This window comes from Stomoxys calcitrans, chromosome 4, assembly GCF_963082655.1.
Source record: "Stomoxys calcitrans chromosome 4, idStoCalc2.1, whole genome shotgun sequence".
Lineage (NCBI taxonomy): Eukaryota > Metazoa > Arthropoda > Insecta > Diptera > Muscidae > Stomoxys > Stomoxys calcitrans.
Window position 1 is genome coordinate 92,051,727 of NC_081555.1, and position 72,089 is coordinate 92,123,815.

The 72,089-nt window shown below is 40.4% G+C and overlaps 1 protein-coding gene and 1 non-coding gene across 2 annotated transcripts; both read right to left on the bottom strand.

Moving 5' to 3' along the window:
• Window positions 1-16,120: 16,120 nt before the first annotated feature.
• Window positions 16,121-16,218, bottom strand: Trnay-gua (transfer RNA tyrosine (anticodon GUA)). Its single transcript has 2 exons — window positions 16,182-16,218; window positions 16,121-16,156 (listed from the first exon to the last, which is right to left on the bottom strand). It is a non-coding gene; the product is annotated as a tRNA-Tyr (tRNA).
• Window positions 16,219-22,299: 6,081 nt separating this feature from the next.
• Window positions 22,300-25,382, bottom strand: LOC106084991 (uncharacterized). Its single transcript, XM_013248982.2, has 2 exons — window positions 25,114-25,382; window positions 22,300-25,051 (listed from the first exon to the last, which is right to left on the bottom strand). Exons 1-2 carry the CDS (start codon window positions 25,178-25,180, stop codon window positions 22,332-22,334), a joined length of 2,787 nt encoding a protein of 928 aa, XP_013104436.2. The 5' UTR covers window positions 25,181-25,382; the 3' UTR covers window positions 22,300-22,331.
• Between the last annotated feature and the right edge of the window lie 46,707 nt (window positions 25,383-72,089).

A 72,089-nucleotide genomic window follows, 5' to 3' on the forward strand; every position in this document is an offset into this window, starting at 1 on the left:
AGTGCATAAGAAGTCAAATCGGGAGATCGGTTTATATGGGAGCTATATCAGGTTATAGACCGTTTTATATCGTACTTGGCACAGTAGTTGGAAGTCATAACAAAACAAACAAAACACTACATGCAAAATTTCAGCCAAATCGGACAAAAATTTCAGATTCCAGGGGCTCAAGAAGTTAAATCGGGAGATCGATATATAGGGGAGCTATATCAGGTAATATACCGATTTATACCGTACTTGGCACAGTAGTTGGAAGTCGTAACAGAACACCGCATGCAAAATTTCAGCCAAATCGGACAAAAATTGCGGCTTCCAGGGGCTCAAGAACTCAAATCGGGAGATCGGTTTATATGGGAGCTATATCAGGTTATATATCGATTTGGACTGTACTTGGCGCAGTGGTTGGAAGTCATAACAGAACACCACGTGCAAAATTTCGGCCAAATCGGACAAAAATTGCGTCTTGTAAGGGCTCAAGAAGGCAAATCGGGAGATCGGTTTATATGGGGGCTATACCAGGTTATTGACCGATTTAGACCGTACTAGACACAGTTGTTGGAAGTCATAACAGAACACCGCATGAAAAATTTCAGGCAAATCGGACAAAAATTGCGTCTTGTAAGGGCTCAAGAAGGCAAATCGGGAGATCGGTTTATATGGGGGCTATATCAGGTTATTGACCGATTTAGACCGCACTAGACACAGTTGTTGGAAGTCATAACAGAACACCACATGCAAAATTTCAGTCAAATCGGACAAAAATTGCGGCTTGTAATTGCTCAAGAAGTCAAATCGGGAGATCGATTTATATGGGAGCTATATCAGGTTATATACCGATTTGGACCGTACTTAGCACAGTTGTTGGAAATCATAACAGAACAGCATATGCAAAATTTCAGCCAAATCGGACAAAAACTGCTGCTTGTTAGGGCTCAAGAAGTCAAATCGGGAGATCGGTTTATATGGGAGCTATATCTAAATCTGAACCGATATGGCCCATTTGCAATCCCCAATGATCTACATCAATAAGAAGTATCTGTGCAAAATTTCAAGCGGCTAGCTTTACGCATTCGACCGCTATCGTGATTTCGACAGACGAACGGATGGGCGGACCGACGGACATGGCTAGATCGACTCAGGAAGTCGAGACGATCAAGAATATATATACTTTATGGGGTCTTAGACGAGGTGTTACAAACGGAATGACTAGTTTAGAATATCCCCATCCAAAGGTGGTGGATATAAAAATGATGAATTTTCCGGCACTGGCTCCCGAATGTTTTAGATGCGGTGCTTGTGATCCACTGCAGACTACGTTGACATAGCCCCTTGCAACGTAGTCGATACGACTGTACTCCCGTATTGTTGTAAGGCAGAGCAAGATCGAAAATGCTCCTACTCCATACGCAGGGTTACATTTCGCTAAATTCGATCGACGATGGAGACGGTTGTGCGTAAGGAGCAGACACTGCGGGATATGATGAAAATAGGCCAAAAGACATACATTGAGGCGGCAGCCCCTGATAGATAAAAACTTAATCGGGTCCATCCGATGAACAGAGCCGGCTGCAATGGGGTCTGTTATGTTCAGAAACGATTTGAGTGACATTCCAGTGGTATTAAGAAACAAGTAAAAACGTGTTAAGTTCGGGCGTGCCGAACTTTGAATACCCATCACCATATATCCTCCCTTTTTTATACCCTCCATCATAGGATGGGGGTATACAAATTTCGTCATTCTGTTTGTAATACCTCGAAATATGCGTCTAAGACCGCATAATGTATATATATATTCTTGATCGTCATGTCATTTTAAGTCGATCTAGCCATGTCCGTTCGTCTGTCCGTCCGCCTGTCTGTCGGTCGAAAGCACGCTAACTTTCGAAGTAAAGCTAAGCGCTTGAAATTTTGCACAAATACTTTTTATTAGTGTAGGTAGGTTGGGATTGTAAATGGACCAAATCGGTCCATGTCTTGATATAGCTGCCATATAAACTGATATTGGGTCTTGACTTCCTGAGCCTCTAGAAGGCGCAATTCTCGTTCGATTTGACCAAAAATTTGCACGTGGTGTTTTGGTATCACTTCCAACTAAGTGTGCTAAGTATGGTTGAAATCGGTTCATAACCTGATATAGCTGCCATATAAACCGATCTGGGGTCTTGAGTTCTTCAGCTTTTAGGGGGCGCAATTGTTATCTGATTTGGCTGTAATTATGCACATGGTGTTTTGGTATCATTTCCAATAACAGTGCTAAGTATGGTTCAAATCGGTTCATAACCTGGTATAGCTGTCATATAATCCGATCTTGGATCTTGACTTTTTGAGCCGCTGGAGGGTGCAATTCTCATCCGATTTAGCGGAAATTTTGCACGAGGTGTTTTGTTATGACTTCCAACAACTGTGCTAAGTATGACGCAAATCAGTTCATAAACTGGTATAGCTGCCATATAAACCGATCTGGGGGTCTTGACTTCTTCAGCTTTCAGGAGGAGCAATTCTTATCCGATTTGGCAGAAATTTTGTACAACGGCTTCTCCTATGACCTTCAACATATGTGTCCAATATGGTCTGAATCGATTTATAGCTTGATACAGCTCCCATATAAACCGATCTCCCGATTTTGCTTCTTGAGCCCCTACAAGGCTCAATTCTTATCCGAATGAATTGAACTCTTACACAATGACTTCTACAATGTTCAGCATTCAATTCATTTATGGTCCGAATCGGACTATAGCTTGATATGGCTCCAATAGCATAACAGTTCTTATTCATTATTCTTTGTTTGCCTAAAAAGAGATACCGCGCAAAGAACTCGACAAATTCGATCCATGGTGGAGGGTATATAAGATTCGGCCCGGCCGAACTAAGCACGCTCTTACTTGTTTTATCATATCACTACCATATCCATAGTTATATCTAAATAGGGGCTGGTCTGGATCATATTTGATTCAGGTCCCGTGAACTCTTATAAAAGTCAGAGTTTCAGCGAAATTAGGCAATAAATCCGCTTTTTATGACATTAAGACCCTAAATTAGAATATCGCTCTATATGGTAGCTATATCTAAGTAAAGTCTGATCTGGATCATATTCTGGACGGATGACAGGAGGCTTGAAACAACTCACTATTTCAAATTTCATCGAACTCGGGTAATAAATAAAGCTTTTATGGGCTTCAGACCCTTATTCGGCAGATCGGTCTATATGGCAGCTATATATAAATAAAGTCTGATCTGAACCAAATTTGGATCGGATGTCGGGAGGCTTAAAACAACTCCCTATTTCAAATTACAGAGAAATCGGGTAATAAATAAAGTTTTTAAGGGCTTCAGACCCTTACTCAGAAGATCAGTCTATATGGCAGCAATATCTAAATATAATCTGATCTGAATCATATTTAGATCGGATGTCGGGAGGCTTAAAACAGCTCATTATTTCAAATTTTAGCGAAATAAACCTTTTATGGGCTTCAGACCCCTTATCGGCAGATTGATGCTGATGTATGACAGATTGGTGCTGATATATGACAGCTATATCTAAATACAGTCCGATCTGAACCATATTTAGGTATGATATTGAGTGGCCTAAAACTACTTTTTGTTTCAAATTTCAGCAAAATCGGTTAAAAGATAAAGCTTTTATGGGCTTCAGACCCTTTATCGGGAGATCGGTCTGTATGGAAGCTATATCTAAATATAGTCAGATGTGATCCATATTTGGGTCGAACATTGGGAAGGCCTAAAACAACTTACTGTTTCAAATTTCAGTGAAATTTGGTAATAAATGCAGTTTATGGGCTTAAGACCCTTTATCGGGAGATCGGTCTATATGGCAGCTATATCTAAAAATAGTCCGATCTGAACCATATTTGGACCAGATGTCGGGAGGCTTAAAACTAATCACTGCTTCAAATTTCATTTATGGGCATTAGACCCTTTATCCCCAGATTGGTCTATATAGCAGCTATATCCAAATTTAGTCCGATTTGGCCCGTTCAAGAACTTAACCTGCGTGCAGCAAAAATACATCTCTGTACCAAATTTCAGCTCAATATCTTAATTTTAGAAGGCTGTAGCATGAAAGACGGACGGACAGACACAGGAGCATCATTAAATCATCAAAGAATTTTAAGACTATCCGAAATGTAGACACTTTGTAGGGTCGAAAATAGATATTTCGATGTGTTGCAAACGAAATGACTAAATGAATATATCCCCTATCCTGCGGTGGTGGGTACAACAAGTATCAGGCAACCATAAAAGTAGTATACACTTTTTTTTAACAGACTTGTGTACTCAAAACAGCAGGTTTGGTTAGTTGAAATAGCATCAAGAAATGTTTGCTAATACAGCGGGCTTATGTTTGCTGAAACAGCAGTAATGTCTGCTTTCCCATTTTCAGCAGACAGAAAACTCTGTTTTAGCAAACATTTTTGCTATTTTGAATTTTGGTTAAGTGTATGAATCGCATTTGTCAAGTTTTTTTCCGATATCTCTTTTAAGGCAAATAAAGGATAAAAGAAAAGAATTGCTATGCTATTGGAGCTATATCAAGTTATGGTCCGATCCGAACGATAATTGAATTGAACGTTGGAAACCATAGTAGATATCATTGTGTAAAATTTGGCGCGCTTTAGGGGCTCAAGAAGTACGTCGAAGGTCGTCGGAGATCCCGTTGGGCAAAATTTTAGCCAAATCGGAATTTAATTGCGCCCTCTAGAGGACTGATTTGAAACATACTTAGCACAGCTATTGGAAGTCATAACAATATCTTTCGAGGTATTTAGAGTCTAATGGCCTTTTTAGTGATCAACAGTATGGTTTCCGCAAAAATCGCTTTACGGGCGACCTCATGGCACTTCTGTCGGAACGTTGGAGTCGCTCAATCCACCAGTTTGGTGAGAGTAAGGTTGTCGCTCTGGATATCTCCATGGCATTTGATAGGGTCTGGCACGGTTCGCTACTATCAAAGCTTGTCGCATTTGGTGTCGGTAATGGCTTCGTTCGATTTATTTCGAGCTTCTTCCTAGATCGCACTATTCGAGTCGGTATGGATGGGTTCTCATCCAATGAGCATAAATTGACCGAAGGTGTACACCAGGGCTTTGTTCTTTCTCTTTCTCCTTCTCTTTTTCTTATTTTCATCAACGATCTTTTGGGTCAGACATCGAATCCGATCTACACATTTGCGGATGACAGTAATCTCTGTCATTCGTACCCATTTGACCATAGGCCGAGTCTTCGAGAGATTGAGGATAAGAGTCGGGTTATGGATGATACACTCTGCCAGGATTTGCTGGCCATTTCTGAGTGGAGTCGAACGAATCGAGTAGATTTTAATGCACGGAAAACTCAGTGCAGCTTGTTTTCACACAAACGATTCGCTGACCAATTACGATCATCTCATCATCCGTTGGGCTTAACATATATTTGAAGTGTTGAAAGAATCATTCAAGTGTTTAGGCTTCCTTAAACGGTTTAAGAATTACTTCACTCCGTCTGATCTTCTTAACATCGACACCACTTCCATAAGGCCGAAAATGGAGAACAACAACGAGGAGAGCAATGGCGTTGATTGGGGACAGGAGGGTATCCAACTCCATTGCCCCCCTTGAACATACTAGATATTCCAGGAACTTAAACTCGTTTGTAATTGATAGGCCAGCGGACCGCAAAATGGATTATAGAGAGAATTCTTTTTTCGCCCGAGCCGTTCGTATGTGGAATCGACTTCCGGCTAATATTTTTCCAACCCACTTTGACATCCAAAGATTTAAGACAAATGTCAATAAACACTACATCCGTTATGCTAAATTTCAGCCAAATCGGATTATAATTGCGGCCTCTAGTGGCTCAAGAAGTCAAGATTCAAGATCGGTTTATATGGCAGCTATATCAGGTTATGGACCGATTGGAACAATACTTAGCGAAGTTGTTGGAAGTCATAACGAAACACGTCATGCTAAATTTCAGCCAAATCGGATATGAATTGTACCCCCTAGAGGTTCAAGAAGTCAAGATTCAAGATCGTTTTATATGCCAGCTATATCAGGTTATGGACCGTACTTAGAAAAGTTATTGGGAATCATAACAAAACACTTCATGCAAAATCTCACCCAAATCGGATAAGATTTGTATCCTCCAGAGGCTCACGAAGTCAAGACCCCAGATCGGTTTATATGGCAGCTATATAAAAACATGGACCAATGTGGCCAATCCCAACCGACCTACACCAATAAGAAGTATTTGAGCAAAATTTCAAGACGGTGGGACAGCCGGACGGACATGGCTAGATCGACTTAAATATCATGACGATCAAGAATATATACATTTTTTGGGATCTTAGACAAATATTTCGAGGAGTTACAAACGCAATGACAAAATTAGTATGCCCCCATCCTATGGTGGTGGGTATAAAATCCTAAGATCAATAGATCAAAAGTTGTACAACTATTTCTAAATTTTTTGCCTTTTTGACCACTATGCGACAGTTGTTATTTGCATTATAAACCTAAAAATCTGTTGCTTCTTATCTGTCGGGGAGGTTTTTAAGCCCATTACAAGTTATGACATTCTCTGTTGGGTAACAATCACGGGGACATAGCTCTGGCAGAGCAAATTGACGACTTCATATTTTGTACCAGAATTGTTGCAAAACTTTACAAAGAGGATAATACTGCCGCCTCTCTCCCTCATCTCTAATTATTCGAGCTTAATCCTCAAAAGGAATATATCCTTCAAAATATTTTTAAGCATTTTCTTTGTTTTACACTACTCTCTAATCATGCTAGTCTAATCGTCAAAAGGAATACAATATCATCAAAACTGAATTTATGCATTTCATCTAGAATTTTCCCAATTTATAATTAATGAAATTCTTGCGTTGGAATAACTTTATTGCATTTTCAAATCAAAATTTAACATTTCTTTAGTTTATCTATTCGTTCTTTTGAATTTCGGTTTTGTGTGCATTAATTTTCATTTCCCTCGACCGGAAATGACCGCAAAATGTCTGACTTTGCAACAATTAAATCATGTGATTATGTGCGTGTTCTGTGAATGTGTGACAAAAATCTCTACACAGACGTTAATTGTTGGTTACTGTTGTCGGTGCTTGTATAACATATTCCCATACTCAAGATTTGCCTTCTATTAACTAGGGTGTACTAAATTGTGGTCGTTACGTTTAGACATAATTTGAAACATTATATTTTAAAAGAACTTTTTTCAGGTTTTTTTTTTATTAATAAACTATTGGGTTGCCCAAAAAGTAACTGCGGATTTTTCATATAGTCGGCGTTGACAAATTTTTTCACAGCTTGTGACTCTGTAATTGCATTCTTTCTTCTGTCAGTTATCAGCTGTTACTTTTAGCTTGCTTTAGAAAAAAAGTGTAAAAGAGTATATTTGATTAAAGTTCATTCTAAGCTTTATTAAAAATGCATTTACTTTCTTTTAAAAAATCCGCAATTACTTTTTGAGCAACCATATTTACATAAATGGCTTTTAAATGATATTTACAAAAATCTGATCCAAATTTTTTTGACTAAATCCTTAATCATATAAAAATAATCTTCTCTACTCACGTTTTGCAATTTTACTTCATATCGTCAAATTGAAGACAGTTTTTTGCTAAATCTGCCGAAAGGCAAAAAAGGCTGATACTCTGTCCCGATTTCGGAAATGTTGTGAAAAACTTTAACACAAACATCATATTTGATAAAAGTTATTTACGGAATATTTTGTTTTGTTCCAACTCAGTTCTGCCTTCATATTACACTAGGATTACTTACTTTAATTGGGTAAGACAGAACATTTGTTCCACTATCCGAACGTAGAATAGCGTTCCAAGCGCCTCGATCTTCTGCGCTCATTCTAGAATCTCTGACACCAAGTGTCTCTTACCACTTGATCTCTCCATCGGGCCATTGGTCTTCCCGGTTTGCTTGTCCCACCGTGTTTGCCTTCAAAAGATTTCTTCGTTGGAGCTTCTTCATCCATTCTGACAACATGACCTAGCCAACGCATCCGTTGTATTTTTAATGCGTGTAACTATGCTATCGTCGTCATACTTCGCCTATATTCTCCATTAACGCAAACTGGTCCATATATTTTACGAAGAATCTTTCTCTCAAATACTCTAAGCACTGCCTCTGCTGCTTTCACAAGTACTCATGCCTCAGATCCATATAACAACACGGATAGTATCAGTGTCCTTTCGTCTGTCGAAAGGTGGTCTTGTTTCTAAACTGCTTACTTAGTCCACAGTAGCATCTGTTTGCTAGTATTATTCTTTGCTTAATCTCAAAACTGATGTCGTTCCTTTGGGTTACCGCTGTGCCGAGGTAGATGAAATTGCTGATTATCGCAAAGTTCTGGTTCCCAACTTTCTCCATTATCTTTATCTGCTCGATTGTACAAGGCGTTTTGGGAGTTGAAACCATCCATTTCGTCTTATCCCCATTTACGGCCAGACCAATTTTCACTGACTCTCTTTCGATTTTTTCAAAGGCAGCAGTTACTGCTTCCGGTGGCCGATAGGCGAGTAGCATGTGTTTTCTTATGATTAGTGTGTCACATCTACTCACATCTGCATCTCGTATAATCTTCTCGAGCAGGATATTAAAGACATCTCACGATAGGCTGTCTTCTTGTCTGAAACTTCGTTTGGTATTAAATGGTTCAGAAAGATTCTTTTCTATTCTTACTGAGGAACGCGTATCAGCAAGTGTCAAGTGAAGAAGAGGCCACCGTATCGCAGAGTTTAGCATGTCCGCTTATGACGCTGAAAGCCTGGGTTCGAATCCTGGCGAGACCAGAAAAAATTTTTAGCGGTGGCTTTCCCCTCCTAATGCTGGCGACATTTGTGAGGTAATATGCCATGTAAAACTTCTCTCCAAAGAGGTGTCGCACTGCGGCACGCCGTTCGGACTCGGCTACAAAAAGGAGGCCCCTTATCATTGAGCTTAAACTTGAATCGGACTGCACTCATTGATAGGTAAGAAGTTTTGCCCCTGTTCCTTAGTGGAATGTTCATGGGCAAAAATTTGCAATTGCATCCTGCAGAGTCTTATTAATTTTGCAGGGATACCAAACTCAGACATGGCTTGAAATACCTTTGAACGCAAAGGGGTATCAAAAGAGGCTTTGTAGTCAACAAAGAGATGGTAGGTGTTGATTTGCCCTTCTCGGGTCTTTTCCGTATTTGGCGCAGTGTGAATATCTGGTCCAGGGTGGATTGCTAGGTCTACAGCCATATTGATAGGGACCAATTATCTCATTGAATTTAGGTTTTAATCTTTCACACAGTATGCTCGAGAGAATCTTGCATGCTATGGGGAGGAGACTTATTCCTCTGTAGTTGGCACATTACGTCTTGTCTCCTTTCTTGTGTACAGGACATAATATGCTGAGGTTCTAATCATCGGTTATGCGTTCTTCTAGCCAGGTTGCGCAGATAAGCTGATACATACGCCTTATCAGCGTGCCGCCTCCGGTCTTAAATAGTTCAGCGAATAATCCGTCGGCTCCTGCTGCCTTGTTGTTCTTTAGTTGGGTCACTGCTACCTGGACCTCATTCTGACTAGGAGGTAAACATAATCATTGATGGGTCCTGCGGTATCCTCTTCGCCGCCAATGTCGGACACAGGCAGTTGGGTAAAATGTTACCAGATTTCCTTCTTTGTCTCTGTAGGAGGATGTGCCTCCACCAAAGCCATCGGTTTGATGTTTAATTCTTTGGTAAAATTTCCGGGCTTCATTCTTACTCCTGTACATCTCAATTCGCTCACATTCACGCCTTTGCATTTCCTTTTTCTATCTGCTGAATAGACATTTCTCCTCTCTCCTTTTCTCCCGATACCTCTCAGGGTTGTTCTATAAGCCGCATTCTTAGCTTCAGTAGCATCTCGACACTCTTGGTCGTACCATGGGTTTTTTTTTCGGTACCCAAGTACGGATTTCGCGGCATTTTCCATGGAGTGGTCAAAAGTTTGCCACTGCGCCATTATATCATCAGAAAAAGGAGTGCCTTTATCAAGCACTTGGGCCAGTCGAGTGGAGTATGCCGCTGCCATCTGTTGTGTTTGCAGCTTTTCAATGGCCAGCTTCCGTGCAGTGTCAGATCGTACTTTCCTCGCCATTTTCAAACGGGTGCGAACCTTTGCTGCAACAATGTAGTGATCCGAATCTATATTCGCCCCACGGATTGACCGTACATCTAACACGCTGGATGAATGTCTTCCATCTATCACAAACGGCGGTTCCGTTTTTATTATTCCTTTGTTTCTTAGTTTTCCGGGGGCGGGAAACCCCAGTGCTCCAACCGCATGGGTTTTGTTGGGATTCCACATGTATCCCTCGTTGTGGCGAGCCGCTTGCTCCAAGATCCGAAGCTCGCCTCCAGCCGCCCCTAACCTGGGGACAGACGCTGATGTTGGCCTTGGGTAATTTGGTACTCAGTATTTAATTAAGAGCCAGTGCCACCTGACTCCTCACTGAGACTCTCCTTTCGAAATTCGTTGACTGCCCGCGGCCGCATTTGCAGCTACTCCGCATAATAACGGAGCTTGCAACCATCCGCAACCTGTGGACGCGCCCGGTAACTTTCCGTGGACACCACTCAAGTCGCATAATAATTTCTGTTTGTAACTACTCGAAATATTCGTCTGAGACCCCATAAAGTATATATATATTCTTGATCGTCGTGACATTTTAAGTCGAACTAGCCTTGTCCGTCCGTCTCTCTGTCGAAAGCTAGCTAACTTTCGAAGGAGTAAAGCTAGCCGCTTGAAATTTTGCACAAATACTTCTTTTTAGTGTAGGTCGGTTGGGGTTGCAAATGGACCATATCGGTACATGTTTTGATATAGCTGTCATATAAACCGATCTTGGGTCTTGACTTCTTGAGCCTCTAGAGAGCGCAATTTTCGTCCGATTTGACTGAAATTTTGCACATAGTGTTTTGGTATCACTTCCAACAACTGTGTTTAGTATGGTTTAAATCGGTTCATAATCTGGTAAAGCTGTCATATAAACCGATCTTGGATCTTGACTTCTTGAGCCAATAGAGCGCGCAATTCTCATCCGATTTGGCTGAAACTTCCAATAACTGTGTGGGTCAATTGAGATTGTAAATGGACCATATCGATCCATGTTTTGATATAGCTGCCATATAAACCGATCTGGAATCTTGACTTCTTGAGCCTCTAGAGGGCACAATTCTCATCCGATTTGGCAGAAATTTTGCATAACGGCTTCTCTCATGACTTTCTACATACGTGTTTAATATGGTCTGAATCGATCAATAGTTTGATGCAGCTCCCATATAAACTGATCTCCCTATTTTGCTTTTTGAGCTTCTACAAGGCGCAATTCTTATCCGAATGAACTGAAATATTACACAATGACTTCTATTGGGTTGCCCAAAAAGTAATTGCGGATTTTTCATATAGTCGGCGTTGACAAATTTTTTCACAGCTTGTGACTCTGTAATTGCATTCTTTCTTCTGTCAGTTATCAGCTGTTACTTTTAGCTTGCTTTAGAAAAAAAGTGTAAAAAAAGTATATTTGATTAAAGTTCATTCTAAGTTTTATTAAAAATGCATTTATTTTCTTTTAAAAAATCCGCAATTACTTTTTGGGCAACCCAATACAATGTTCAGCATTCATTTATGTTCCGATTCGGACTTTTACTTGATGTAACTCCAATAGCATAACAGTTCTTATTCAATATTCTCTGTTTGCCTAAAAAGAGTTACCGCCTATAGAATTCGACAAATGCAATCCATGGTGGAAGGTATATAAGATTCGGCTCGGCCGAACTTAGCACGCTCTTACTTGTTTATTATTGCTCTACTAATGTGCACATGACTGGCATGGCCTTTTGTATTTTAATTTTAAGAAAAAAGATTATAGAAAGTTTACTCCAGTGGTGATTATAAACATCCACTGAGACACACGTTTACATATGTGTTTTTTTTTCTTCTAACATCCCCTTCATAATTAAGCAGCAGTAATATTCAACAAATAACAGCGGTAAGCCTGCTACTCTTAAATTGCGTACAACTGCTGTTGTAGCAGAACTACTGCTACAACAACTGCTGCTGCTACAATAGCAGCAAAATTAACCACTTATATTCAGCAGACAGTGTTTTCTATTTTCAGCAAACTTTTTCCTATGAGTGTTATATTTATTATTCGTTATACCCTTATGTACACACATAAGCCTTTAATTCTTTAGTTGCATGCTTTTGCAATGGTCTCTAAGGAATATTGTCTGTATAACAAACGAAAGGAGCAAACAAATGCCTTAACAACATTCAAACCTCCTGCGGCAAAGGCTACATACATTACTCTCACTTTTGCCTTTATGTTGTAACGATCAAAGGATTTTTTGTATACAACAACATTTCAAACGTAAGCCGTTAATTGCTCTCAAGGACGCCCTAGGAATACACCAAATTTATACTTTGAAGATGACCAACTAGTTTGCATATGTAAATCGTACTATTTGATTTACTAACAAAGGAAAAGGACTACAATTTGTTTCTTTGAATAAAATATCTACAGTTCTAAGGATGTTTGCCAATAGGAACTTAATAGAAACAAGTATTTTCGGAATACCCCAAAGTTTGCACTCTAACTTAAAGACTTTAAACATATAGGAATACCATATATTCCTTCGAATGTCTTCATTCCTATCCCAATATGTTACAGGAAGCAATAGAAAGTGAATTCACCTATGCTTCTTGAGGGAATAGTTTAAGTTAAACTTTTACCATGCCTGTGTCAGGAAATTGTTACATAATAATTGACTTTTATTGCATACGACTGCTTTGTGACAAGTTTGAACTTTTCTCCAAGAGTTTTTGTAGAATAGTTGGTGGGTAAGGTAAAAGGTTCAAAAGTTGGCAAAATGCATTTAGACACTTGAACCAGACTCGAAAGAAGATTTTTTACTTTCTATTTCCTTCAGATGAACCAATAAGCAAGAGTTTAAAAAGTCTAATAGGTGGGAAATGTTCATATCTGCCACTTTGAAAGCAATCTTTGATAGAATAAGTAAAAGCGTGCTAAGTTTGGCCGGGCCGAATCTTGGGAATCCACCACCATGGATTCTGCTAAAAATGTATAAAAAAAAATTATTTGAAGGGCATAATTCCATTCTACATACCAAACTTCTGCCAAACCAGCAAAAATTAAAGCTTCTAGGAACTGAACAAGGATGTTCGAGTGACCGGTTTATATAGGAGCCATATCAGGTTATAGACTGATTTGGACCGTATTTGAGACAGTTGTTGGAAGTCGTAATAGAACACCACATGCAAATGTTCAGCTAAATCGGACAAAAATTGCGGCTTGTAAGCGATTACTGGCATAGGTGTATGTCCATAGTGGCGTGGGGCGGATTGGAACAGTTGTTGGAAATCGTAACAGAACTCCACATGCAAATGTTCAGCCAAATCGGACAAAAATTGCGGCTTGTAAGCGATTACTGGCAAAGCTGTATGTCCATAGTGGCATAGGGCGGATTAATATTTGCACGCTCTTTTCAACCTAACCTAACCTAAGGACTCAAGAAGTCAAATCGGGAGATCGGTTTATATGGGAGATATATCAAGTTATAGACCGATTTAGATCGTACTTGGTACAGTTATTGAAAATCATAACAAAACACTACATGCTTAATTTCAGCAAAATCGGACAAAAATTGCCAGTTGTAAGGGCTCAAGACCAGATATTAACCAACCTAGGGGCGTGGCATGGAAAACGTTTAAGGACTTTGTAGGTAGCATAAAATTCCTAACTTAGATTTTCTTTTTCAATGTTAGGTTGGGTTAGGTTGAAAAGAGGGTGCAGATATTAATCCGCCCCATGCCACTATGGACATACACCTAAGCCAGTAATCGGCTGGTTGTGCACTCTAAAAACTATTAAGTAACCTCTCAAAAAGAAGATTTTAAGTTAGGAATTCCGTTCTACCTATAAAATCCTAAATTGTTTTCAATACCACTCCCCTAAGTTGGTTTATGTCTGCTATTGTGTCTCCATCTAAGTGCCGGTATCTGTTAGACGCGAAAGCCTGGCAATGACAAAGGAAATGTTCCAACGTCTCATCATCTTCCCCGCATGCCCTACGCATGCTATTACTTGCATGAGCTCGTAGTCCTACATGTCCTGTTATGATAACAATAGCTATACTGAACTCCTTCTTACTTCCTTTCACTAATAGCCTCGTCTTCTCACGATATAGATCCCCCCATAGGATTTTCGCCGTCCAACCGACCGTTTCGCTGTTCCACAATATTGCATGCGCATTCATCGCCCATTCCCTTAACTCGAACTGAGTCGACCTCAAAGGCTTCGGGTTAACCAAGTTTATTGATGGAAGTCCTCTGGCCTTCACCGCCAAATCATTTGCCCTTTCATTTCCCCTTACTACGTTATGGCCCGGCAACCAAACGATGAGGATTTTGCTATCCTAAGTTAATCTCCTTCTTACACTGCAAGACTGTTCATGACCTTACCGTCCTGGTTGTTATTGCCCGTATGGGAATTTTACTGTCGGTAAAAGTTTTCACACTCGACGTCCTGGCATTAGCACCACACCACTTCACGCATTCCGTGATCGCCCATATCTCCGCCTGCAGTACCGTATTATGGTCAGGTAGTCTAAAACAGATCTCAGTCCCTGGGTTCTCAATGTAGACTCCCATGCCCACTTTGTCCTCTAGCTTTGATCCATCCGTGTAACATGATCTTCCAGATGGCAATACAAGGGTTCCGTCAGTCCAAGACTGTGCCGACGGTCCTCATCACTCCGTCTATGCCAAGACAACATGTTCTCTGACCTTGTTGTATGGTCCTTATGTTGCCCTTTTTCTCCATAGCAGTCTACAAAACTAATGACGCGTAAGTAAGTATTGGTCTTATCACGCTCCTGTAGAGCCAGCGGACTATCCTCGGATTCAGGCCCCATTTCGAGCCTACGGCCCATCTACATAGTGCTATATCAATGCATACCGCTAGGGTGTACGTTTTGGCATCGAATGATTCTTCTATTTAATGCACAACCTCGTGCAGGGCAGTCTCCCCCGACCTTCCCTTGAAATAGACATTCTGTTTGTATTTGAACAGTTCGCTGGTTGTCTTACTCTTTATCATGGTGTCCACAATACGTTCCATGGTTTTGAGTGGAAAGGACGTAAGGTTTATGGGTCTGTAGGCCTTTGGTGTTCCATAATTTGCCTTGCTGGGCTTGGGTATAAATACCACCCTTGCCTCCAGAGTAGTTTTTAGAGCTCACAACAAGCCGATTACTGGCATAGGTGTATGTCTATAGTGGCATGGGACAGATAAATATCTGCAACCTCTTTAAAATAACCTAACTTTAGGGCTCGAGAAGTCAAATCGGGAGATCGGTTTATATGGGAGCTATATCAGGTTATACACCGATTCGGTACGTACTGGGCACATTTGTTGGAAGTTATAACGGAATACCACATGCAAAATTTCAGCCAATTTGGAGAAAAATTGCGGCTTCCAGGGGCTCAAGAAATCAAATCTGGAGATCGCTTTATATGGGATCTATATCAGGTTATGGACCGATTAGGAGCGTATGTGGTCACAGTTGTTGGAAGTTGTAACAGAACACTATGTGCAATATTTCAGCCAAATCGGACAGAATTGCGGCTTGTAAGGGCTCAAGGAGTCTAATAGGAGGATCGGTTTATATGGGAGCTATATCTAAATCTGAACCGATATAGCCCATTTGCAATCCCCAAACGACCTACACCAATATTAAGTATATGCGGAAAATTTCATGCGGCTAGCTCCAAGCGTTCGACCGCTATAGTGATTTCGACAGACGGACTGAGGGACATTGCGAGATCGACTCAGAACGTCGAGACGATCAAGAATATGTATACTTTATGGGGTCTCAGACGAATATTTCGAGGTGTTACAAACGGAATCACTAGATTAGTATACCACCATCCTATGGTGGTGGGTATAAAAAGCGAGCAAGTATATTAAATGCTATCTCAATTTCTATACTTATAACCTTATGTCGCTAAGCATACCAATCTGCATTATCTTTCAACTGCAAAGCAAAAATAATTCCTTCGAGCCGGATTTGAACCAGCGACCTATGGATTTCTAATCCCATTGAAACATTTTTACTACAGTCCACCGCTCTACCAACTGAGCTATCGAAGGTCTGGTGGGCATTTTATACTGCCTCAATAAAATGTCGCGTTTAAAATTAAATGAAATACTGTCCACAATGGGCTTTAAAATTATTTATGGAATTGAATGCAACTTTATCGCTAGCCAGCGGCTTGTTTTCGACAATGACCCACTGACCCTTTAAATACAATACACACAAAAACAAAAGAGAAACCAGCACATCCCCTGCTCTGCTGCTGTGATATCGATGTTAGATTTGTATTTTCCACTCACAAACAGGTCTTTGTGTCTAAATTTAACCATCAAAATTGGTTAACAACTTAAATAGACAGCTAAATAAGGGCTTTTGTTTTAAGGGATAAATCAATAAAAAACAAATTTATTTAATAAAAAAATTCCCTGGACTATGACAGAAAGGCTACTTTGGACAGGAAGTGTTGCTACTTTAGCATAAACATGAGGACCCCCATTAAAAAAAAACTGACACTTCAAAAAGGGACTGCCAAAGGCAAAACGGCGAATGAAGTAACGGAATGAAGCACAGGCATATTTTGGTTGGATCCGAAAACCATTGTAAATTTGAATAAGTTACTTCCATAGAAAAAAATTTATTCAAAACTTGATTTTCTAAAAGAATTTTAGTTAAAATTAGCACACATTTTTAACAAGGAAATGTGTGCTAGGTTCAGCCGGGCCGAATCTTATATACCTTACATGCTTTCTGAATGCATCAACCTCTTCTTCAGGTGACGTCAAACGTTGACCTCTCATTTTATTTTTTACGTATGGGAATAAAAAGACGTCATTCAGTGCCAAGTCATGACTATAAGGCGGATGACTCATCAAATCGATGTTCTGGGTGCTCAAAAATGCAGTTTTTTGAGCCGATGTGTGAGAGCTCGCATTGTCGTGGTGAAGAGTGATCCGTCTTTGGCGGTTGGTTTTCCTGATTTCTTGGAAGTTAACTGAGTAACAAATGGTTGTGTAACACTCAGAATTGACTGTTCTGCGTTGTTGTAGTGGTACGATTGCGATATGTCTACTTTTTCCGAAAAAACAGGCAATCATTTGCTTGGAAGTTCATCGTGCGTGAGCAATTTTTGTTGGATTTGGCTCATCTTGAAACACCTATACAGTCGACTGCTGTTTACTTTCAGGCTCATACGCGAAAATCCACGATTCATAACCTGTCACGATGTCATACCCAAGCCCGGCAAGGCAAGTTATGCGACACTAAAGGCCTACAGACCCATAAGCCTTTTCACTCAAAACAATGGAACGCATTGTGGACACCATTATAAAGAGTAGGACATTCAGCGAACTGCTTAAATACAAACAGCATGCCTATGTCAAGGGAAGGTCGGTGGAAACTGTCCTGCACGAGGTTGTGCATAAAATAGAAGAATCCTTCGATGCCAAAACGTACACCCTGGCGGCATCCATTGACATCGAGGGGGCTTTTAACAATGTGCGGACCGACACACTGATCCAATCCTTAGATCAGTACAGGATGGTCCCGGTCCTTAGAGACTGGATAAACCATATGCTAAGGAACAGGTGGATAAATTGTGTGTCCCATGTCATAAATATAAGGGAGAAAGTGACACAGGGCACGCCACAGGGGGCATTTAATCGCCACTCCTAAGGGTGACCACCATAAAAGACCTATTACGGATGCAGACTGAGGAGGGATTTGAACCCGTCTGCTACGCAGCCGATGTTATTATACTTCTAAGGGGTAAGGATCCGAACGAGCTATGCAGAAGGGCCGAAAGGGTCTTGCATATGGCATATGACTGGGCTAGACCCAGAGGTCTCAATGTTAACCCAGAGAAGACTGATATATGCCTGTTCACGAGGAAGACGAAGGTGGGCGAATTTAACGCACCACGTTTCCTCAATAAGACGATTTCGATATCTGACAAGGTCAAATACTTATGGGATGGGAGCAGCTCATACCATAGCGGTATAATCGAAGCGACGATAGGAAACCTGGAAGGAAGGGAAGAGGTTTCCGATCGGATACCTAAGATGAACCTTGAAGTTGAGTGCGAGGCACTACTGCCATCTGCACAGTCTTGGATTGACGGAACCCTAGTATTGCCATCTAGAAGACCATGTTACACGGATGGGTAAAAGCTAGAGCACAGTGTGGGCCTGGGGGTTTACGTTGAGAACCCAGAGACTGAGATCTGTTTTAGACTGTCTGACCATAATACGGTCCTGCAGTCGGAGATCCGGGCGATCACGGAATGCGTGAGGAGGTGTGGTGCTAACGCGAGGATGTCGAGTGTGAACATCTTTACCGGCAGTAAAATTGCCATAAGGGCAATAACAACCGGTACGGTAAGGTCACTTACAGTCTTGCAGTGTAAGAAGGAGATTAACGCCTTCTCTGAGGATGGCAAAATCCGCATCGTTTGGCTGCCGGGTTATAACGGAGTAAGGGGAAATGAAAGGGTAGATGATTTGGCGGTAAAGGCCAGAGGACTGCCGTCAATAAACTTGGTTAACCCGAAGCCTTTCGGGTCGACGCTGTCCAAGTTAACGGCGAAAATCCTATGGGGTAATCCGGATCGGGAGAGGACGACGCTACTACTGAAAGGAAGTAAGAAGGAGGTAAGTATGAGCTATTGGTATTGTAACGGGATACACATGCTATCACGAGCAAATGATATAGGGCCTGTGGGGAAGATGATGAAACGATGGAGCATTTCTTATGTCATTGCCCGGCTTTCGCGGGTAACAGACACCGGTACTTAGGTGGGGACACGATATCAGACATGAACCAACTTTTTCGAGGTTACTTTTTAGTTTTTAAAGCGCACAACAAGCCGATTACTGGCATAGGTTCATGTCCATAGTGGCATCCGCACCCTCTTTTTAAACTAACCTAACCTAACTTATAACACCCTGTACCACAGTGGCGGTGTAGGGTATAAAGATGCCACGTGGGATAAAAACATCCACAGATCTTTTCCGTGTCCATTTCGCCCTAAATTGAACCATGAAAGACCTTTAATTATACCCTCCACCATTAGATGGGGTTATACTAATCTAGTCATCCCTTCTGTCAAATTTTGATCTGTGATCCTATAAAGTATATATATTTTTGATCTTTACGTTCTGAGTCGATCAAGCCATGTCCGTCCGTCGGTAGAAATTCGATAGCGATCGAACGGGAGAAGCTAGCTACTTGAAATTTTGCACACGACATCACAATTTACCGTGGGCGAAGTTACGAATGTCATCCGTGGTGCCAAATCATCCCCGAAGGAATCTCTACATTGATGTTGAAAAATCTGGATTTACCTGGAGTTGAGTACCTTACTACTGTCCCCAACTTGTCTTTGAACACTCTTATAGTTGCCGATGTCTGGAAAATGGGCAGAGTGATCCCGCTACTGAAGCCTGGAAAGGACTCGCGTTTGGGGGAGTCGTACAGACCGATCTCCCTTCTCTCACCAGTAGCAAAGACGCTTGAGGCATTACTCCTCCCGAGCCTCGCAGGAGAATTTCCATTCGCTGAGTATCAACATGGATTTCGAAGACTGCATAGCACAACAACTGCTTTGCATGCCATCACCGCACACATTTGCCGTGGTTTCAATCAGCACAGGCCATGTGATAGGACGGTCCTCGTGACACTGGACCTATCGAAGGCATTCGACACGGTCACCAATGCCAAACTTTTTTAAGACATCGCCAATTCGTCTCTCCAGCCAGGCCTGAAACCCTGGGTCGCGAATTATCTGTGTGGTCGCCAGTCTTTTGTTCAAAATTTAGGGATAAGAAGTCGAAGCACCGTAGAGTGAAACAGGGAGTTCCCCAAGGCGGGGTGATATCTCCGGCATTATGTAACCTCTACCAATCCTCCATTCCACCCCCTCCAGAGGGCGTAAAGATCGTATCATATGCGGACGATTGTACGATAAGGCCCCCCACCCATTGTTGATCTGCGATAGGTTGAACGTCTACCTCAACGAACTTACCTGGCACCAAACCTTCAGCTACATTATTCCCTACAAATACGCGTGAGGTGAATACCGAGTTGACTGTGATGGGCGATGGTGGAATGTTTCCGACCATCAAGAGTCCCAAAATATTCGGCGTCACATTTGACAACTCATTCTCCCCACATGCCACAGCAGTTTGCAATAAAGTCAAAAGTAGAAACAAGGTCCTCATGTCACTTGCCGGCAGCACTTGGGGTGCCAACAAAGAAACCTTGTTGACCACGTACAAACAATTGGCCGGTCTATGGTAAGTTATGCAGCACCAGTGTGGTCTCGTCAGCTTTGGTGACACGCAGTGGAATAATATTCAGATCTGTCAGAATGCCGCCCTCCGAACTCCGACGGGCTGTTTCCTCATGTGGACCACCTCAATCAGGAGACAAAGATCCTACCAGCGCGAAGCCATAACTACATGCTGTCTAAACAATACCTTTTGGGCTGTTATGGCAGAGACCACTCAAATGATCATCTTGTGGATAGATATCCACCGCCCAGAAGCCTTACGGTAGATCTAAAGGGTGATTTTTTTGAGGTTAGGATTTTCATGCATTAGTATTTGACAGATCACGTGGGATTTCAGACATGGTGTCAAAGAGAAAGATGCTCAGTATGCTTTGACATTTCATCATGAATAGACTTACTAACGAGCAACGCTTGCAAATCATTGAATTTTATTACCAAAATCAGTGTTCGGTTCGAAATGTGTTCATTCACCGTAACGTTGCGTCCAACAGCATCTTTGAAAAAATACGGTCCAATGATTCCACCAGCGTACAAACCACACCAAACAGTGCATTTTTCGGGATGCATGGGCAGTTCTTGATCGGCTTCTGGTTGCTCTTCACTCCAAATGCGGCAATTTTGCTTATTTACGTAGCCATTCAACCAGAAATGAGCCTCATCGCTGAACAAAATTTGTCAAAATTTCGAACCGAACACTGATTTTGGTAATAAAATTCAATGATTTGCAAGCGTTGCTCGTTAGTAAGTCTATTCATGATGAAATGTCAAAGCATACTGAGCATCTTTCTCTTTGACACCATGTCTGAAATCCCACGTGATCTGTCAAATACTAATGCATGAAAATCCTAACCTCAAAAAAATCACCCTTTACATGATCTAGAGCGTGAGGTTCAGCGCTACAAGAGAGAAGCTCTAGATCAAGCAGGATATCAAGCAGGTCTAGACAACATACATGCAGTTACGGTAGCAGATGCGGTAAATAGCTACCGGGTGAATGTAGTCCTTGGAGAACGACCGCCTCTCATTGCACGTGAAAAAATTGACTTGCGCCGGCAAACTTGAGTAGTTCTGGCTCAATTACGTTCCGGCAGATGCGGTCGCTTCAACTCCTACAGAGCAAGCATTGATGCCGACGTACAAGATGTATGTCCCGATTATAACCAGACTGCCCAGCCAGACCTGCTCGACTTAGACCCAGATCTCTGTGGACGCACCCCATCTTAGTCGCAGAGTTCCTGGGTCTTGACACTCAACAGAATCAAGCAGACGAAAGATAGAACACAACAACAATGAAACATGCGTGAGCTGTTTGAACCAGTGTTGCCAAAAAGATAATCACCCTTTATGTACTTAAGACTTGCGATTTTTTTTAAATTTTCAGGACCATAACATGAATGTCTAATTTACATATTTCCCACAATTGTTGGATCCAATAGTTCATTTTTTGCCATATGTAGATGTTAAAATTGGAGCACCAACGAGCAAAAACATTTGTCTTAAGTTTCAGTTTTATGGCACACAATGGCAAAATTACGACGTTTGTTGCAACTTTTAAAGCAAATGATGATGTTGGGTGCCTTGTAGCATTGCTCGCAGATGGTTTAGTTGTAGAAAGAGTCCAAAACCTAAAATGCCAAAGTGTGTTGGTAAACTTCTGTTCTATATTTTCTCCAAAAACTCGAAAAAATTCAACTATAGGTTCGGAGTTTGGCAATATTATTGAAAAGTTCAAATTCATTAAAAATTACTTGAACTTGAAAATATTTTTATGAACATGTATTTTAATAACACATTGCAACTTTTTGAATTAAAAATTCACAGAATTACAAAAAATACTTTTCGATTGATCAGTTCGTTGGCAATTTAAGTTGATTGCCGGCCTATCTAATGATGATGATGTTGATGTCCGAGATGTATATCAACATTTATATGGGGATACTTCTGTTTGCGAACATTTGAAACGATGCTCTCGATTTTGTTGGTCTTTTTGTTGGTGACAACATAGGAATGTACTGCATCAGTGGGAACTTTTTGCTTCTCCTCGGGAGTGGGTTCTCTTTGTTTTTGTGCCACCAGATGGTGATGGATAACCTGAGGGATGTGACGTTCGATTTGAGAAGTGATAACATCAACAACAGTTGGTTTATGTTGAACACTGTTGATATGGCCGCTAGAACGATGACTGACTACTTGATGTGGAACCACCTGCTTATCTCTATTGGCCATATGTTGGTGTATGACTTGTGGAATATGCTGATTAATTTGGGAAACTATCTCCTGAACAACAGTTGGAATTTGAGGTGTAACTGGTGCTTCCTTTTTTTCAACTACATCTGGTTTGTTGTGTCCATGAACGTTAAGAGAAGTTTGTACCACAACCGGAGTCTCGGTGTCGACTTGATGTGTAACATGATGTTGCAGAGCTTTAACGGTCTTTACATTATTACCCCCATGATGTTGTATAACTTGGGGAATGTGATGATGGATTTGCTCAACAATACCTTCAATATGATCAGCATTTACTTTTTTCTCAACAGTTTTCACAACAGTAGCAACTGTGGGTGATGGAGCATGGTTGACAACATGATGTTGCACAACTTGAGGAACATGTTGATGAACTTGGGCCACAATATTTTTAACACGATCAGGTATGACGATTTCTTTCTTAACGACTGGAACCGTGGGCTTAACCTGGTTTGCAACATGGTGTTGGACAACTTTTGGAATGTGTTCGTGAATTTGAGTTACCAAATCTTTAACATGCTCAGGCACCACTTTTTCAACTACGTTGTCGCCAACACCTTCTTCCTTAGCATGATTTTCCTGATGGTGAACTACATTATGAACGTGATCATGAATTTGACTGACGACATCTTTTATGCGATCAATTGCTGATCTATTTTCGACATTTTCTGCAACGTTCTTCACATGCTGTACGACTCCGGGGACATGTTGGTGGACCTGATTAACTACAGCTTTGACTTTATCGGGTACAACAACATCTACTACAACTGGAACAGTGGGTTTGACATGGTTAACAACATGATGTTGAACGACCTTTGGAACATGTGCATGGACTTGTTGGACTATATCTTTTACACGATCTGGTACTACTTGATGTTGAGCACCATTATCGACTTGCTTCTTTACGACGGCTTCCTCAACAACTACTGGAACTGTTGGTTTGACATGATTTTCAACACGATGCTGAACTACTTGAGGTATATGATGGTGCACTTGAGTGATGATATCTTTAACATGATCGGGCACTACATTGGCTACTGCGTTCTTTACAACAACCGGAACTGAGGGCTTGACATGATTTACTAAGTGATGATGAACTACTTTTGGAATATGTTCATGAACTTGAGTAACGACTTCCTTCACATGATCAGGAACAACGACTACAGGTTTGGTGTCAACGACTTCCTTTGCCATTACTGGAACATTGCGTTTGACATGATGAACCATGTGATGCTCGACAACTTTGGGAACGTGTTGATGGATTTGATTTACTATGTCTTTGACACGATCTGGAACAACAACATCTACTACTTTCTTCTCAACTGGAACAGTGGGTTTGACATGATGCTGCACAACTTTGGGAACATGTTGGTGAACTTGACTGACAATATCTTTGACTCGATCTGGTATAGCAACATCTACATTTCTTTTCTCAACGACTTGCTCAACAGTGGGTTTGACATGATTAACAACATGATGCTGGACAACTTTTGGTACATGCTGATGCACTTGATTAACAATATCTTTGACCCGATCTGGAACAACAACATCTACTTGTTTTTTCTCAACCACAACAGGAACAGTGGGTTTGACATGATTAGCAACATGATGGTGCACGACTTGTGGAACATGTTGATGAATTTGTGTGACAATGTCCTTAACATGATCCGGCACAACATTCTCAACTATTTTCTTTTCTACAACTGCAACCGGGGTCTCTGCATGATTTGCCTGATGATGAATAACTTGGGGTATATGTTCATGTATCTGGGTGACTATGTCCTTTACACGATCGGGTACTACAGAATCAACATTTGCTTTGCCTTCCACAACTTCTTTACGGCTGGCAATATGATGTTGTACTACCTGTGGTACATGTTGATGAACTTGCTGCACAATATCCTTAACACGATCGGGTACAACTTGTTTATCCTTATGGGTCACATGATGTTGTACAACTTGAGGAACATGTTGATGAATTTGTTGTACAACATCTTTGATATGTTGAGGAATTTCTATGCTTGGCTCAACAACCTTTTTGACTACAACATTATGTTGCTTGCGCTGTGCGATGGCATGTTGCACAACCTGTGGCACATGATGCTCAACTTGTTGCATAATTTTCTTAACATGATGCTCCAAACGACTCACTTTGGCAGTCACTTCTGGGGGAGGTGTTACGTGGTCTCTTACATCTTTGACCGCTTTCTTAGATGTTTCCTTTAAGCGATCCTTTACCTTTTGGGCTAAATGATCTATTTCTTGCACAAGTTTATCACTAAAATTATGTGATGGTTTCACCGTTGAGCTCACCTCTTCCTGTCGCTCCAATGCATAGCAGCAGCAGGAACAAAGAAGGGCTGCAAATATAAGAAAAAGACTAATTCATTACGCCGTTTGCCTATTGATTTCGTAATCTTACCAAAGACTATCAGAATTTTCATGATTTGGTTGTAGTCGTCGTTGGGAAGAATTTTCATCGACTGCATCTTTTTAGCCAAGATGCATTGGCATTTATACGAATGCGATTTTTAAGTTCAATTATAACTCTCCAAATAATTCTTTGGAAATTCAATGTTCAATGTTACTTTTTGTTTGTTGGCCTCTCCCTTTGTTTCGTTTATTTTGCGCCCACTTATCAGAATCCCATATATCTTTATTGGCATTTTATGCAAATGTTAAATTTCTTTTCTCCTGCTCTGTAAGAGGGAATTGAAGTGTATGCTTGCAGTGTAAAAGAAAGGTAGCTTACTCTTCTTTTGAGCTGTCGTCTTAGGGTTGCATATATTTTTATTCTGACTGGTTAGCTGTCGCCTCTTTGTTGTGTTATTTTATTTAATTTTTTAAAAATTATTTTTGAGCCTTATTATGGTCAAATACAAACAAACTAGAATAAAATATTTTTTTGTTATAACATTATCAAATCAATTTAACATATAATATTGAAAGTCGATTCGTTTTACTGACCCAATTTTCATTTTGTTTTTATTTTATATTTTCAGGTTTCATCGCAGAGGAGAATGGGATGTTACAGGTAAATATATTATACATAAACTTCATGCCAAAAGTTACATATAAATCCCCTATATGGAGATACTTTACATAAAGAAATGTGAACCACAACACTAGTGAAAATTAACTACTTCATAGGAAAATTAAACTTATAGAGAGTTTACTCATATTTTTGTAACTAGTAAAAGATCTTTAACAGATAAAATTGAGGTATTTTTGGCCAGGCCATCCACCATGGATCGCACATTTAAACCCACCACCATAGGATAGGATGTATATTAATTTAGTCATTCCGTACATATCTTTCTGATCGTCGTAAAATTCCGGAAGATAGGTTGAGAACAGCTGTACACTGAAAAAAGTTGTCCCAAAAGTTAAGATTTTTCCTCATTTTTAGGAGTTTAGCAATGACAACGAGCCAAGGAACCACAACCATCAAATAAAGAAGCTATCTTTAAATTGAATGTCCTATTTACTAACGGACATGACCATCCGTTTCAAATTTTGATCGCTGAATGATTGATTATTATACTATTATATTATTATTATATTTATTATATTATTTTTTGAAAAGTTATTTTATATGAATTTTACGTCCCACCACCATAGGATGGGGGTATACTAATACAGTCCTTTCGTTTGTAACACCTCGAAATATTCGTCTAAGACCCCAATAAGTTATATATTCTTGATCCTCTCGACGTTCTGAGTCGATCTGACCATGTCCGTCCGTCTGTCCAAATCACCATAGCGGTCCAACGCGTAAAGCTAGTTGCTTGAAATTCTGCACAGATACTTAATATTGACGTGGGGCGTTGGAGATTGCAAATGGGCCATATCAGTTCAGATTTAGATATAGCTTTTATATAAACCGATTTCGCGATTTGACTCCTTGATCCTTTATAAGCCGCAATTTGTGTCCGATTTGGCTGAAATTTTGCATGCGGTGCTCTGTTAAGACTTCCAAAAACTGTGTCAAGTACGGTCCGAATCGATCTATAACCTGATATAGCTATAAACCTATCTTCCGATTTGACTTCTTGAGTCCTTACAAGCCGCAATTTTTCTCCGATTTGGCTGAAATTGAGCACGTAGTGTTTTGTTATAACTTCCTACAACTATGCCTAATACGTTCCTAATTGGTCTATAACCTGGTATAGCTCCCATATAAACCGATCTCCCGATTTGACTTCTAGAGCCCTCACTGTTAAGAAATTTCAAAAAGCTTGTTTGTCGTTTGAAGAATTTGTAAAGACTAACATATTTTATTGAAAACCAGTAAGGTAGGGCAAAAGTCGGGCGGTGTCGACTGTATAATACCCCACACCTACCCTATAAGTACAATGTGAGGGCTATATCCAATTCTGACCGATTTTTGATGAACCTCGGCGAGCAAAAATATGTTCAAACTGTAATAACTACGGTTGACAAATGACAACATTATTGCAAATTACCCAAGATCTGACAAACATATATATGGGAGCTATAACTTATACTGAACCGATTTCCATGAAATTAATCAGTAATATCGAGAGTCATTAGAAAATCCTTCCTGCAAAAGGGTAACAGATGACCATATTATTGCAGTATTACTGAAAATCGGACGAACATATATATGGGAGCTATATCCAAATCTGAATCGATTTTTTCCAATTTCAATAGGCTTCGTCTCTAGGCTGAAAAACACACCCATACCAAATTTCGAGCAAATCGGTTAACAAATTACCATTTTATAGCAGTATTACTGCAAATCATGCGAATATATATATGGGAGCTATATCCAAATTTGAACCGATTTTCATGAAATTCATCTGTAATGTCGGGAGTCAAAAGAAAATCGTTCCTGCCAAATTTTGAGAAAATCGGTTTACAAATGACCATATTATTGCAGTATTACTGCAAATCGGACGAACGTATATATGGGAGCTATATCCAAATCTGAACCGATTTTTTTCTAATTTCAATAGGCTTCGTCTCTAAGCCGAAAGACGAAGACGATCGGATGAAAATTGCGACCTGTAGTTTGTACACAAATTAACATGGACAGACGGACAGACGGACGGACATAGCTAAATCCAATCAGAAAGTTATTCTGAGTCGATCGATATACTTATCAATGGGTCTATCCCTCTTCCTTTTGTTACAAACTAATTCACTAAGTTATAATACCCTGTACCACAGTAGTGGTGTAGGGTGTAAAAATGTATACTAAGAAAAATAGTTTACAAAGCCTACCTGAAATATTTTCCGTAGCATACAATGAAATATTTTAATATAAAGTACATACGAACAATATAAATAAATTTCTCCAAACACTTCCACTTTTATTTATAACATTCGATTTTTAATATTCAATTTCCTTTGATGTCGCTGAATCGGTGCTTCTTTAGAGATTTAATGGAAATATCCTCCAATTTGTCTGTTGTTGGAACATATCTTAATTCAAAGAATTAGCTTTCATAGACTTCCTGTATATAATGATAATTTACTTCAATGTGCTTTGTTCTTTTATGGAACTGTGGATTCTTTACCAGTTTTATAGTACTTTGATTGTCCAAATACATTTTTGGTCTATAAGTCTCTTTGTTCGCCATAAATTCTTCCAAAAAAACGTCGCAACCATTTTATTTCTTTGACGCCTTCACAAGCAGCAACATATTCCGCTTCTGTTATAGACGGAGCCACTATGGACTGTTTGCGTGAAAACCATGAAACTGGCCAGAATCAAACCTATCCGCTTATTGAACGTCTTCTTTCGCGGTCTCCAGCACGATCAGAATCAATATAACATTTCAGTGAAATACTCTCTTTCTTCTCATACACCCATTTTTTAGAAATAACAATGTTTCCTTTTGGCAATTCGTTAATGTATCGCAATGTTTCCTTCTTTATAAGGGAATTGTATTCTTCCTACAAAGCTTGCTTCCATTGCGTACACATGGAACTTCTTTCTCATAAGTTTTGAACTCATCGTTATCAAACATATAATCAATTTCCTCAATTCTTGAACGAAGATTATAAAGATGACTTTTGCTGTTTCCTGCATCTTGTTCTTCCCGCACTGCTAAAAATTCTGCATTTGACTCTGCGGTTTGTTGCTGATTTTCTTCACAACTTGTTTCTGTTTCCAAAATATCCTCAGAAGTATCCTCACCATGCTCCGGAAACTCAATCAGATCTACTCGCTTTTATTTGCATCTTCTGTTCGGATTTGGGAGCAGACAAATTTTCTTCTTCTCTAAGGATGACATTTCGTGATATTTCTATGCGTTTTTCTTCTGGTATACATATGTGATACCCTTTACAATTTTGTTCATAGCTAACAAAAATGCCCTTTTAGACTTGAGGTTTAATTTACTTTGTTTTTCATTAGGAATATGTACATAAGCAGTAGAACCAAATATGTGCAGATTGTTAACATCAGGGATGTTGCCAAAACATAACTCATAGTCCTACGGCCTGTCCTATTTAGTGTATATGCGACGTTATTGAGAGCCTCACCCCAACAATTCAAAGACAGTCCTTTGCTATGACTCGTGGACCTAGCAGTAATAATTGTCCGCATATCCCTTTCAGCGTGACCATTTTGTTCCGGAGTATATGGCACTGTTCTTTGGTGATTAACTTTATTTAAACGAAGTATTTAACATTCCTGCTTATTGACAAATTCAAACCCATGATCAGAACGAATCGTTTGAACTTTTCTTTCTGTTTCTGCTTCCATTTGAGCCAAGTACTTTTTAGGACTTCTGAAACTTCAGACTTTGCTTTGATGCGGTAAACGTGACGATAGCTCGAATAGTCATTTCTAAACAACAGCATATGTCGTGAACTTCATAGGTATAGTTCTTGAATTGGTGCGCATAAATCTCTATGAACTAGCTCACCTGGTTAACTAGCTCTCTTTCTTCTCTTTTCTTAAATGATTCTCCGTGTTGCTTATCCATTACACAACCTTTGCAAAAGAAATCATTTCCGGAACATTCAAGGGCATACTTCTTCAAAATTTCCGTTACGTGCTCCTTTCCGTGATGACTCAATCATTCATGCCAACTTGTAAGTTATTAAACTTTTCCCCTGCATTAATCCACCAATGGTTGAAATTTTCACCTTTATCATTAACTCGAAAAGTTTAGAATGTTTAAGGATTCCTTCCAGTGCAACTTTCCTATTGTATGTAAAAATACATTGTCTTGTTTCTGATGGCATTGAAAATCCTTTATCAAAGATCGTATTTGATGAGACAAATTAAATGTTCTATGTGGAACATATAAAACGCCGAGTATTTGCTTCAAATTCCAAACCTTGCCATCAAAAGCCTCAATCAAAATGTCACCTCTACCATATGCGAGAATTAAAGTACCATTATCAATTCGAATGCTTTTCGGTGTTTGCAATATGATATAATATTGGAACCAACGTAATTTTTGGCACAAGTGATCACTTGCCCCTGAATCTTACTTTACTTACTTTAATTGGCTATGACAGAATATTTGTTCCACTAGCCGAACGTAGAATAGCGTTCCAAGCGCCTCGATCTTCTGCGCTTATTCCAAAATCTCTGACATAATGTTTCGAGGTGTCTCCCACCACTTGATCTTTCCATCGGCTTTAGGTCTTCCCGGTTTGCTTGTACCATCGTGTTTGCCTTCAAAAAAGTTCTTTGCTGGAGTTTCTTTATCCATTCTGACGACATGATCTAGCAAACGCAGCTGTTGTATTATGATACGTATAGGTAAACTATCGTCGTCATACAGCTTGTGGTTCATACGACGCCTATATTCTCCATTAACACAAATTGGTCCATATATTTTACGAAGAATCTTTCTCTCAAACACTCCAAGCACTGAGTGCCATGCCTCAGAACCATATAAAAATACGGTTAGTATAAGTGTAATCTTCGTCTGTCGAGAGATGGCCTTGTTTCTAAACTGTTTACTTAGTCCAAAGTAGCATCGGCTTGCCAGTATTGTTTTTCGCTTTGTTTCAAAACTGGTGTCATTCGTTTCGGTTGCTGAGCTGCCGAGGTAGATAAAGTTACTGACTGTCTCAAAGTTGTGGTTCCCAACTTTCTCCATTTTCTTTATCTGCTCGGTTGTGCAAGGCGTTTTGGGAGTTGAAACCATCCATTTCGTCTTATCTCCATTTACTGCCAGACCCATTTTCACTGACTCTCTTTGGATTCTTTCAAAGGCTGCAGTTCTGCTTCCGGTGACCGACCTATGATGTCTATGTCGTCGGCATAGGCGAGTAGCATGTGTACTCTTGTGGTTAGTGTGCCATCTCTAATTCACATCTGCATCTCGTATAATCTTCTCCAGCAGGATATTTAAGAGATCACACGATCGGCTGTCTCCTTGTCTGAAATCTCGTTTGATATTGAATGGTTCGGAGAGATTCTTTCATCCTGCAGAGTCTTATTAATTTTGCAGGGATACCAAACTCAGACATGGCTTGAAATGCCTTTGAACGTAAAGCGCTATCGAAAGCGGCATTGTAGTCATTAAAGAGATGGTAGGTGTTGATTAGTCCTTCTCGGGTCTTTTCCATGATTTGGCGCAGTGTGAATATCTGTTCCAGGGTGGATTTACCAGGTCTAAAGCCCGCATTGATAGGGCCCAATTAACTCATTGACTATGGGTTTTAATCTTTCATACACTACACTCGAGTGTATCTTGTATGCGAAGGGGAGGAGACTTATTCCTCTGTGGTTGGCACATTCCGTCTTGTCTCCTTTCTTTGTCTTGCTTTCTTCTAGCCAGATTGCGCAGATAAGCTGATGCATACGCTTTATCAGCGTGCCGCCTCCGGCCTTAAATAGTTTAGTCGGCTCCTGCTGCCTTGTTCTTTAGTCGGGTCACTGCTACTTGGACCTCATTCTGACGAGGTGGTAAATATTCTATACCATCATCAGGGATTGGTTCTGCGATATCCTCTTCGCCGCCAATGTCGGACATTAGCAGTTGGGTAAAATATTCTTTCCTTATCCTCAGCATGCTATCTGTGCCAGTTACCAGATTTCCTTCTTTGTCTCTGCAGGCGGATGTGCCTGCACCAATGCCATTGTTTGATGTTTTATTCTTTGATAGAATTTCCGGACTTCATTCTGACTCCTGTACATCTCAATTCACTCACACACACGTTTTTCAATTTCTATTTTCTTTCTGCGGAATAGACGTTTTCCTTTTCTCCTTTTCTCCCAATAACTCTCCTTCATCTGGCGCGTTGCTACTGATTGCAGGGATGCTCTGCATGTCTCATTCTTGGCTTCAGTAACATCTCGACACTCTTGGTTGTACCATGGGTTTCTTGGGGGAGGCTTCCGGTACCCTAGTACGGATTTCGCGGCATTTTCTATGGAGTGGGCAATGGTTTGCCATTAAATCATCGGAACAAGGAGTGCTTTCATCAAGCAATTGGGTCAGTCGAGTGGAGTATGCCGCTGCCATTTGTTGTGTTTGCACCTTTTCAATGTCGAGCTTCCGTGCAGTGTCAGATCGTACTTTCCTCACCCTGTTCAAACGTTGGATGAATGCCTTCCATCTATCACAAGGTGATCAATTTGGTTTTTGTGTTTTGATCGGGTGACAGCCATGTGGCTTTGCGAATATTTTTATGTTGAAATCTGGCTCTACTAACTACCATGTTTTTTGCCGCGGCGAAATCTATGAGACTCAACCCATTACCGGACGTTATCTCGTGGAGTCTAAACTTTTCGACTGTTGCACCAAAGATGTCTTCCTTGCCTATCTTAGCATTAAAATCTCTCAGAACGATTTTAAAATATGGGCGGTGCTGCGGTCATACTCTCTCTATAGGCGCTCGTAGAAAATATCCTTGGTCTGCTCGTCCTTGTCTTCCGTCGGGGCGTGGGCGCAAAAAGAATTTGGCTTTTATGCGGATGTTGGCTAGCCTCTCATCCACCGGAGTAAAGCTGGAGACAAGGTGTTTCAGTCTCCGACTAACCACAAATCCGCAGCCAAATGTATAGTTCGTCACCGTTTGGTGTTGTATTGGGTTGCCCAAAAAGTAAATGCGGATTTTTTTAAAGAAAGAAAATGCATTTTTAATAAAACTTAGAATGAACTTTAATTAAATATACTTTTTTACACTTTTTTTCTAAAGCAAGCTAAAAGTAACAGCTGATAACTGACAGAAGAAAGAATGCACTTACAGAGTCACAAGCTGTGAAAAAATTTGTCAACGCCGACTATATGAAAAATCCGCAATTACTTTTTGGGCAACCCATAGTAACGCCATTCCCAGTCCAATGCACTTTCTGTAAGGTGGTAATATCTCCCTTGTACTTCTCTAATACATCTGCCAGCGTATACTGCACCTTCTGTATAAAGAGTGCGGATATTTCAGGTGCAGATAGGTAAATCATTGTCCATTTTTCGTTTGCGTGGGTCGTCAACATTAGGGGGGTCCGTTTTTACTGTTTTTTTTGTTTCTCATAGTTTTCCGGGGGTTGGTAACTGGCCCAGCGCCCCAACCGCATGAGTTTTGTGGGATCGCACATGTATCCCTCCATGTCGCGAGCCGCTTGCAGAACTACTTAGTAATTTTAGCAGAATTCAAGGTGGTGGGTTCCCAAGATTCGTCTCAGCCGAACTTAGCACATTTTTGCTAGTTCATCAATAAATTTCGGCTAGTGGCCCAAAAAATGCCCGCATTCTATTGATTACATCTTAAATCCTAATCTTTTATGCCAGCCTTAAATTTCAGTCCAATTTTATACTCCATTCCGTCATAATGCAGCGATGTTTTTATTTTGGTATATCTCAATTTGAAAGCCCTTTGGATTCATTTCTATTTGCAAACCAAACCGGTTAACATTTTTTTCATATATGCTAATTAGCCAGGCTAAGAATTTCGTAACAAACTGAGAAATATTCTGGTTTAGTTTAGTTGTGTGCTGTGTTTATTTTTTAACAAAATTGGAATTTGCTGTCAGCGATGTTGTGCCGTACCACTTGTAATCACAAATTTGATGCAGACAGGTGTTTTTAGGTCACATTAAAAAACAATTCGCCTTACTCTTCTCGCAGTCAAATTAACTTCCGAAATAATTTGATTTGTGATGAACAAATTCAGTCAAAAACAGCTTCTGTTTAAGTGTCGCTTTGACAAATGGATGTTTTGTAAGACTTTTAAAAATTGTTGTTTTGAATAATTTTGAAAACTATTTGAGGCGCATGCTTAAAAACGCAAATCATTTCCAAAAGTTCTGGGCACTTGAAAGCCGTGCTTATTAATGGGCCATAAATCAGAAAACGATATAAATAACACTCATTTGAATAAGAGATTTGTTTTGAACTCAGTTGGTTTTGAACAAAGAATTTTTATAACTGGGTAATGCCATAAAAAAGGTATGACATATTTACATCATGTCCAAAATTTTATACAGACATTATCAGTGATGCCAATATAGCATATATGTATGGGTAAAGTAAAAGCGCGCTAAGTTCGGTCTGGGCGAAACTTAGTCGCCCACCACCATGGATTCTGCTTAAAATTTGCCCTTATGAACTCGGTTTGTATTTCAAGGTATTGGAGGACACAAGTGTACTTCACGTACCAAAATTCAGCTACACCGGGCAAAACTAAGGCTTTTAAGGTTTCTCGGAGTCGAATCTGGAGATCGGTTTATTTGGTGTCTACATATATTTATGAACCTATCCGGATGGGAATTGTCGTGAGAGCTGGAGTGCATACCTGAAATTCACGTACCAAAAGTTCAGCAAAATCGAATGAAAACTGAGGCTTCTAGGGGCTCAAGGAGCCAAATCCAATCGCTTTATATGGGGGCTATATCAGTTTACATGAGTCCACCGTAGCGCAGAGGTTAGAATGTCTGCCTATGACGGTAAACGCCTTGGTTCGAATCCTGGCAGGAATATCAGAACATTTTTTAGCGGTGGTTATCCCCTCCTATTGTTGGCGACATTTGTGAGGTACTTTGCCATGTAAAAACTTCTCCCCAAAGAGAAGTCACTCTGCGGCACGCCGTTCGGACTCGGCTATAAAAAAAATCCTCTATCATTGAGCGGACAGTACTCACTGATTTGTGAGAAGTTTGCCCAGTTCATGGGCAAATTTGTGAGAAGTTTCCCCCCCGGAACGCCGGAGGGGCATGGCTAGATCGGCTTAGAATGTCGGACGATTAAGACTATACAAACTCTTGGGGTCGGAGATTAATATTTCGTAGTATTACAACCTGAGCGATTATATTAGTATACCTCCATTATATGGTGGTGGGTATAATAACGCTTTATTCAGCCGAGAGGAACTAAGGCTACCCGTGGTGGTGGGTACTCTATCTTTGTCGGAATCTGATGAAAAATCGAATCGATTTTCATTAAATTTACTAAACGTATCATATGAGCACTATGTGCCAAGTTAATGACCACGTGTGCCAAGTTAATGGCACATTCCGCCTTGTCTCCTTTCTTGTGTACGGGACATAGTATGCTGAGGTTATAATCTTCGGATATGCGTTCTTCTAGCCAGATTGCGCAGATAAGCTGATGCATATGCCTTATGTTGCCTCCGGTCTTAAATAGTTCAGCGGGTAACCCGTCGGCTCCTACTGCCATGTTGTTCTTTAGTAACATTCTAGGTAAACATTTAGGTAAACATTCTATACCATCATCATGGATTGGTTCTGCGGTATCTTCTTCGCCGCCAACGTCGGACACTAGTAGCTGGGTAAAATGTTCTTTCCATATCCTCAGCATGTTATCTGTGTCGCATACAGGATACTCTCGAGCGTACTGTGTGAAATATTAAAACCTAAAGTCAATGAGGTAATTGGGCCCTATCGCTGCGGCTTTAGACCTGGTAAATCCACCCTGGACCAGAGAAGAACAAATTAGCACCTACCATCTCTTTGTTGACTACAAATCCGCCTTCGATACTCCTTTACGTTCAAAGGCATTTCAAGCCATGTCTGTGTTTGGTATTCCTGCAAAATTAATAAGACTCTGCAGGATGACACTTGCTGATACGCGTTCCTCAGTAGAATAGGAAAGAATCTCTCCGAACCATTTAATGCCAAACGAGGTTTCAGACAAGGAGACAGCCTATTGTGTGATCTCCTGCTGGAGAAGATTATACAAGATGCAGAACACATGCTACTCGCCTATGCCGACGACATCGATATCATAGGTCGGTCACCGGAAGTAGTAACTGCAACCTTTGAAAGAATCGAAAGAGAGTCAGTGAAAATGGTTCTGGCAGTAAATGGAGATAAGACGAAATGGATGGTTTCAACTCCCAAAAAGCCTTGCACAACCGAGCAGATAAAGAAAATGGAGAAAGTCGGGAACCACAACTTTGAGACAGTCAGTAACTCTATCTCTCTCGGCACCGCCGTAACCGAAACGAATGACACTAGTTTTGAGATTAAGCGAAGAATAATACTGGCAAACAGATACTACTTTGGACTAAGCAAGCAGTTTAGAAACAAGGCCACCTCTCGACAGACGAAGACTACACTATACAAGACACTGATACTACCCGTGCTGTTATATGGTTCTGATGCAGGGGTACTTGTAAAAGCAGATGAGGCAGTGCTTGGAGTATTTGAGAGAAAGATTCTTCGTAAAATATATGGACCAGTTTGCGTTAATGGAGAATATAGGCGTTGTATGAACCACGAGCTGCATAAGCTGTATGATAGTTACACGTATTGGCTAGGTCATGTTGTCAAAATGGATGAAGAAGTTCCAGCAAAGAAGAATTTTGAAGTCAAACGCGGTGGTACACACAAACCGGGAAGACCCAAAGCCCAATCGAAAGACCAAGTTGTGGGAGACACAGCGAAACTTGGTGTCAGAGATTTTAGAATGAGCGCAGAAGTTCGAGGCGCTTGGATTGCTATTCTAGGTTCGGCTAGTGGAAGAAATATTCTGTCATAGCCAATTAAAGTAAAGTAATAGGTCTCGAGGACAGAATCTTCCTTAGCTTAGAGGCCTCAGATGTAACCTTTACGGAGCTGCAGAATTCTACCCAGGATTTGTTCTGAGCCTTTCCCAGCTCGCCATTATATTTTCTTAGCTCAGCCTTATATTGGGTTGCCCAAAAAGTAATTGCGGATTTTTCATATAGTCGACGTTGACAAATTTTTTCACAGCTTGTGACTCTGTAATTGCATTCTTGCTTCTGTCAGTTATCAGCTGTTACTTTTAGCTCGCTTTAGAAAAAAAGTGTAAAAAAAGAATATTTGAAAAATGCATTTACTTTCTTTTAAAAAATCCGCAATTACTTTTTGGGCAACCCAATAGATAAACATATAGTATATTGGGGCTATATACAGGGTGGCTGATGAATATTGCTACAATGATGAATATTGCTACATTTTTTTTTCGGTGTATGGAATACATTTTTCTTTTATTCATGTTAAATTAAATTATTAAATTAATTATTAAATTATTATTAATTAAATTAATTAATTAATTAATTAAATTAATTATTAAATTATTATTAATTAAATTAATTAATTAATTAATTAAATTAATTATTAAATTATAAAAGCTGTGGCAAAGGCTCTCGAAGTGAATATTGGCGAAACATATGTATAGGAGCTGTACTATACTTGCACTAAATTCTACGAAGTCAACTAATAATCTCAAATGTCATAAGATGATCGAAAAAGAATATTTCGATGTTTTACAAACTGAATGACAAAATGAACATACCTCGTCCTTCGGTGGTGCGTATTCATTGATTCAGAGATTTTTTTTGTTAATTTTTTTTAAGAACATTTTTCGATATTTTATTGTTTGTTGTGCTGTCTTTATATACCGTTTTACTGTATAATGGTTCATTCACATCCCGTACGTAAAGAATATCCGGTCGTATTTTTTTGTATATGCAAATATACCAAAAAATAAAGTTGTAAAATTAAAAAATACGTTAAAGTGATTAAATATAATGACCCTCATTATAATGATTTTAAAAATCTCATTACAAATATTTGATAAATGTACCCTGAATCGGTGGAATTAATCAGCTTGCAATCGTTTTTTTTTTTCAAAATTTGTATAATTTATTCGTATTTTGCGATTCCGTTTGAAAAATGTAAAAACTCCACTTGTCATCTTACTGACCAAAAAAATTTAACTCAAAATAAAATATTGCGGCAACAACTGATGCCTCTTGATGTTATTAACTCAGAGAATTATTGTTGTACCCACCAGGGATGCCAACTTAGTGCTTTTTAGGTTACCAAAATCGCAAAAAGTTACCATCTATTGCAAAACGAAAAAAAAACACTTTTTTTGTAAGTTTAAGTTTTTTGATGTCCCTTTTTGTCACAGGGAGCATTTTCTATCCCATTTCAATTAACATGAGTTTTCCCACAAATCTTCCATAAAGCAATAGGGGATATGCATTTCTCTCAAATCAATGAGGGAAGTCCGATTAAAGTTTTAGCTTAAGGATTAGCAACCACTTTTTTGCCGAATCCGAATGAAACGCTGCTTAAAGACACCTTTTCGAGGAAAAGTCTCATATGGCTGAATACATCAAAAATATCACCAGCATTAACGGGGAGGGCTAAAAATGTATACAAAACTAGCTGGACAGGCCCGCTCCGCTGCGGCTTCTTTAATTCCCTAATATCTATTTAGGGTGGGGACACTTCGCCCTGAATGTGGATATAGTGCTACTGTAGCATATGTCCGCCTATGATGCTGAACGCCTGCGATCGAATCCTAGCGGAACTTTGGACAAAATTTAAGACGTGGTTATCTCTTTTAATGCTGGCGACATTTGCGAGGTACCATATCATGCATGGTCATGAAAAAAATTCTCCCCAAAGAGATGTCGCATTGCGGCACACCGTACGGGCTCGGCTATAAAAAAGGTCCCTCAACTTGAATCGAAAAGCACTCATTGATGTATGAAAAGTTTGCCCCTGCTCGGTTCCTGGGCAAATTTTTACTCTACTCCCAAATGCCTTTCTTTTGAGCCCTATATTACTGTATTGGTAAATATTTCGGGTTAAGGGGGTATTTCGGGGGTGGTCACTTGGACATCAAAGTAAATATAAGATTCGTGCTCAACTTTCAGAAACATTTCGTATGAGTCCCATAATGGCATGATCGGTAAATAAGTTGTGTTCGAAGATGGTGTGGACCCCAGGGTCTTTGTTCCGAAAATGAATATAAATTTCCCGAAAATCAATAAATATTCACCCCAAATAGCTTTTATGTATAATAGGGAGTTTTTTGGGATGGGGCGGCTCCCCAAACACATGACTCTATATTGCCGTGATTGGTCTATATATCCATTTGGCGGGTTTTGGGCTGTCCCCGCGGCACACGTCACCAACAATAAAAACCATTTTTTTTGGTGATTGTTAGAGTGCAAAAAGTTTCGAACTTATCGTACTGCCAATCTCCGAGATCTGGTATTTTTGAAATTAGTGTAATATGAAGTGCTGTTTAGGGGAGACAGACGTGGTTATCTCTTTTAATGCTGGCGACATTTGCGAGGTACCATATCATGCATGGTCATGAAAAAAATTCTCCCCAAAGAGATGTCGCATTGCGGCACACCGTACGGGCTCGGCTATAAAAAAGGTCCCTCAACTTGAATCGAAAAGCACTCATTGATGTATGAAAAGTTTGCCCCTGCTCGGTTCCTGGGCAAATTTTTACTCTACTCCCAAATGCCTTTCTTTTGAGCCCTATATTACTGTATTGGTAAATATTTCGGGTTAAGGGGGTATTTCGGGGGTGGTCACTTGGACATCAAAGTAAATATAAGATTCGTGCTCAACTTTCAGAAACATTTCGTATGAGTCCCATAATGGCATGATCGGTAAATAAGTTGTGTTCGAAGATGGTGTGGACCCCAGGGTCTTTGTTCCGAAAATGAATATAAATTTCCCGAAAATCAATAAATATTCACCCCAAATAGCTTTTATGTATAATAGGGAGTTTTTTGGGATGGGGCGGCTCCCCAAACACATGACTCTATATTGCCGTGATTGGTCTATATATCCATTTGGCGGGTTTTGGGCTGTCCCCGCGGCACACGTCACCAACAATAAAAACCATTTTTTTTGGTGATTGTTAGAGTGCAAAAAGTTTCGAACTTATCGTACTGCCAATCTCCGAGATCTGGTATTTTTGAAATTAGTGTAATATGAAGTGCTGTTTAGGGGAGACATTTCGACTCAAATAGGCTCCATATTTCTATAGTCGGCAATAAAGTTCAGTTTAAGGTATGTTTTAGGGCGTACCCCATAAATTGGATATCAAATTCGTTTTCTACTTTCAAATACCTTTCATTTTAGTTCCATATTGCCATAATGGGTCAATTAATCTATTCGACGTATTTTTAAGAGAAAAAGAGCCACCTTGACTTTTTTATACCCTCCACCATAAGATGGGGGGTATACTAATTTCGTCATTCTGATTGTAACTACTCGAAATATTCGTCTGAGACCCCATAAAGTACATATATTCTTGATCGTCGTGAAATTTTATGTCCGTCCGTCTGTCCGTCCGGCTGTCCGTCCGTCTGTCCGTCTGTCCGTCTGTCTGTCCGCCCGTCCGTCCGTCTGTCTGTCGAAAGCACGCTAACTTCCGAAGGAGTAAAGCTAGCCGCTTGAAGTTTTGCACAAATACTTCTTATTAGTGTAGGTCGGTTGGTATTGTAAATGGGCCATATCGGTCCATGTTTTGATATAGCTGCCATATAAACCGATCTTGGGTCTTGACTTCTTGAGCCTCTAGAGGGCGCAATTCTTATCCGATTGGAATGAAATTTTGCACGATGTGTTTTGTTGTGATATCCAACAACTGTGCCAAGTATGGTTCAAATCGGTCCATAACCTGATATAGCTGCCATATAAACCGATCTTGGGTCTTGACTTCTTGAGCCTCTAGAGTGCGCAATTCTTATCCGATTGGAATGAAATTTTGCACGACGTATTTTGTTACGATATCCAACAACTGTGCCAAGTATGGTTCAAATCGGTCCATAACCTGATATAGCTGCCATATAAACCGATCTTGGGTCTTGACTTCTTGAGCCTCTAGAGTGCGCAATTCTTATCCGATTGGAATGAAATTTTGCACGACGTATTTTGTTACGATATCCAACAACTGTGCCAAGTATGGTTCAAATCGGTTCAAAATCTGGTATAGCTGTCATATAAACCGATCTTGGGTCTTGATTTCTTGAGCCTCTAGAGGGCGCAATTTTCGTCCGATTTAACTGAAATTTTGCACGTAGTGTTTTGGCGTTACTTTCAACAACTGTGCTAAGTATGATTTCAATCGGTTCATAATCTGGTATAGCTGTCATATAAACCGATCTTGGATTTTGACTTCTTGAGCTAATTGAGCGCGCAATTCTCATCCGATTTGGCTGAAATTTTGCATGAGGTGTTTTGTTATGACTTCCAATAACTGTGCTAAGTATGGCGTAACTCGTTATATATGGCTGAAATTTTGTACAAGGGCTTCTCTCATGACCTTCAACATACGTGTCTAGTATGATCTGAATCGATCAATAGCTTGATACAGCTCTTATATAAATCTATCTCCCGATTTTGCTTCTCGAATGAACTGAAATATTACACAATGACTTCTACAATGTCAATCAGCATTCTTTTATGGTCCGAATCGGACTATAATTGGATATAGCTCCAATAGGATAACAGTTCTTATTCAATACTCTATGTTTGTCTAAAAAGAGATACCGCGCATACAACTCGACAAATGCGATCAATGGTGGAGGGTATATAAGATTCGGCCGGCCGAACTTAGCACGCTCTTACTTGTTTTAATGTCATATTTTTAATCCACTCCCAAAATATCTTTCTTTTGAATCCTATATAGCCATGGTCGGCTGATATGCCCAACCATGACATGGACGTAATATGCCCGTCCATTAGATGAATGTAATTTTGTATGCCATATTTGTAATCTACTGCCGGATACTTTTCATTTGAGTCCTATATTGATAGGAACATGAAATATTTCTTTTTAGAGGAGTTTTTGGGTTGTGGCGGGCTGCTGGGTACTTGGACTCAAAATTTGATATGATTTTAATTTTCCAGTCTCCAATACCTTTCATTGGATACATATATTGTGTCCATCAGTCCTCTTTTGGATTTGGGTGGCGTTTTTGGTGTAAGGGGAGGGTCGGCTCTCATCTCATCCGATATCAAAAAACTATACAACCTATCTTCCCTGTTTTTGTTTCTACGGAACAAACAAACAAACCGAGTCCCATATAGTCATGATGGGTCATATGCCCATTTGGGGAGTTTTTAGGGGAGGGGTGACCCCCTACACTTCGATCTGATTTTGTGTGTCAGATTCGGAATCTACTCCCGAATACCTTTCATTTAAGCCCCATATTGATATGGACGACCAATTTGTCTGTTTTTAGGCATATTGGGGTTAGGGCAATTTCCTGGGTACTTGGACCCCATTTTTAATAACATATTCGTATTCCACTCTTTAATACCTTTCATTTGATATCCATATTGTCTTTATCGGTCCACTTGTGATTTTGGGTGGTATTTTTAGGGTAACGGGGAGAGTCCGCCCCTTCCGATATCAATAAATTATAAAGCATATTTGTTCTTCCTGACCATATTCGCAACCTACTCACGAATACCTTTCATTTGAGTCCCATATTGTCATGATCGTCCAATAAACCTATTTTAAGGGGTTTTGGGGCTGGGGCGGCCCCCAGGTAATTGGACCCAACTTTTATTATGAACATCGTACTCTTCTCTTGAATACATTTCATTTGAATGCTATATTGTTTCGATCGCTCCACTTTTATTTTGGGTAGTACTTCTGGGGTATGGAGGAGAGTCCGCCCCCCTCCCGATATCAAAAAATTATATAGCCTATGTTTCCTGCCAGACCAACCTACCCAATCTGAGATCTGAAATAATGATTTTATTCTACAAAACTTCTGCCAAACCAGAAAAAATTAAAGCTTTTAGAAACCGAACAAGAATAGTCGAGAGACCGGTTTATATAGGAGCTATATCAAGTTATAGACTGATTGGGACCGTACTTGGCACAGTTGTTGAAAGTCATAACAAAGCACTATGTGCAAAATTTTAACTTAATCGGACAAAACTTTCGGCTTGTAAGGGCTCATGAAGTCAAATCAGGAGATCGGGTTATATGGGAGCTATATCAGGTTATAGACCGATTTGGACCGTAGTTGGCACTCTTGTTGGAAGTTATAACGGAAAACTATCTGCAAATCGGATTACTAGCTTAATCGGATAAAAATTGGGGACGTGAGGGGCTCAAGAAATCTAATCGGGAGATCGGTTTATATGGGAGCTAAAGGGTGACTTTTTTGAGGTTAGGATTTTCATGCATTAGTATTTGACAGATCACGTGGGATTTCAGACATGGTGTCAAAGAGAAAGATGCTCAGTATGCTTTGACATTTCATCATGAATAGACTTACTAACGAGCAACGCTTGCAAATCATTGAATTTTATTACCAAAATCAGTGTTCGGTTCGAAATGTGTTCATTCACCGTTCAGCGATGAGGCTCATTTCTGGTTGAATGGCTACGTAAATAAGCAAAATTGCCGCATTTGGAGTGAAGAGCAACCAGAAGCCGTTCAAGAACTGCCCATGCATCCCGAAAAATGCACTGTTTGGTGTGGTTTGTACGCTGGTGGAATCATTGGACCGTATTTTTTCAAAGATGCTGTTGGACGCAACGTTACGGTGAATGAACACATTTCGAACCGAACACTGATTTTGGTAATAAAATTCAATGATTTGCAAGCGTTGCTCGTTAGTAAGTCTATTCATGATGAAATGTCAAAGCATACTGAGCATCTTTCTCTTTGACACCATGTCTGAAATCCCACGTGATCTGTCAAATACTAATGCATGAAAATCCTAACCTCAAAAAAATCACCCTTTATATTAGGTTATAGACCGATTTTGACCTTGCTTATCACAGGTGTTGGAAGCCATAAGGGAACACTATCTGCAAAATTTTATTCAATTCGGGCAAATATTGTGGCTTCCAGGGACTCAAGAAATCTAATCGGGAGATCGATTTATATGGGAGCTATATCAGGTTATACACCGATTTGGGCCGTAGTTGGCACACTTGTTGGAAGTCATAACGGAACTCTACCTGCAAATTTTTAGCCAAATCGGACAAAAATGTCTGCTCAAGAAGTCAAATCGAGAGATCGGTTTATTCGAACTGATATGACCCATTTCCAATCCCCAATGACCTTCTTCAATAAGAAGTATCTATGCAAAATTTCGAGCGTATACCTTTTTTCGTTCGATCGCTATCGCGATGTCCACAGATCGACAGAAAGACAGACGGGCGGACATGGGTAGGTTAGGTTAAAGTGGCAGTCTTACTTAGACGTTTTCGTCCATTTTGATCTCACAGGAACAGGAGAAGGAAGATGGCTTCTAGTTCCTACCGTTGAACCATCCAGATCGCTTAAAAACCCAACAACTTGCGAATGTTCACATCCGCTAAATCAGACAAATTCTCAAGGAAATGAGAAACTAAAGTGTGACTCCATCTGGCTGTCAGTGGGGGACATACACATAGCAGATGTTTTATAGTCTTCTTCCTCGACGTCCTCACAGCTTCGGCAAAAGTCATTACTGGCTACCTTCAGTCTGGCAGGATGTTTTACGATAATGACGGACAAAATGACTGAGACGTCCGTTCTAGCCAGCGACAGCAATGCGGTAGACCCCTTCAAGTCTAGACTAGGCTACATAATTTTGGAATGCCCCCAACCCCACCTCCTTTGTGACCATATATAATCCGTTGTCCTTCGGGCCAGATCCTGGAGATTTTGGCTACATGTCCCTTGAGGCATACCCGAAAATTCCAGTTCCCTGGAATGTGGAAGGTAGTTCCTTGTCTCGAAAGCTCGTCCGCTTTACAATTCTGTGGGATATCTCTGTGGCCAGGCACCCAGAACAGGTGAATTTTGAATTGTTTCGCCATCTCGTTGAGAGATCTGCGGAAGCCGAGGGCGGTTTTTGAATTCAGAAAAAAATACATTCTCCAGGGATTTAATTGCTGCCTGGCGATCTGAAACAGACATGGGTAAATCGATTTAGAAAGTCAAGATGGTTAAGAATATAAAGGGTGATTTTTTAAGAGCTATAGGAAAATGTTTAAACAAACACATTAAATTCAGAAAAATGCATGAAATCTTTATTTGAAGATTATTTAATGCAAATGTTGACCGTGACCTCGTCTCAAATGGTCCATCCGCTTAGTCTAAATTTGGCATACGCTTTCCAACATTAGCCGCACAAAAAATAGTCTTAAGGCGTTAAATCGCTCGATCTAGGCGGCCAATTGACCGGTCCCCACCGATCAATAAGTCCATTGTTACGCGTGCTGTGTGGCATATGGCACCGTCTTGTTGAAAACACATGTCATGCAAGTGAAGCTCTTGCATTTTGGACAAAAAAAGTTAGATATCATCCCACGGTAGCGTTAACCATTCACAGTTACATTACGATTGGTGGCATCTTTGAAGAAGTACGGTCCAATGATGCCACCGGTCCATGAACCGCACCAAACTATGACTTTTTCTGGATGCGTTGGAAGCTCTTTGAATGCCTCTGTCTGATCTTCACTCAAAAATCGACAATTAAATATGGGGTCCCAGGTCAATATTTCGAGGTGTTACAAACAGAATGACTACATAAGTATACCTATCAATCCTATGGTGGTGGGTATGCAAAATATATATTCGTTATGCCGAGATAAATACGTGCCATCGTATTTATCAACTTCATGGTGTGTCAAATTTTAAACACACCAAAAAAAAAAATTTTTCACACAGACCTGTTTTTTTTAATCAATCAATTAACGGCTTTTAAGGTGGTATTAACTGCATACTTCCTACAAAGCAAGAGAAAAACCTTCTATCGTTAGAAAAGTCCGATTTAAGTTGAGATCAGCACATTCAATGAAGCTCATGAAATCCCCAATGTTTACAATGTCACTTTATTGGGATACGTCAATTAATTTTTTATTACAACGAAAATTTCGCTATAGCTCACCTCACCTCACACCTCACGCTCACCTCACCCTAGTGTCTACTTGATAAGTGTCAACAACGGCGACGCATATATGAAAGGATTTCATCGCGTCCCCGGTCGAAACCATCCCGTCTTATCCACGCATGTTGAGAAACTTTTCAAAGATCGTTGAGATAGGAGAGAAACCGTCTCCCTAAGTTGGAAAGTCTATGCTCCTCTAGATCCGAAATTGAGCATAGCAAGTTATAGATCGTCTCATCCTTATCCTCATCAAGACAGTTTTCGAGGAATCATTATGCCGCATTCTTATTTGCCCGGTTATATGGCCTATCGCACAATGTCCAGTTATGACTTACGTAACAATTTGTCGGCACGAGTTTTCGGTAATCGATCGCCACAAGTTGTGTTTTGCTTGATGGAATCAAAAAGGTGATAAATATTGCTTAGAACAGTCTAATGGAGTGTCGCACAGTGAGGTGGAAACGAAAAAACTAGTAGAAACCAGTAAGGAAAGGTAAAAGCCGGGCGGTGCCGACTTTATAATAACCTACACCTCCCCTATAAGTACAAAGTGAGAGCTTTAACTAATTCCGAACCAATTATGATGGACCTCGGCGGATGTTTTCAGATGAGTTATTAAACAACACACATCAATTTCTATGAGAGGCATATGTTTAAACTGTAAAAACTACGATTGACATATGACAACATTATGGCAAATTACCCAAAATCATACAAACATATATGGGAGCTACATCTAAATCTGAACCGATTTTGACTAAACTTCTTAGATATTGTGATAGGCATCGAGGAAATTGTTGCGCACATTTTGGCAAGATTGGTCAATAAATGCGTTGCATTAGCTCTAGAATTTCCCATGAGATGTTTTGTTATGATTTCCAACAATCGGTCCATAATCTGATATAGCTGCCATATAACCCAACCTTGAATCTTGACTTCTTGAGCCACTAGAGGGCGCAATTCTTATCCGATTTGCATGCTGTTTTTCGTTATGATTTCCAATAACTCTGCTAAGTATGGTTCAAATCTGTTCATAACCTGATATTGCTGCCATATAATCCGATCTGGAATACCGACTTCTTGAACCACTAGAGGGCGCAATTCTTATCTGATTTGGATGAAATTTAGCTTGACGTGTTTTGTTATGTCTTCCTACAACTGTGCCAAATGTGATTCAAATCGATCCATAACCTGATATAGCTGCCATATAAACCGATCTTGGATCTTGACTTCTTGAGCCTCCAGATGGCGCAATTACGGTCCGATTTGACTGCAATATTGTACATCGGCTTCTCCCACAACCTGTAACTAATGTGTCAAATATTGGCTTAATCGGGCAATAGCATGATACAGCTCCCATATAAACCGATCTCCCTATTTTACGCAATTCTTATTCGAATTTGCTGAATTTTTACACAATGACTTTTACAAGGGTCCCCATCATTCAATTCAATTATGGTCCGAATCGGACCATAACTCGATATATCCCCAATAGCATAGTAATTCTTTTCTTTTATCCAAAGTTTGGACAAAGTTTGGAAACGCTGGTTTGATTGTCAATAATTTTTGTGCAAATTTTCAATTTCCGCCAATAATGCCCAATGTAAGAACCTAGAATCATATTTACGTACCTAAAATTTTTTTCGTTTAACACGCAAGCAAAAACAAGTAAAAATTAAAATTAAGTTCTGCCGGTCCGAACTTTGGATACCCACCATCTTTGGATATCCACCACCTTTGGATAGCCACCACCTTTGGATACCCACCAACTTTGGATACCTACCACCTTTGGATACCCACCACCTTTGGATACCCACCACCTTTGGATACCCACCACCTTTGAATACCCACCACCTTTGGATACCCACCACCTTTGGATACCCACCACCTTTGGATACCCAGCACCTTTGGATACCTAGCACCTTTGGATACTAACCACCTTAGGATACCCAACACCTTTGGATACCCAGCACCTTTGGATACCCAGCTCCTTTGGATACCCAGCACCTTTGGATACCTAGCACCTTTGGATACCCACCACCTTTGGATACCCACCACCTTTGGATACCCACCACCTTTGGATACCCAGCACCTTTGGATACCCAGCACCTTTGGATACCTAGCACCTTTGGATACTAACCACCTTAGGATACCCAACACCTTTGGATACCCACCACCTTTGGATACCCACCACCTTTGGATACCCACCACCTTTGGATACCCACCACCTTTGGATACCCAGCACCTTTGGATACCTAGCACCTTTGGATACTAACCACCTTAGGATACCCAACACCTTTGGATACCCACCACCTTTGGATACCCAGCTCCTTTGGATACCCAGCACCTTTGGATACCTAGCACCTTTGGATACCCACCACCTTTGGATACCCACCACCTTTGGATACCCACCACCTTTGGATACCCACCACCTTTGGATACCCAGCACCTTTGAAAACCAAGCACCTTCGGATACCCACCAACTTTGGATACCCACCACCTTTGGATATTCACCGCCTTTGGTTACCGAACACCTATGGATACCCAACACCTGGGATATATATATATATATATATATATATATATATATATATATATATATATATATATATATATATATATATATATATATATATATATATATATATATATATATATATATATATATATATATATATATATATACATATATATACATATATATATATACACCTTTTGCCATAACACGGTGAAAAATGCATTATTTATTCCGATCTCCGTGGGTTTATATATCAACATTATCCGAATCTAGACCGATCTGGGATGTAGAGGAGCATTACACAATTCGCTACATCAAATTTCAAGGAAGTCAGACAATAAATACGCTAGTTATTGACCTAAGACCCTAAATTGGGAGATCGGTCTATATGACAGTTATATCGAAATATGGACGGATCTTAACCATACTCGGTACTAATATCTAAGGGTCTATCTCATTGTGCCTGATTCAGCGAAATCTGTTTATAAATTCACCTTTTATGGCCCTATAACTTTAAATCGGCTGCTTGGTATATATGGCACCTATATCCTAATCTGAACCTATCTAGGTCAAATAAAACAAGGATGTCGAGGGGTTTAGCACAATTTACTGACCCAAATTTCAGCGAAACCGGACAATAAATGCGTCTTTTATGGACACAAGACTTGAAATCGAGAGATCGGTCTATATGGCAGCTATATCCAAATATGAACCGATCAGAGACAAATTAAACAAGAATCTCGGGGGGGCTTTCGTTATTCACTGTTCCAAATTTCTGCGAAATCGGATAATAATGGCGGCTTTTATGGGCTAAAGACTCTAAATCGGCAGATCGGTCTATATGACAGCTATATCTAAATATAGTCCGATCTGAACCATATTTGGGTCGAATTTCGGACAACTCAATGTTTAAAAATTTCAGTGAAATCGGGTAATTAATAAATCTTTTATGGGCTTTAGACCCATAATCGGCAGATCGGTCTATATGGCAGCTATATCTGAATATGATCCGTTCTAAACCATATTTAGGTCGGATGTTGGGAGGTCTTCAACAACTCATTTTTTAAAATTTCAGCGAAATCGGGTAATAGATAAAGCTTTTATGGGTTTCAGACCCTAAATCGGCAAATCGGTCTATATGGCAGCTATATACAAATATGGTTCGATTTGGCCCGTTCAAGAACATAACCTTACACCACTACTGTGGTACAGGGTATTATAGATTGGTGCATTTGTTTGCAACGCTAAGAAGAAGAAGAGCTAGACCCATTGATAAGTATACTGATCGGCTTAGAATCACTTCCTGATTCGATTTAGCTATGTCCGGAAGTCCGTTTGTCTGTCCATGTATTGTTGTTATCGAGGTACAGGTCGCATTTGTTGTCCGATTTTCACAGAATTTTGCATAAGTGTCGGAGGCCACCGTAGCGCAAAGGTTTGCATGTCCGCCTATGACGCTGAACGCCTGAGTTCGAATCCTAGCGAGACCATCAGAAATAATTTTCAGGGGTGGTTTTCCCCTCCTAATGCTGGCAACATTTGTGAGGTAATATGCCATGTAAAACTTCTCTCCAAAGAGGCACGCCGTTCGGACTCGGCTATAAAAAGGAGGTCCCTTATCATTGAGCTTAAAAACTTGAATCGGACTGCACTCATTGATATGTGAGAAGTTTGCCCCTGTTCCTTAGTGGAACGTTCATAGGCAAAATTTGCAATTTTGTCCAAGGACGAACGCTATTGATTTTGGAAAAAAATCGGTCCAGATTTAGATATAGCTCCCATATATTTTGGTCCGATCCTTACAAAATTTGGCACGAAGTGTTTTTTTAACGTTCTAAAATGCTTGCAAAATTTTATTGAAATCGGTTCAGATTTATATATAGCTCCCACATATGTCTTTCATCCGATTTGTCCTATTAAGCCTGTAGAAGGCACAATTTTGTTCCGAACTTTACAAAATTTGGCACGAAGTGCTTTTTGTGACGTTCCAATATGTGTGCAACATTTCATCATAATCGGATTAGATTTTTATATAGCTCCCATTTATATATCTTTCATCCGATTTAACCTATTAAGGTTGTAGAAGGCACAATTTTGGTTCATTCTTTACAAAATTTGGTACGAAGTGGTTTTTGTGACGTCCCAATATGTGTGCAAAATTTCATCATAATCGGATTAGATTTAGATATAGCTCCCATGTATAACTTTCGTCCGATTTGACCTATTAAGGCTGCAGAAGGCACAATTTTGATCCGATCTTTACAAAATTTGGTACGAAGTGCTATTTGTGACGTCCCAATATGTGTGCAAAATTTCATTATAATCGGATTAGATTTTTATATAGCTCCAATATATATCTTTCGTCCGATTTGACCTATTAAGGCTATAGAAGGCACAATTTTGATCCGATCTTTATAAAATTTGGCACGAAGTGCTTTCTGTGACGTCCCAATATGTGTGCAAAATGTCATCATAATCGGATCAGATTTATATAAAGCTCCCATATATATCTTTTATCCGATATGGCCTTTTAAGGCTGTAGCAGGCACAATTTTGGTCCGATCTTTACAAAATTTGGCATGGGTCGTTATATTCAACGCCCTCATATGTGTGCAAAGTTTCATAAAAATCGGTCCAGATTTAGATATAGCTCCCTTATATACTCCCCTATATATCTTTTATGCGTTTCCACTTTGAAGGCTGTAGAAGCCACAATTTTCGTACCATCGTAAGAAAATCGTATAAGGAAGGTTCTATTCAATATTTCAATAGGTATGCAAAATTAAAGTCTGACTAAATTTGGATAGAAGTGCTATCTATTAAAAGTATTACGTATACTCGTTGGTGTAGGGTATTATATAGTCGGCTCCGCCCGACTTTTGTCTTTCCTTACTGGTTTCAAGTAATGAAGTAGCACGTATCCTTTCTCTGATTCTGTAAGTAAAATTCTCTAACATTTAGAGATTTTGCACAAAATAAAAAAAATCTAATACTATTTAAACATAATTGATGGCTTTCTTTCCGATACGATATTTTTCATAATATTTTCAATTTTGCAATACGAGTATGCTTCTATGCCACAAAAAAAAGTCTATACCACAAACAAAAAGAATAACAAAATCATTGTTCGACACTTATTGGGCAAAACAATTAATGAACGAATGTTCATCGAGGACAATTTCGGTGCGATAACAATGGTATGCCAGAAGTGTCTGTTACTCACATAAACATTAGACCAAAATCAACAAAACGTCCGCAGGACTATACCAACATAATTGGGATTTTAGTTTATTGAATCTTAAAATAAATACACAAATACAAATAAATTTACATTTACAACAGTGTGTGTATTTGCAAGCTATTGGCAATGCATTTACGATGATAGTAGTGGTCAGACAATGTTTTGCCATAAGATAACCCAGCAACTAAACAATGGCTCGGGATTTGTTTTCACCTTGCCAATCTCAAACTGAGTTACTGAGTTATTTTCATAAAAAAAAGTGGGTGAGCGTTAAGTTCGGTCGTGCCGAATTTTAAATACCTTCCACCATGGATCGCATTTGATCCATGCTTTGAATAACTTTTACGAATATTTAGGAGCTACATCTGCAGATGGACCGTATTTGTCATGACTACTAGAAGTCATAAAAAATACCACCTTCAAATGTTCAGGTAAATAATTGCGCCGCCTAGAGGCTAAAGAAATCCAATCGGGCGATCGGTTAATATGGGAGCTATATCAGATAATAAACCTATTTAGACCATAATTGGCACGATTGTTGGAAAACAAAACGAAACTTAACGCGCAAAATTTTGGCAGTTGTCAACGTCGGATGCAACAGTGGCGAGACAGGGAGACGGTGAAGCATACCTGGCATCGCTATATCTGCCTTTCGACTCTCCGACACCGCCACCCATGTCGGAGCTGCAACGGCTGGTGAGGAAAGCACAACAGACAGGAAACGAGGTACTAATAGGGTGCGATGCAAACTCTCACCACATTTCGTGGGGTGGTACCAACACACTCTGCGGGGCCAAGCCCTGGCAGAGTTCTTGAATACTAACGACTTAATAACACTTAATATTGGTAACACAGCTACCTTTGTTAATAGGATTAGGGAGGAGGTATTAGATGTGACGATATGTTCGGAAACTCTAATCAATGAGGTTCAGGATTGGAGGGTCTCCATGGAACACTCTTTCTCTGACCATCGCTACAGTAGGTTTAGAATAGCACGACCAGCGTCGAATCCGATAAGCTTCCGGAATAAGTTCAAAATCAACTGGCCAAAATTCGGAAGACTACTCACAAGAAGACTTGGGCAAAATAATTTAGATTGTCCAAGCATAGAAGACATTGAAGACAATGTCAACAGGATTACTATTGTACTGGTGGGATCCTTCGAAGATAGTTGTCCTCTTCGAGGAAAGGAAATCAACCCAAGAAAAGCCCTGAATGACCGTGGAGATTCGCAATATTGGGAAAGAGGTCCGCAGACTGTTTAACAGAGCACTTCGTAAAAAATCGGAAGTAGATTGGGATTTATAAAGGGTGATTTTTTTGAGGTTAGGATTTTCATGCATTAGTATTTGACAGATCACGTGGGATTTCAGACATGGTGTCAAAGAGAAAGATGCTCAGTATGCTTTGACATTTCATCATGAATAGACTTACTAACGAGCAACGCTTGCAAATCATTGAATTTTATTACCAAAATCAGTGTTCGGTTCGAAATGTGTTCATTCACCGTTCGGCGATGAGGCTCATTTCTGGTTGAATGGCTACGTAAATAAGCAAAATTGCCGCATTTGGAGTGAAGAGCAACCAGAAGCCGTTCAAGAACTGCCCATGCATCCCGAAAAATGCACTGTTTGGTGTGGTTTGTACGCTGGTGGAATCATTGGACCGTATTTTTTCAAAGATGCTGTTGGACGCAACGTTACGGTGAATGAACACATTTCGAACCGAACACTGATTTTGGTAATAAAATTCAATGATTTGCAAGCGTTGCTCGTTAGTAAGTCTATTCATGATGAAATGTCAAAGCATACTGAGCATCTTTCTCTTTGACACCATGTCTGAAATCCCACGTGATCCGTCAAATACTAATGCATGAAAATCCTAACCTCAAAAAAATCACCCTTTATTATAATTTGCAATCTGGCGATTTGTTATAAAGGAAATAAACCGACCTTTATTACCAGGAACAGCAAAAAGGTACTACATGTAACGTTTGTATCGAAAGACCTAAGCGAAGAGATATACGACTGGGAAGTGTTGGATAACCACACCTTCTCAGATCATCGGTTTATTAGTTTCGGCCTTGGGAAAAATGCTGCAGAAGTGGTCCCTCGTCTAAACAGATGAAGGGGGCTTGGGATAGATTTCGGCACACATTCTGCACGACTTCCCCTCTTGACCAGAAAAGGAGGTGGAAACTGCGGAGGATATAGACACAATGATCAAACGGACCACGAAGTGCAGGAAGCCAATTGGCAAACAGAGACCATCATGGTGGACCCCAGAACTGGTTGGTCTAAGGAAGGGCTGCAGGGCTGTAAGGGATTCAACAGGGCGAAAGCCACATGGGCAACACACGATTGGTACGTCTATAAGGCACACATTCTGCACGACTTCCCCTCTTGACCAGAAATGGAGGTGGAAACTGCGGAGGATATACAATAGACACAATGATCAAACGGACCACGAAGTGCACGAAGCCAATTGGCAAACAGAGACCACCATGGTGGACCTCAGAACTGATTGGTCTAAGGAAGGGCTGCGGGGCTGTAAGGGCTTCGACAGGGCGAAAGTTTCAGGGGCACCACACGATTGGTACGTCTATAAGGCTCAGCTTAGAAAATTCAAGGGTGAGCTGAAAAAGGCTCAGAACTAATCCTGGGAGGAATTTTGCAGCTCCGTGGCGGATATATCTGAGTCCCCTAGGCTAAGGAAGATTATATCCTCAAAACATATTACGGTGGGATATGTTCAGAAGTTGGAGAATATATGGACAATGTTTAGTGAGGAAACACTAGAACTATTTGTTGACACACACTTCCCGGAAAACTCTCCAACGAACCATGTGGCTCTAGAGTAGGCTGTCACTGGTATGTTTTCGTCGGAAGTTATTGAGGAAATTGTGTCTGAGCCTAAGAGCTACCCTCCGTCCGTCCCTCCGTCCGTCCCTCCGTCCGTCCCTCCGTCCGTCCCTCCGTCCGTCCCTCCGTCCGTCCCTCCGTCCGTCCCTCCGTCCGTCCCTCCGTCCGTCCCTCCGTCCGTCCCTCCGTCCGTCCCTCCGTCCGTCCCTCCGTCCGTCCCTCCGTCCGTCCCTCCGTCCGTCAGTCTGTCTATATCATTATATCGGTCGAACGCGTTGAGATAGCCGTTTCAAATTTTGCACAGATACTTCCTATTGATGTAAGTAGTTGGGGATTGCAAATGGGCTATATCGGTTTAGATTTGGATATAGCTCCCATATAAACCGATCTCCTGATTTGACTTCTTGAGCCCCTGGAAACCGATTTGGCTGAAATTTTGCATATAGTGTTCTGTTATAACTTCTATAATCTTATGTAGCTCCCATATTAACCAATTTCCCGAATTGACTTCTTGAGTCCTTACAAGCCTCAATTTTTGTCAGATTTGACTGACTGAAATTTTGCACATAGTGGTCTATAACCGGATATAGCTCCTATATTTTAGCAGAATCCATGATGTTGGGTTCCCAAAATTCGGTCCGCCGAGCATAGAAAGCATTCTATACTTGTTTTATTTTTACAGATAATTAAAAATTTTATAAAAAATGTTCGTCAACTTTATTCAAAAACGGTTGAATAGTAAGGTGTGCTGGTATTTCCAAACAATCCATTCAATCCAATTCCAATTCAATCCATTGTCCAGTGTGTGTTTTGTTATCTGTGAATGGTTCTAAAATGTTAAAATTAAAATAAATCGTTGCTATCCAGCATTACTCACTTAGACTATGTATAGACGAGTAGCTAAAGGGAACCAATGGTGTGGTAAAAAGCACTTTTAGCACATAACATTCCCAAAACAACAATTTAGTTGTTTAAAATTTCGTTTCCATGTTTATTTGTGCTCACCATGAATTTCTTTTTTTGGTATGCCCAGCAAACTGTAGCAACTGTGCGTGCGTGACCGTCTGTCTGCATGGTTGCCTTGTTCCAATGTAAATTAAATTGTGTCAACCAATTCTGTTTATGCAGCAATAATTTGGAGTTTTTGGTTACAGTTTGCAAACACTACATGTCCTCTAATAGCTACAGATAAAAGTCGAATAGTATGTGGATGGCGAGGATTTATGTGGTGATGTTGTTTTTGGACATGGATTTCACTTTTTGTGATGTTTGTTGCTCATTGATTTCAAAATGAAAATGCTTCTGGTCGAAATAAATTTTGTAACAACCTATGAGCATTTCCTTTTCAGGATATGCAACTGTAAGTTTAAAGATGGTAATAAAATTAAAATCCTATTTCAATGAATGAAAAAGTTTAAACAATTTCTATCGTGATAAAATATCATGGATAGATTTTTGACACAATTTCCTATCAAAATCATTTGGCTACGAATGTTACGAATTGGAAGTTAAAGCGAACTTTGCTCTAGCTTGCAAATATTTATTTGAATTTTTATACCCACCACCGTAGGATAGGGGGTATATTGATTTAGCCATTCTATTTGCAACACATCGAAATATCAATTTCCGACCCTACAAAGTATATATAGTTCGGATCGTCGTAAAATTCTGAGACGATTTAACGATGTCCGTATGTCTATCCGTCTATACGTCTGTCCGTCTGTCTGTCAAAAACTGAGATATTGAGCTGAAATTTGGCAAAGATACGTCTTTTTGATGCACGTTGGTTGAGTTCTTGAACGGGCCAAATCGGGCCATATTTGAATATAGCTGCTATATATACCGATCTGCCGGTAAAGCGTCTAATGCCCATAAAGGCTTTATTTTTTATCCGATTTCGCTTAAATTTGAAACAGTGAATAGATTTAGGCCTCCCAACATTGAACTTAAATATAGTTCAGATTGGACTATATTTAGATATAGCTGTCATATAGACCGATCTGCCGATAAGGGGTCTGAAGCCTATAAAATCTTTATTTATTATCCGATTTCGAAATCTGAAATTTGAAGCAGTGAGTAGTTTTAGGCCTCCCGATACTTTACTTACTTTAATTGGCTATGACAGAATATTTGTTCCACTAACCGAACGTAGAATAGCGTTCCAAGCGCCTCGATCTTCTGCGTTCATTCTAAAATCTCTGACACCAAGTTTCGAGGTGTCTCCCACATCTTGATCTTTCCATCGGGCTTTTGGTCTTCCCGGTTTGCGTGTACCACCGTGTTCGCCTTCAAAAGACTTATTTGCTGGAGCTTCTTCATCCATTCTGACAACATGACCTAGCCAACGAAGCCGTTGTATTTTGATGCGTGTAACCATGCTATCATCGTCAAACAGCTCATACAGCTCGTGGTTCATACGTCGCCTATATTCTCCATTAACGCATATCTCCAACTATTTTACGAAGAATCTTTCTCTCAAATGCTCCAAGCACTGCCTCATCTGCTTTCACAAGTACCCATGCTTCAGAATCATATAACAGCACGGATAGTATCAGTGTCTTGTGTGATGTAATCTTCGTCTGTCGAGAGGTGGCCTTGTTTCTAAACTGCCTAGTTAGTCCAAAGTAGCATCTGTTTGCCAGTATTATTCTTCGCTTAATCTCAAAACTGGTGTCATTCGTTTCGGTTAAGGCGGTGCCGAGGTAAATAAAATTACTGACTGTCTCAAAGATGTGCTTCCCAACTTTCTCCATTTTCTTTATCTGCTCGATTGTGCAAGGCTTTTTGGGAGTTGAAACCATCCATTTCGTCTTATCTCCATTTACTGCCAGACCCATTTGCATTCACACTCTTACGATTCTTTCAAACGCTGCAGTTTCTACTTCCGGTGACCGACCTATGATATTGATGTCATTCACATCTGCATCTCGTATAATCTTCTCCAGCAACATATTAAAGAGATCACACGATAGGCTGTCTCCTTGTCTGAAATTTCGTTTAATATTAAATGATTCGGAGAGATTCTTTCCTATTCTTACTGAGGAACGCGTATCAGCAAGTGTCATCCTGCAGAGTCTTATTAATTTTGCAGTTATACCAAACTCAGATATGGCTTGATATACCTTTGAACGTTAAGGATTATGGAAGACGGCTTTGTAGTCAACAAAGAGATGGTAGATGTTGATTTTTACTTCTCGGGTCTTTTCCAGGATTTGGCGCAGTGCGAATATCTGGTTCAGGGTGGATTTACCAGGTCTAAAGCCGTCTTGATAGGGCCCAATTATCTCACTGGCTTTAGGTTTCAATCTTTCACACAGTACGCTCGAGAGTATCTTGTATGCGATGGGGAGGAGACTTATTCCTCTGTAGTTGGCACATTCCGTGTTGTCTTCTTTCTTGTGTACGGGACATAGTATGCTGGGGTTCAAATCATCCGATATGCGTTCTTCTTGCCAGATTGCGCAGATAATCATATGCATACGCTTTATCAGCGTGTCGCCTCCGATCTTAAATAGTTCAGTGGGTAACCCGTCGGCTCCTGCTGCCTTGTTGTTCTTTAGTCGGATCACTGCTACTTGGACCTCATTCTGACTAGGAAGTAACCATTCTATATCATCATCGGGGATTGATTCTGTGGTATCCTCTTCGCCGCCATCGTCGGACACTAGCAAAATGTTCTTTCCATAAAATGTTCATCAGATTGTGGTTCTGCGGTATCCTCTTCGCCGCCATAGTCGGACACTAGCAAAATGTTCTTTCCTTAAAATGTTCTTTCCATATCCCCAGCATGCTATCTGTGTCAGTTATCAGATTCCTTCTTTGTCTCTGCAGGAGGATGTGCCTGCACCAAAGCCATCGGTTTGATGTTTCATTCATTGGTTGAATTTTCGGACTTTATTCTGGCTCCTATACATCTCGATTCGCTCACTCTCACGTTTTTCCATTTTCTGCACAATAGACGTTTCTCCTCTCTCCTTTTCTCCCGATACCTCTCCTTCATCTGGCGCGTTGCTGCTGATTGCAGGGTTGCTCTGTTTGCTGCATTCTGGGCTTCAGTAGAATTTCGACATTGTTAGTCGTACCATGTGTTCTCGGGGAGGCTTCCGGTGCCCAAGTACGGATTTCGCGGCATTTTCCATGGAGTTGGCCATGGATTGCCACTGCGCTGTTATATCATCGCGAGAAGGAGTGCTTTCCTCAAGCAGTTGGTTCAGTCGAGTGGAGTATGCCTTTGTCATCTGTTGTGCTTGCAGCTTTACACGTTTTACGTTTCTCGCCACACTAAGACGGGTGCGAGCCTTGCAACAAGGTATTGATCCGAATCGATGTTTGACCCTTGGATCGATCGCGGATCTAATACGCTGGTTGAATGCCTTCCATCAATCACAACGTGATCTATTTGGTTTCTCATGTTTTGATCGGGTGACAGACATGTCGCCGTGTGAATCCTTCGATATGGGAATCTAGTGCTCCTAATAACCATGTTTTTGCGCGGCTAAGTCTATTAGCCTCAATCCATTATCAAAAAATTCTTCGTGTAGGTTAATTACTTTTTAGAAACCAAAATTAAACCACTTTGAATTTTCTTGAGTTTGAGTCCTGTTTACCCATGGAAGTTGGAAGTATTTTACATTAAGGGATGCAAATACAAAAACTACAACGAATTCCTAAGCAATTTCCTCATTTAGATTTTATTGGCAAAGTTTGCGAAGTAATTTACTACACCTTTGTGCATTTGATTGATATTTTGATGGACTACGATTGCCAAAACTATCCAAAGTTGTCTTTATTTTTCAATTTCAGCAAGTTTCGTTTTTTTTCCAAAAATGTCTAAAGCAATTGCTTAGGTTAAGTCCATTAACTTCTTCAAAGTTTGTTCGGCATTTCTGTGCAATCAATTTTGTAATTGAGAACTCTTTTTTGAAGGAGTGGAACGCACTTCAAGCATTCCAGTATCGTACAAAGCAGCATTTTAAAGGTGCAATGGAAATTCAATTTACTGATTTTCCGTTTGAATAATTTGTCAATATATTGGGATTGCTTGATGAGTGTTAGCTGCATACATCGGTCCGTCTGTCCCTTCGTCCTCTCGCCTATCAGTTTCATAGCTTCCTGTTTTTTATCTGCCTGGTTTAGGTTTCGTAGTCATGGTAAATCGATAAATCAATCCACTCAACAATCAAACCAAATTCTCGGTTTATCTGTATTGGCTGAAATACTCAAAGAGCATTGAAATTCAAACGCATATCAATGCAGACAACTTTTAACTGCCCAGAGAGAGAGTTCAAATGAAAACTAAAGCATACTCTAAGGAGCATTGCTCAATAGCAAGAAAATTAACTGTGACAAGGATGGTGACACCGTTACTACAAGCACCTCAGTACACATTGGGTTGGAATAACATATAGGGTACCACTCTCAATGTAGCATTGGAAAAATGCTTACTCTGTTAAGGAAATTCACCCTCAGAAATGACTATACCTCTTATTAAAAAACAAAATAAATTTTAGTAGCTATAACAACTAACAAAGACATCCTAATCCTTTGACACTTTGATAGTTGAGTGTGTAAGCAAAGTTTATTGCTGCAATGGCAGGCTTTCTTTACAATCAACTAAGATTTTTGTTTTTCTTTCATTTCAAGAGTAAATGTTTGAAGAACTCCAGTTACGAGATGACAGCAAGGATAGCATGCAATGCATTGGCTCCTTAGAATGTTGCATAATTGCTGCAATATGTTGCAATGGCAATCTAACAAAGTCAATGTCATTACACTTGTATTTATTTATTTTTTTTTTAGGATCTCTTCCTGACAGTGCTGTTTGCCCAAGTTGATGTTTCTGTTGAATATTGGGTTTAGTTTTTAGACTTACTTTGCTTTGATTCTTAATATTTCGAAAATAAATTGACCCATTTCACTTGAAGGAGTTTTGCAGACGGATTTGTAAAGTCATGCCAAGAGCTGGTAAACATGCATGTGAAACGGCTTCTCTTAGTGCCGTCAGAACGGTATGTGCATATAGCAGAAATGTACACAAATGGCAAGGAAACTCGTATATTAATTGAGGAGTATGTCGACAATCTTGTAACGAAAAGCGATACATTTTAAATTGGCTTTAACATTGCACTAAATTTGGTCTCTAAAAAATTTGCAAAAGTGTTGTCTTTGAAGAATTTTATTGCAATTGTGGGTTTTAGAGGAATTTCAGCGGAAATTTTGTCTTAGAGAAAATTTCATAGACATTTGAGAATAAGGTGAAAATCAACTGTACTTCCAAAGACTACTCAGAGAAAGACGTGGTGAAGATACTTTTCATTTTCCAAGCTTGGAAGACAGTGATTACAATACCAATAGGATTATGGCTGCAATAGTGTAGTCTTTCGAAGATAAAGCTCCACTTCGAGATGAGAAATTGCAAATGCAAATTTTGCCCATGAACATTCCACTAAGGAACAGGGGAAAACTTCTCACATATCAATGAGTGCAGTCCGATTCAAGTTTAAGCTCAATGATAAGGGACCTCCTTTTGATAGTCGAGTCCGAACGGCGTGCCGCAGAGCGACACTTCTTTGGAGAGTAGTTTTACATAGCATAGTACCTCACAAATGTTGCCAGCATTAGGAGGGGAAAACCACTGCTGGAAATTCTTTTTTTTATGGTCTCGCCAGAATTCGAACTCTGGCGTTCAGCGTCATAGGCGGACATGCTAATCTCTGCGCTACGGTGGCTTCCAGATAGGAAATTAGTCCAAGAAAACCCTTGGATGACCGGGGAGTTTCGCAGCGCAGAATACGTCATAAAAGAGCGGTTGTTGTCTTACGTCTGATTGATTCTGTTGAGTATTAAAATCCAGGAACTCTGCAACTAAGATGGGGTGCGTCCACAGGGATCTGGGTCTGAGTCGAGTGGGTCTGGTTGGGCAGTTAAACAGGCGACGTGTATCGTGTGGTCCCTGGTAACAATTGAGACATACATCTTGCACGTTGGCATCAATCCTTGCTCTGTCGGAGTTGAGGCGGCTGCATCTGCCGGAATGTAATAGAGCCAGAGCTACTCTGGTATACCGGGGGAGGTCAATTTCATCAGGTGCAATGGTCCACCAGCTATTTACCGCATCTACATGAATCTTGTCTAGATCTGCCTGATATGCCGCTTGATCTAGAGGTTCTCTTTAGTAGCGCTGAACCTCACCCTCTAGATCATGTAGATTTACCTTAAGGCTTCTGGGCGGTGAATATCTATCCACAAGATGATGAATTGGATGGTCTCTGCGATAACAGCCCGAAAGGTATTGCTTCGTACTGGTAGGATTTTTGTCTCCTGATGGAGCTGGTCCACTAGAGAACTGAGGAGACAGCCCATTACAGTTCGGAGGGCGGCATTCTGACAAATCTGAATATTATTCCACTGCGTGTCACAAAGCTGACGAGACCACACTGGCGCTGCATAACTTCCCACAGCCCAGCCAATTGCTTTGTACGTGGTCATCAAGGTGTCTTTGTCTGCACCTCAAGTGCTGCCGGCAAGTGATTTGAGGACCTTGTTTCTTCTTTTGACTTTATCGCAAATTGTTGTGGAATGTGGGGAGAATGTCAAGTATTTTGGGACACTTGATGGTCGGAATCATTTCTCCATCGACCATCACAGTCAGCTCGGTATTTACCTCACGCGTATTTGTAGTGAACAATGTGGCTGAAGACTTGGTGCCAGATATCTTTAGATTCCTTGCAGCGAAATATGAGGCAAGTTCGTTGAGGTAGATATTCAACCTATTGCATGTGTCAACAGTAGATGGGGGGGCCTGATGCCATGCTCGTACAATCGTTCGCATATGATACGATCTCTATGCCGTCTGGAGGGAGTGGAATGGAGGATAGGTAGAGGTTAAACAGTGCCAGAGATAGCACCCCGCCTTTGAGAACTCCCTGTTTCACTCTACGGCGTTTCGACTTCTTATCCCTAAATTCCACAAATAACTGGCTACCACGCAGATAATTCGCTACCCAGAGTTTCAGGCCTGGCTGGAGGGACGTGTTGGCAATGTCCTTAAATAGTTTGGCATGGCTGATCGTGTCAAATGACATGGCCTGGGCTGATTGAAGCCACGGCAAATGTGTGCGGTGATGGCATGCAAAACAGTTGTTGTGCTATGCAGCCTTCGAAATCCATGTTGATGCTCGACGAATGGAAATTCTCCTACGAGACTCGGGAGGAGTAATGCCTCAAGCGTCTTTGCTACTGGTGAGAGAAGGGAGATCGGTTTGTACGACTTCCCCAAACTCGGGTCCTTTCCAGGCTGCAGTAGCGGAATCACTCTGCCCATTTTCCAGACATCGGGAACTATTAGAGTGTGCAAAGACACGTTGAGGACAGCAGTCAGGTACTCAACTCCAGGTAATTGCAGTTTCTTCACCATCAGTGTAGAGTTTTCGTCGGGGCCCAACGCCTTGGATGCTTTGGCGCCAAGATGACATTCGTAAATTGAATCCGGCGACCACGGATATGGCAAATGACTCTCCTCCTTGCCCTGTCACTCTCGGGATGCACAATTAATTAACGGTTGAACAACCTGGCGCATCTCTTCGGACCAGTCACGGCTACGTCGCCAAAAGTGACTGAGGTCCTGTCATCCCTTCTTCTGGGGTTCGAAAGTGACTTAACAATAGACCACAGCTTGCCTAAACCAGTGCCTAAGTTACATTGCTCCAAGTGTTCCAGCCACAACTTCCGCCTATGTTCGTTGACTGCCCAGTTTTTTTCCAGATTCAGCTCGCTGATTCTGGGGTTAGTGGGGTTCGTACAACGAATTTCATCACGCTCGTCCCGCTCGTGCGAGTCCCACTGCCTGCGCCGGGAAATTGGGCCGCATATGGTTTATTCGACCGGCTGGTATAAAGCGATCGGCTGCGGCGTTAATGATGTCTCGGAATTTCCTCTCGGCAACTACCACATCTCTGGGAGGTAGCAATTCACTGAAGCGGCGACTGGTATACTCTCTGAAGCCAGCCCAATCGGCATTCTTCTGATTGATAAACGTCCGGCGCTCAGAGGTTATGAATTCGGGTGGTCGATGGTGAGAATTATGGGGAGGTGGTCTGACCCCAAGGAGAAGATAACATGCCAGGATACGCCATTCAGGAGATCAGGGGATGCAATGGAAATGTCTGGCGAGCACCAACTGCACCAACTCGGAATCCAAGTGGGGGCATCCTCATTCACCGTGCAAAACGTGGAGCTTTCAATCTGGAGCATATTCTACACCGACCGATAATGGAGGCGGTTTTGGCAAATCGAACAGATTCAGGGACCGGAGATTTTTTTAATCACAGCAAGGACCTGAAGCGGAGAAGGCACTCCGAAATGTATCTCTCCCATGACAAAAAATACGAACACGTACACTGAGGCGGCAGCCCCTGCCGATTAAGGATTCTATCGGGTCAATCCGGTGCGTACAACTGACTGAAATTGTTTAGCGGTAGTTTATTGGAATGCGTATTACACACAAATCAAGGAATAATATTGGATGGCCAGAACTGCGAAACGTAACTCCAGAATTTTTTATGTGAACAGATCGCTAGCGTTAATGACAACGCCAAGATGACAACAAATTTTGATAAAAAACTCATATCCTACCTGAAACTTCAGTAGACGACATGGGAGTAAGAGCGGAGACAACAGAGCATATACTGATGCTTTTAATAAAGACGCATTTTCCACTCGATGTGACGGGCCACATGGAGTCACCGGAATTTAGGAGCAATAAGGTTGATCGCCTTGAGAATCTTACAACCATTTGAGTTACCTGAACCTGATGGAAATATTTTCGGTATTACTATAGAAAGACGCGGACTATGTGGCTCTGAATCTTCTCGCTATATTCACAGCAGGCCTGCGACTTGGACATTCTCCGAGGGCCTTACAGGAGATACAGGCGGTTTAACCCAAGCCCTGCGCGACAAGTTAGGTTAGGTTAGGTTTAGACCTTTTCGTCCATTGTGATACCACAGGAACAGAAGAATGAAGATGCCTTCTAGTTCCTACCCTTGAACCATCCAGATCGCTTTAAAAAGCTCAACTTGCGAAGGTTCACATCCTCAGAAGAAGAAGAAGAACCTAAAGTCGAACTCCTTTTGACTGCTAGTGCGGGGCACACACACAGAAGGTGTTCTGTAGTCTTAGCTTCTTCGAGGTCCTCACAGCTTCTGTAAAAGTCGTTGCTCGCAACCTTTAGTCTGTCAGCATGTTTTTCGTTTAGACAGTGAGCTGTCATGACGGACACAATGACTGAGACGTCTGTTCTAGCTAATGGCAGCAGACCTCTTAAAGTCTAGATTAGGCCACATACTTTTGGAATGCTCACAGCCTCCTCTTTGTGACCATCTATCATTCGTAGTCCTTCGGGCCTGGTTCTGAAAACTTTTGCTTGCATGTCTCTAGAAGCATACCTACATATACCAGTACCCCTGGAACGTGTCCTGTATCCTTGGAATTCGGACTATAGTCATTACATACTAGGCTTGAACCGACTTAGGGGATGGATTGGAAAACTGTTAATTATTTTGTTAGAAGCAAGGGATTCCTGACTTACATTTTTATACCCACCACCGTATTTATTCAATTTGCAACACATCGAAATATAAATTTCCGACCCTACAAAGTGTCTTCATTTCGGATCGTCGTAAAATTCTAAGGTGATTTAACGATGATCCTGTGTCTGTCCTTCCGTCTGTTGTAATCACTCTAGTGCCTTCAAAAATTGAGATATTGAGCTGAAATTTGCACAGATACGTCTTTTTGATGCACGCTGGTTAAGTTCTTGAACGGGCCAAATCGGACCATATTTGTATATACCTGCTATATAGACCGATCTGCCGCTAAAGGGTCTAATGCCCATCCGATTTATTGAAATTTAAAACAGTTATAGTTTAAGGCTTAACGACAACAGACCCAAATATGGTTCAGATCGGACTATATTTAGATATAGCTGCCATATAGACCGATCTCCCGATAAAGGGTCTGAAGACCATAAAAGCTTTATTTATTACCCGATTTAGCTGAAATTTTAAAATGTGAGTTATTTTTAGCCTCCCGACATTTGACCTAAATATGGTTCAGATCGGACTATATTTAGATATAGCTGCCCTATAGTCCGATCTCCCGATAAAGGGTCTGAAGGCCTAAAAAGATTTATTTTTTAACCGATTTCGATGAAATTGAGAACGGTGGGTTATTTTAAGCTTCCCGACATCTGACCCAAATATGGTACAGATCGGATTATATTTAGATATAGCTGCCATATAGACCGATCTCCCGATAAAGGGTCTGAAGCCCATAAAAGCTTTATTTATTACCCGATTTCGCTGAAATTTATAACAGTGGGTTATTTTAAGCCTCCCGACTCTGACCTAAATATGGTTCGGATCGGACTATATTTAAATATAGCTACCATATAGACCGATCTCCCAATAAAGGGTCTGAAGCCCATAAAAGCTTTATTTATTGCCCGATTTCGCTGAAATTAAAACCAGTGGGTTATTTAAAGCCTCCAGACATCTGACCCAAATATGGTACAGAACGGATTATATTTAGAAATTGCTGTCATATAGACCGATCTGCCGATTAAGGGTCTGAAGCCCATAAAAGCTTTGTTTATTACCCGATTTTGCTGAAATTGAAAATAGTGGGTTATTTTAAGCCTCCCGACATCTGTTCTAAATATGGTTCAGATCTGACTATATTTAGATATAGCTGCCATATAGACCGATCTCACGATAAAGGGTCTGAAGGCCATAAAAGCTTTATTTATTACACGATTTCGCTGAAATTTGCAACCGTGGGTTATTTTAAGCCTCTCGACATATGACACAAATATGGTTCAGATCGGACTATATTTAGATATAGCTGCCATATAGACCGATCTCCCGATAAAGGGTCTGAAGCCCATAAAAGCTTTATTTATTACCTGATTTCGCTGAAATTTGAAACAGTGAGTTATTTTAAGCCTCCCGACATCTGACCTAAATATAGTTCAGATCGGACTACATGTAGATATAGCTGCCATATAGACCGATCTCCCGATAAAGGGTCTGAAGCTCATAAAAGCTTTATTTATTACCCGATTTCTCTGAAATTGGAAACAGTGGGTTATTTTAAGCCTCCCGATATCTGACCTAAATATGGTTCAGATCGGACTATATGTAGATATAGCTGCCATATAGACCAATCTCCCGATAAAGGGTCTGAAGCTCATAAAAGCTTTATTTTTTAACCGATTTCGCTGAAATTGAAAACTGTGGGTTATTTTAAGCCTCCCTACATATGACCCAAATATGGTACAGATCGGATTATATTTAGAAATTGCTGTCATATAGACCGATCTGCCGATTAAGGGTCTGAAGCCCATAAAAGCTTTATTTATTACCCGATTTGGCTGAAATTGAAAGTAGTGGGTTATTTTAAGCCTACCGACATCTGAACTAAATATGGTTCGGATCTGAACTAAATATGGTTCGGACCCATCTCCCGATAAAGGGTCTGAAGCTCATAAAAGCTTTATTTATTACCCGATTTCGTTGAAATTTAAAACAGTGGGTTATTTTAAGCCTCCAGACATCTGAACCAAATATGGTACAGATCGGATTATATTTAGATATAGCTGCCACATAGACCCATCTGCCGATAAGGGGACTGAATCCCATAAAAACTTTATTTATTAACCGATTTCGCTGAAATTTGAAACAGTGAGTTTTTCTGAGCCTATCGATATTCGACCTTAATATGGTTCAGATCGGTTCATAATTGGATATATCTGTCAATAAGACTAATATTTTATTCTGCAAAATAGTGGCATGACCACCCAATATGTCCGTGCCGAATTTGGGTGCTTAAGTTACCTAATTTCCACAGGGGGTTTACATATATACCCGAGGTGGTGGGTATCCATGTTCGGCCCGGCCGAACTTAATGCCCTCTTTACTTGTTTCACATTACCTTTTACTATTCAGACAAGACAAGTCCTGCCTTAGGTGTATGTCCACAGTGGTAAGAGTTGAATTAATATACGCCCCCTCTTTAAACCGAACCTAACCTAGCGTATGTGTTAAGGTATTGAGGTTAAAAATACAAACTCTGGAATAAAAATAATGTACACACTAGCGGCAATTGACTGAAAAAATGTCTTGCTCTCCTTTATTTCTTGGTTATAATTAATTGTGGGTAAAACGAAGTGATTTTCGTTCATTAGATGCTTTCCCCAAATCCGTGGATAAAACTCCGTTCCATTGTTCCTTTGCCAAAGACACATAACATTCACCAGGCACTCTGTTTTAGATTTTGTTGTTTTTTTTTCTTCGTGTGCTAGAAGAGCTCTTCAAACATAAAAGTTAAAAGTCAAATACTTGAGTCAATTGTGCAAATTTTCATGTTCGCTGTTAGAAAGTTTTATACTTAAAATGTTGTCAAAAGAAAAATTTCATGAATTTAATTATTTCATTAAATAATCGCTTTAATGTTAAGCATTTAGCACAGAGACATTGTCTTGCAATGCAAAAGTTAACAAGGACTCAATTTCAAATTAAACAAAACACCAAAGCCTGGCTAATGAATTTCGTGGTTAAAAGAGTAGGAGAATGAAATCAGCAGAAGTGTTTAAAGAGCGAGAAAACTTTAAAGGTTATTTTAAATCTTTTTGTGTAGATAGAAATTGATATGATACACATAAAGGGTGGCTTTTTAGCTATTATCTTTTTGGCAACACTGGTTTAAGCAGCTCAGGCACATTTCGTGTTTTGTTTCACTGTCAAACATCTTCGGTTTGATCTTTAATTTAACCATGAGTCGTCTCACAAAGGAACAACGCTTGCAAATTATTGAATTTTATTATCAAAATGCGTGCTCTGTTAAGGAAGTTCAACGCGCAAATTTTTGGCTCAATGGGTACGTAAATAAGCAGAATTGTCGATTTTGGATTGAAGATCCGCCAGAATCATTGCAAGAGCTACCAATGCATCCAGAAAATGTCACAGTTTGATGCGGTTTATGGGCTGGTGGCATCATTGGACCGTACTTCTTCAAATATGATGCGAATCGTAACGTAACTATGAATCACTAATCCAAATTTAAACGAAATCGGATAATAATAGCGGCTTTTGTTGGGTTTAAGACTCTCAATCAGCAGATCTGTCTTTACTTGCTTTACTTTAATTGGCTATGACAGAATATTTGTTCCACTAGCCGAACGTAGAATAGCGTTCCAAGCGCCTCGATTTTCTGCGCTCATTCTAAAATCTCTGAAACCAAGTTTGACCACTTGATCTTTCCATCGGTCGTTTTGGCCTTCCCGGTTTGCGTGTACCACCGTGTTTCCCTTTGAAAGAATTCTTTGCTGGAGCTTCTTCATCCATCCTGACAACATGACCTAGCCAATGCAGCCGTTGTATTTTGATGTGTGTAACTATGGGGCCACCGTAACGCAGAGGTCAGCATGTCCGCCTATGACGCTGAACGCCTGGGTTCGAATCCTGGCGAGACCACCAGAAAAAATTTTCAGCGGTGGCTTTCCCCTCCTAATGCTGGCAACATTTGTGAGGTACTATACCATGTAAAACTTCTCTCCAAAGAGGTGTCGCACTGCGGGACGCCGTTCGGACTCGGCTATAAAAAGGAGGCCCCTAATCATTGAGCTTAAACTTGAATTGGATTGCACTCATTGATATGTGAGAAGTTTGACCCTGTTCCTTAGTGGAATGTTCATGGGCAAAATTTCCATTTGCAACAATGCTATCGTCGGCATACAGCTCGTGGTTCATACGTCGCCTATATTCTCCATTAACACAAACTGGTCCATATATTTTACGAAGAATCTTTCTCTCAAATACTTCAAGAACTGCCTCATCTGCTCTCACAAGCACCCATGCTTCAGAATCATATAACAGCACGGGTAGTACTACTACTACCCTACGAAAAGGACACATTTTTAGAATTTCAATTATACGATTTCGTCGGACTACGTATCCTTCGATGTCGCATATGAACAAGTTTAAAGCTAATTTTTAATTATTGTTTATCAACACAACTGCTAGTTTGTAAGCGAAAAATTTTTTGCTGCTAGTTTTGGCTTCAAATTGATTTTATGATTATGTGTTACAAAATTTGTTTAACAACAGATTAGTTATTCTAAAAATGTCATTCTATTATTCATTGAATTCCGCAGTACATTCATGTCATTGTCATTGAATAAATGGTTATTTGTGTCATGTGTGGTCTTGACACCTCTTTTCATCGCTGTCATCATTCTAGGATGTGGTGGAAAAAAATATTTGAAAATTTTCAACATTTTCCATGTGCACTCTTATGTTCGTGGGGCTAGTGAAGGAAGTTTTAGAAAGTTTACCGTTTAACCATTCAGATCGCTTTAAAAAGCTCAACAAATTGATAATGTTCACATCTGTCATTTGCGACTAGCTCTTAAAGAAATCAACGCCTGCAATGGAACCCCTTCTACCTGCCAGGGCAGGAAACACACACTGCACATACTCTATTGTCTCTTCTTCCTCGATGTCCTCATAGCTTCTGTAGAAGTCCAGTTATAGTTCTTCAGAGTACATCCCAAAGCCCACCTGGTCGTCTAGCTAGGAATCATACGAATAGAAATCTGTATAACTCCTATTCGAGGGATATCGTAGGTCCAATCGGTTCTATCAGGAACAGTGGTACAGTAATTTTATTGGGTTGCCCAAAAAGTAATTGCGGATTTTTCATATAGTCGGCGTTTAAAAATTTTTTCACAGCTTGTGACTCTGTAATTGCATTCTTTCTTCTGTCAGTTATCAGCTGTTACTTTTAGCTTGCTTTAGAAAAAAAGTGTAAAAAAAATGTATATTTGATTAAAGTTCATTCTAAGTTTTATTACAAATGCATTTACTTTCTTTTAAAAAATCCGCAATTACTTTTTGGGCAACCCAATAATTAGAAAGCGGCTCAGGCAATGTGTAATCCACACTGCCTGGAACATCGGGCATTGTAACAAGGATAACACAGTGTCCGCAGCCGCCAAATCACCAAAGAGAAGGCTCCCGTATCTCTACAGCAATTTGTTTTGCCCCACTGTTCAGAGACAATAGGTGTAGCATTAAATTCAGTGCATCAGCAATACTTATGGTCTTGGTGAATATTGAACAATAGATGTACTTTTCAAGCGCCATCCACCAACCTACAGAACAATATAACATTAAAGGTCTGACAATTCCAGCATATACCCAGCGCATGACACGCTGTTTAAACAAATTTTAACATTTTCCATGTGCACTCTTATGTTCTTGTGGCTAGTGTAGGAAGTTTTAGAAAGGTGTTAGACAGGTGTTAAGTTTTTGCATCATTTTAGACAGGTGTTAAGTTTTTGCATTAGTGATTTAGCGAACATTTGCATTGGCTTTATGTTACTAGGTTAGGTGAGGTTGAAAAGAGGTTGCGAATATTAATCCACCCCATACCACTATGGACATACACCTAAGCCAGTAATCGGCTTGTTGTGCTCACTAAATACTATAAAGTAACCTCTGAAAAGAAAATTTTAAGTTAGGAATTTCGTGCTACTTAAATCCTTAATTGTTTTCCATACCACGCCCTTAAGTTGGTTCATGTCTACTATTGTGTCCCCACCTAAGTGCCGGTGTCTATTAGCTGAGAGAGCCGGGAAATGTCATAGGAAATGCGCCAACATCTCATCATCTTCCCCACAAGCCTTACACATGCTATCATTTGCCGCACGGATTTTCCATAAGTGAGCTCGCAATCTTATGTGTCCTGTTATGATACCGAAAGCTATACTGAACTCCTTCTTACTTCCTTTCACTAATAACATCGTCCTCTCATGATCTGGATCCCCCATAGGATTTTCGCCGTTCTACCGAGCGTTTCGCTGTTCCACAATGTTGCATGCGTATCCTCGCCCACTCCCTTAACTCGGACTGCGTCGACCCGAAAGGCTTCGGGTTAACCAAGTTTATAGACGGCAGTCCTCTGGCCTTCACCGCCAAATCGTCTGCCCTTTCATTCCCACTTACAATGCTGTGGCCCGGTACCCAAACGATGCGGATTGGTCCATCCTCAGAGCAAGCGTTAATCTCCTTTTTACACCCCAAGACTATTCGTGACATTTGCATTCTGGTTGTTATTGCCTTAATGCCCAGTGTACTGTCAGTAAAAATGGTCACACTCGACGTCCTTGCATGAAAACCATACCACCACATGCATTTCGTGATCGCCAGGATCTCTGCCTGTAGGATGGTATGATGGTCAGGCAGTCTAAAACAGATCTCAGTTCCTGGGTTCTTAATGTAGATCCCCAGGCCGACTCTGTCTTCGAGCTTTGATTCATCTGTATAGCATGATCTTCCATATGGCAATACCAGAGTTCAGTGAATCCAAGACCGTGCCTCTGGCAGCAGTGTCTCCCAGATATCTGATCGGAAACCTCTTCCTCCGGGTTTCGTATCGTCGTCTCGATTATACCGCGATGGTATGACCTGCTCCTATCCGCTATCCATTGTCCCATCGCCTTAAGTCTCATAGCTGCAGTGGCTGCCTCACACCTAATCTCTGTGTCAATGGGTCGGATATCTAGAATAGGCTCCAGTGTCCTAGTGGGCGTGGTCCTCATCGCTCCGCCTATGCCAAGACAACATGTTCTT

What these genes read in the sequence shown, in the direction of transcription:
- LOC106084991 (XM_013248982.2), bottom strand. Translation starts at nt 25,180, where the DNA reads ATGCAGTCGATGAAAATTCTTCCCAACGACGACTACAACCAAATCATG. An exon ending in GAAAATTCTGATAGTCTTTG is followed by an intron (nt 25,052 to 25,113) that starts GTAAGATTACGA and finishes TTATATTTGCAG; the next exon opens with CCCTTCTTTGTTCCTGCTGC.